The sequence below is a fragment of the Thermobia domestica genome, chromosome 5 (genome assembly GCF_964235325.1).
Source record: "Thermobia domestica chromosome 5, izTheDome1.hap1.1, whole genome shotgun sequence".
NCBI lineage: Eukaryota > Metazoa > Arthropoda > Insecta > Zygentoma > Lepismatidae > Thermobia > Thermobia domestica.
The window spans coordinates 273,152,641-273,224,729 of NC_137458.1; the positions used below are offsets into that span (position 1 = coordinate 273,152,641).

General features: G+C 34.8%; 1 protein-coding gene across 1 annotated transcript; it reads right to left on the minus strand.

Moving 5' to 3' along the window:
* Positions 1 to 11,603: 11,603 nt before the first annotated feature.
* LOC145685536 (glutamate receptor U1-like) lies at positions 11,604 to 13,517 on the minus strand. Its single transcript, XM_081757935.1, has one exon. It carries the CDS (start codon positions 13,515 to 13,517, stop codon positions 11,604 to 11,606), a length of 1,914 nt encoding a protein of 637 aa, XP_081614061.1.
* Positions 13,518 to 72,089: the final 58,572 nt, after the last annotated feature.

Consider the following 72,089-nt stretch of genomic DNA (forward strand, 5'->3'; position numbering starts at 1 on the left):
AGAATTACGTAGAAGCTACACAGAGAGCAAGAATTAAAACAGATGTTAAGTGAGGTTCACTTCATTTAAAAAAAAAATCTTATGCTGATACGAATTTTCTTTCAGGAAAGCAACGCATTTCTTTTAATCTTTCTTTTAACTATTAGGTGATAAACATTCATTCATTTTTCTTCCTTTTTGCTTTTAGTTTTTGATCGGAACACATGGATACGAAAAGAGAACTATGCATTGTTTTTAAACTTCTTTTGCTTCTAGCTTTTAACTGTTCAGCAAAGAGCAGATAACACGTTTTTCTTTCTTTTTTTGATAACATAGCCCCTTCATTTTCGATCACCTGTTTATGTCGACGAATAAACAGACGACACACAGCTGATTGATTCTTTGTGTGTGTGTGTGCGTCTTTGCTCAACGTAGTACTTCATACTTCAACCAGCTGTGTATTAGCGTTGCAAACCTTATCAATGACTTACTATTAGTTTAATGTTATTATTTTTTCTTGTTTTCATTTTAGATATTTGATTTTAAGATTTTAGTAAATAATTAACGTATCATAATACGTAGGGAGATTGCATTATCTAAAAGCAATTTGAAATCTTGGCGAGATTTCCGTCTTCCTAGCTAGTGGGAAGACGTTTTGGCGTTATAATATATATTTTATTGTGTTTTAAATTTTAAATTCCTTTTTTGGATCCCTTCCCACTTCCGAAATTTTTAAGCATGTTATCATACGTATGACTCACAATTAATGTTTGATTTTCTTTTCAGACTTTTTTAAAAAATGAAAGTATCGAGATGCCCAGGATAAGAAAATTTTTAGTTGTCAATTATATATATATATTTGTATATTTGTCATTGAAACTTAGCACGTAATCTCATGCGTAGAATATGGAATTTTACAATTATTAATGTTATTTTTTTCAGTGTTAATTTTAGATTTTCGTTTTCATTTTGAAATGTTTACTGTAATTTGATTGGACCTCATTTACGTCATTTACCCGATTTTGACTTTATTTGAATTTCCAGGATGTGACATGATATATTTTGTTCGAAGAGAAAAGTTTAGAACGGAAAGTAGGCTAAGCCTTAAACGAGTGAAACGCATTTCCTTGTTAGCTAATAGTGTGTTTAGGAATGTCATGTGAATAGTAGGTTCTCCGAACGAAACCAGTAATCTTTTTATTCAAGAAGGAATTATATGAACAGATAATGTGATGGTAAACGGTCGTTTTCTCTCCCATATTGATATGTATGTGGAAATATGTTTAACTTCTATATTTTCTTGTAATTTCTAATTAACATTCTTTTGTCTTCTCTAGACCACTGAACGACCGTAGGGAAACTTCTTCGGTTAGGATATTTTATGGGGATAAATATTTTGTTTAGGGAGGCAATATTTCCTGGAATTGCAGATCTCTTGCAAAAATGGATGTGGCTAATCCATTGGATATTCCAGAGCTAACTGTATTTTCACCATCAATCGCAAAATATAGTTTTTCATTTCTCTTCTTCCTTTATAGTAACCCGTAACTAAGCATGCGTATTCTTAGGTTAGATTATTTTAGTGTATGTTATTGTCTAGTAACATTTTAGCGAATATTTTAACGTTTATGAATCGTAACTATATTGTGTACTTGTATGATAATGTGTTGTAATGTTTATTTTTCATATTAATTTTGAGAAAATTGTATTTTAGTTCCAGTATGTCCTAGAAACTCTTCGAATTCGATATAGATTCCGAAAATAAACTTGTTTTTTTTCTTTCCAACAGCATGAAGCCATAACGATTTTTGAAAATTACTTTGTCAATTATTTCGCATGCTCGATGACTGAATTTTAATGTCAATAAGACGATTTTGAATATCTTGTAGCGGAGACGCCTAAGAAAGTTTAATTGTCGTGGGGTGACATAAATGTCTTGTAGGGAATTTAATTGGATGTCTCAGACCAACCAGAAAGTTGTAATGTCGTTGACTATATTTTTGTTTGTATCTCATGTTTTTCTTTTAATAGGTCTCATGTATTTTGTCTTATAGAGACATATTTTACGATGCTACGAGAGCATGTGTATCTTGTGTGTTTGCACATCCTTTTCCAGGTGGATGATGTACGTTATGTTCCAGGGAACGTACGTGTATTTTGCTGAATATTAATGTTTATATTTCAGTTATGTATAGAAACATTTTGTAAGTGCCTATGGTTGCAGGCCTACTCACGTTTCTAGTTTTGCGTCGCAGGTGTCGATGGCATAATTCGTGTGTAAGTACGTGTAGTATTACACATTTTTCCCCACCTATGGTTTTGGTCAATTCATGGCGTAATGACCATTTATTTTCAGGAATGTTTGGACTAGTGAGTCAACTTCCTTGATTCAGACCTTTGAAAAACTTGGATCAATATTGAATAGTTTTCAATGCTTTATTAATATCATTTTTGCGGATAATACCCACCTATTCTGGTAACTCTACAATGTTTACGTTTTGGAAGTGAACAAACAACTACTTTTCTAGGCATAAGCTAATAATAACTTTGTTTCAGAATGAAACCATTAGTTGTATTGAGCATTATTGAATTAAAGTCTCGACGAGCAGATTCATTTTGACCTTATGGTGTGCCGAATTTTCTTCATACATGTCAACGAAACCATGATCTTTTCTTTGGTAGGCAGAATCATGTTTGTTTCTTGGAATCACTATGAACGTCATCTTTGACACTTAAGTTTATTTTTTTTTTATTTTGGAAAAACGATTTTTCGTTCTTTTCTGCCAAACAACACGAGGCACAGTAAAAAAATAATAATAATGATAAAAAGGGACATACAGGTGAAAACCTTATTTCGTTTGTATATTGTCAGTTTATCATGTGTTTACATTTCCATTCATTTTACTTTTTCAATGATTTTCATATTTTTCAAATATATTATAGTGATATCGAAACTTTAACAATAATTTTAATATTTCAGTACCTTTAACATATTTGCTATTTGCATATTCATTCATATTCTGATATAGATATCAATATATTTAAAAGAAGACATTTACTAATTTTTATTGAAATGTTTGATAATTCTTTAAGTCGATCTTTTCATGAATAGTTATTGAGTGTATATATTTATTTCATATTACACAAAATAAAGTGATCGAAACGGAACACTTAAACATTTTGCGAAAAGAATTTATTAGTGTTTAAAAAAAGCATTTAAATAGCCCTATAACGTATTTACTCCATATTACACAAAATATAGTGATCGAAACGGAACACTTAAAACATTTTATGAAAAGAATTTACAAAGTGTTTACAAAAAAATACTGTTTTTTTTAATAAGAATTTTAATAGCCCTACAAACGCTTTTTGCGCATTTTTAGTGAAGTTATCACACAGGTGTTTAAACCATACCACGTTTCTCACACCAGTGCTTAAAAAAAACTCCCCGTCTCCCCTCATCAACAAAAAATAAAGTGGAAAATCATGGAGGATACTCACACAGGAAGACAGCATGGTTTCAACATGTGAAGAAACGGAAGATAAGGAAACCCAATTGCACCAATTGTTCAAGAGAACCTTGTTACCTTATGGAACACTTGGATTGGACACTGCTCACGCAGGAACCTCATCATGTTGTAGTGAGTGAATAAGTTCTTTAACTATTTTAAATAGCCCTTTTTTAGGTGAAAAATCATTGATCGTTTATGCACGTAAGTCTCACACCATATCACAGTGTTGCCAAAAAACTAATTTTAAATTTTTTATGAATAACCTAATTTTATTCATATTTCGTCATACGGCCAAGGGTTCTCAACCTGTCTACGTGTGCACTTGACAGGTCGTTCCACTTTCAGACGCCATATATAACCGCTACCAAGTTATAGAAATATTTTTGTGGACACTCTGTATATTTCGTAAAGTCAGCGATCATTATTTTCGATTTATACCTTATTCTGCAACGCATATAAGTTCTTTCTTTGGTGGGAATTGCTTCTTTCCCACACAATTGAACAAAAAAGTCTTTCATCGTTTTTTCATATATATATTTGAAACGTTGCTTTTGGTGAGAACATTTCAATTAGTGACTAACCATTTCAGTGTTTCTCCCTGACTTATAATACGCACAGTATATATTCTATAGTTATTGGGAACTGAATTAAGTGCTTTCTTTAATCGCTTATGGAAACATTACAATAGATTAGAGAAAGACCGGCTGACCAGATGTCCCAGTGGCCAAAGTGGCACCAGCGTCACAGTTTTTGCAGTCCGTTACCTGTACTTTCTCACGGCAGTGTTATCGCCGTGTCTAGAGCATTATAGGCAGTTGACTAAAATTAACATAAATTATTTTTCGTATTCTGTTTGTATGTGCGTACAGGTGAGTTAACTGAGAGATTTTTGAAATGAACTGCCAACACTTTTAGTTGATCATTGCAACCCGTAGCTTCAGCTTGGATGCTCAGAGAGTTTGACTCCAGGTCTGGAAGCCGTAACCACGCATATCGCGTCGAGTTTCAAATGTAACTTTTTGTTAAGGGGCACAAGCTATTAGCCGGTGAAGGACCTTTTATTACGGATAGCCCCAACTAGTGAAGTCCTAGGTCCGCAGACCTTGTGCGTTTAAAAAGTAATACACGCGCCCTCCAATATCAGTATTCCATTGTGGAGACCTTCTTTTTTTAATTTGCTGGAGACGCATCTTTACGCCGCGATATCGTCGGCACTGCAATTGGATTCATCGTGGGACGATCCAGACAACTTTTCCCCAGTGCTAATCCCCCAAATGTGTCAATGGTGTGAAAGAAGCATTTGTAGTGATATCTGAATTATAATCATATATATATAAAGGGCTATATTGCTTGAAAAGGGCAAAGAGTGATTTCAGTGACGAAAATTATTATATATCTTTAGTGTTCAGTGTTGTGTCCATTCCTCTTCTCTATTTTTTTTATACAATGGTGTTCTAATAAATAAGTATAGTGTTATTTAATCCAGTGTGTTTTCGTTGTTTGTATGAGTAATGTTTGTGTGCGTTATGGTCTGGATGACCGTCTGATCGTCCGTGAGGTTTTCGAGACGAGACACCCGAACCTCTCGGCGATTAATGCTCATATTATTGAGACCGACGAGCGATTTGGAAACAGTTTGTAACCTTTTCTTGGAGAGGTCCTTCATCGTCCTGTCCAGGTAAGTCAAAGTATCAGGAATATACTTATTGGTACTACCACAAGCCCGAACAGCGACTCGAACATCGGACGGCTTCACGATCTTCATAGAACAAACAATGAAAGTCAGTGAGGTTTCTTTTGTTCTTTTTTTTTATGATTACACGTGTTCAGAAAATATATATTTTTTTTTTTTTACCGTATCTCTCTGCTATAACTGAAAGTGGTAAAAATTTATTACTTCCAGTTTCAATATTGATCTACATTGACCAAAAACGGTAAAACATAGAAACAAGTGGTTTTTGCAATCACTTAATTGTATCAGGGATAGCTCCCATCTTCTTCGGTAATCCTCTATTGAAACCGGAAGTAGTAAAAATTAAAATCTGGTTTCAATGTTATCTTCATAGAACAGAAACGGTAAAAATAGCGAGAAGCTGTTTCCTAGAATCGATTTGACATCTTAAGGAGGCATATAATCGTTTCAAATATCTCTCTACTTTAAAAGGAAGTGGTAGAAATTTACTACTTCTGGTTTCAATATTGATCTTCAAAAATCAAAAACTGTAATAGATAGAAAGCTGTTTTTCTCCAATCGTTTAAACGACTCAAGAATAGTTCCGTCTCCTTTGGTAATCCTCTATTTAAACAGGACATTGCAGAAAAAAGCCACTTCTGTTTTTAACGTTGTTCGCCATAGAATGAGAACGATAATAGTTTACATCCAGAGACAATGACAGCGTGTCTACGTTCGATTTTGTGTGAGGCAACAACTTATGTGTAGTTTTACTAGTTCCTATTATTATTAGCAATAGAAAAACTAACAGCGTATAGTATTACTGATACTTGTTTTAGTGTTGTTCCTTATATTGTAACATATATCTTCTCAATATTTTGCTTCCCATAAATTTGAAGATTTATTAGCTACCTACAAGTTTATACTAAAAACCTAAGTATGTATTAGTTTAAAAGAAAAAAAAATCTTGTAGCAGATGAGACAAATGCTCATTAAAGTGTTCTTATTTTACATTTAATGATAATATGGTTCTACATTTCTTTAATTTTGTTTCTACTCTTACTTTATTTGCCCTACATGTTTCCAAATTTTTATGTAATGTTTACATGTAATGTTTCTATATTTTGTTTATTAAGAATAATTTACAGTATTGTTAAAATACAATTCTGTTAGCTTTATTTGATTTAAAAACAAGGAACTCAAGTTGAATTCAATTCCGATTACAGTTACCTAAATCTTCGAAATGATGAGTACAAAGACCAAGTTGATGGTTCAGTGTAATATTGAATTATTCTTCTCAAAATCCAGGGGTGTTCAAAATTATTTTAAAGATGTAAAAATTCTACGGAATATGTGCAATAATATCCAATACCTATACGTCCGATATAGCGATTAGGCATTCCAAGTTGATGGTTTGATATGCTTGATAGCGTAAGTTTAAGAGCAATTGTCTCGAAATATAAGGTTGCACAAAATGTTTAAAGGATGTACATGACTACAAAATTCGTTGATTATTTTTTCTACTTAAGTATTCAGTATGAAGATTCCACACCCCAAGCTGATCGTTGATTTTGAAATTTTGGAGCTAATTTTCTCGAAACACAGAGGTGTACAAAATTCCACGGAAGGTGTACAAAATTCCACGGAAAATCTACAATAATATCCGCTAATTGAATGTCTGATATTACGAATCGTCACTACAACATAATCGTTTCCTTATGATAAAATCGGTAAGTTTAAAGCCAAATTTGTTTTCCAAATACAGGGGTTAACCAAATGTTTTGAAAGGTGTACAAAGTGTACAAAATTCGTAGATTACTTTTGTCTACTTAAATCTTCAATATGATGATTCCGCATACCAAGCTGATGGTTGAGTTCGAAATTTTGGAGATATTTCTTTCCAAACAAATGTGTGTACAAAATTATTGGAGTGATGTGCAAAATTCTACGGGAGGTGTACAAAATTCTACTTGACATGTACAATCATATCCACTAATTGTATGTTTGATATTACTAAATGTCACTCCAATTTGGGTTTGCTTATGGCAGAATTCATTTCTGATTTCAACTTTTTCAAAATACACGGATATACAAAATTTTTGAAAGGTGTACAAAATCCGAAGAATATTTGTGTCTACTTAAATCTTCGGTATGAAGATTCCGCACTCCAAGTTGACGGTTGAGTTCGAAATTTTGGAGCTAATTTTCTGGAAACACAGGGGTGAACAAAATTATTTGAATGGTGTACAAAATCCTACGGAAGGTGTACAAAATTTTACGATATATATTCAATCATATTCGCTAATTATGTGTCATATATTGCTAATATGAACTGCAACTTATTGGTTTGATTATGGTAGAATCCGTAAGTGGGACATTTTTTCGAAATACATGGTTTTCCAAAATTAGTTAAAAGGTGTATAAAAATGTACAAAATTCGTGAATTATTTTTGGCTACTTAGGTCTTCGATATGAAGATTCCGCACTTCAAGTTGATGGTTGAATTTGAAATTTTAAAGCTAATTTTCTGGAAATACAGGGGTGAACAAAATTATTTGAATGGTGTACACCATTCTACAGAAGGTGTACAAAATTTTACGGCATATATTCAATCATATTCGCTAATTATATGTCATATATTGCTAATCGGCACTGCAACTTATTTGTTTGCTTTTGGTGGCATACGTAAGTAGAAGTCCATTTCTTTCGAAATTCAGAGGTGTACAAAACTTTTTAAAAGGTGTACAAAAGTGTACAAAATTCGTAGATAATTTTTGGCTACTTAATTTTTCGATATGAAGATTCCGCACTCCAAGTTGATGGTTGAGTTCGAAATTTTGGAGCTAATTTTATGGAATCGGAGAGGTGTACAAAATTATTTCGATAGTGTACAAAATTCTACGGAAGGTGTACAAAATTTCACGGCATATATTGAATAAAATGCGATAATTATATGTCATATATTGGCAATCGGCATTCCAACTTAATGGTTTGCTTACGGTGGCATCCGTAAGTAGGCCATTTTTTTTCGAAATACAGGGGTGTAGAAAATTTCTTAAAAGGTGTACAAAAATGTACAAAATTCGTAGATACTTTTTGGATAGTTCATTTTTCGATTTGAGAATTCCGCACTCCAAGTTGATGGTCGAGTTCGAAACTTTGAGGGTAATTTTCTCGGAACACATGGGTGTACAAAATTATTTTAAAGGTGTACAAAATTGTACAGAATTTGCAGATTATTTTTAGCTACTTAAATATTGTATCTGGTGATTCCGCACTCAAACGTCAACTTGGAGTCCGGAATTTTGATCGAAAATTACTGGAAACACAAAGGTGTACAAAATTTTTTCAAAGATGTACAAAATTGTACAAAATGTGTACAAAATTATGAACATTTTTAATAAGTGATTTGCCGATTCCGCACTCCAAGTTAATGGACCTGTCAAGAATCATCTCTCGACATTTGTTATATTAATTAAGTTACACCTTATATATATATAGATGGGCTCCATTTTATGTATTAAAACCACCAAATTTGTTTAATAAGGTAATACTGTAGATAAACTGGGAAAAATTTCTTACTAGGGAAAAACTTTTTATTTTTTATTTTATTTTGTTTTATTTATTTATTTTGCCAATCAATATAACTATAAAAACCGGCACTGCTCTAAAACACACAGGAACAATCAAATTTCTAAATAAAGAGCTTTAAGAAACTTGAATTATTTAAACTGCGCAATATCGATTGCACTTAGCTTCTGAAAATGTTTTTTGGCAATAAATGAAATACTTCTATATTATCTTACCAAGTAGACCTACATGTTAATTGCTTTACTGGCTTCATACATATCTTTTGAAACATGATTTCACTCTTTAGCTGTTCTCTGGCAATAGCGACTGTATAAATGTATGATACGAAACTGGTGTTCAGAAGAATTTAAAGAATATTTATAATGTGCTATTTTACAGGGTGCCGTTTATAAGGGCGAAATTACTATACAGAACTGATATACAGAAGAACAACTAGAAACACTTAAGCATAATGTGATGCTTCGCAGAGCGCTCTATGCATAGGGCGCACTGTACCCTTCACAGGTTCTTTATCAAGAATAACAATATGTATTTGTTGTACAGAATTGTTGCTATACAGAAGAATAAATAAAACTTTTTTATCTTTGATGTGGTTTTGCAAGGGCGCCTTACGTGAAGGGCGCACTGTACTCTTCACGGGTTCTTTACCAACATTAACAGTATGTGTTCATTGTACAGAACTGTGCCGTACAGAAGAATAAATAAAACAGTTTATCTTTGATGTGGTTTCGGAAGGGCGCCATATGTAAAGAGCACACTGGACTTATCACGGGTTCTTTACCAATAACAACCTAAAGAATTTACTACAACAGAATTTGAAACTTTATTTAGGTCTACAATGTGATCTTTCGGAGGGCGCACCGGGACATGTCCCGGTGGGCCAGCACGGGCCTGATATATACCCGGAAAGAACAATTCCATCGAAATCCTACGAGTTGCTCTTACACTGTTAGAAACACACCTGGATTGTACAATTTTGGTAGATTTTCAACCCACATGTCCCACAATTCATGAATCGCCCCGAATTTATCTCTTTCACGTCTTTGACGTCGTGTTTGGGAATCATGAAATCGAATTACCCCTGATATCATTCTGAACATTTTCAGTGACATGCTGGCGCGAAAAATTGGACAACGTGTCGTGTCGTTCCACAAACTTTCTGTTGACTCGTGAGATTTATAAACACCCGATAAAAACAACAAACCCATATAGGCTTCTAAATCCATGCTATTTAAATCTTTCCACGCTCTCCCATACACAAGGTTACCTTCCTTGTTTGTATTTAGATTCAAAATATTACTTACGTATGGCGGAAAAAAGAACAAAAAAGATAAATGTTCATCATAAATACAGGAAACTGTATATTTTGCAGCACTTGGGGTTCGATGGACAATGTTTTGAGCTCCATTTCTTCCTACAGATGGCAGTGGTGTTGCACATTATTCAATGGATTCAGTGCCGGATTTACGTATGAGCTAAACACGCTATAGCTTAGGGCCCACGTTCTTGGGGGCCTCAAGAATTAAAAAAAAAAGTTGAATGAACATTTCCAAAATATAAGAAAATAATAAATGAAGTAAAAATTATATACAGCTATAGTGCTTTGATTGTGTAAGCCCTATGATGCAAGTAATGGGGCCCCGTAGGCTAGCCTGCTTCCTAAAATATCACTAGTTTTGTTATTTATGTATATACGGTGCAACGTTCATCTCGACACATAAAGGGACCCATTATCTTCATTATCTTAGGGCCTCACCAAAACTAAATCTAGCTCTGAATGGATTTATCATTGGAAAGTTCAAAGTTCAATGTTCGTTTGTACATGTCCAGTGACAATATTTACGGATTCTTCATCAGACAAGAAAGACGAACAAGTCTGCACTGATAATTGATCCTCCGTTTCAGATTTCATTTCTTCAACGTCAGATAGCAAGAAAATTTTGAATTTCTTCTAGTGTCAAAGCATTCATTTTAGACACCATAATACACTGTAACTACTGCACAACGAATCAAAAACCAATGCTACGAATAAAAACTGATCCAGAATGAACGTAAACAATGTTGCCAGTACAAAATATCTAAAAAAACAAACTAAACGATTTTGCCAGTACAGAATACTGGAAGAAACTAAATTTTTTTCTACAGAGCAATAACTAATAATAATAATAATAATAATAATAATAATAATAATAATAATAATAATAATAATAATAATAATAATACTGAAAATTTTTGCATTCTTTAGTCCAAGTATTATCATCAGAAATTCTTTCAATAATAATTTTTCAGTCACTTGCATATTCATTGAATTAATGGGTCTAAACTTATGTATTATTGTTTCTACTGTGACATAACAGGATGAACTTTTGAATCGAAGTTTTTTCAAACACACATTTGGTAAAATAACTAAAAGTCACGAAGAATGATGATCATAGCTCACTTAGTGTCCGAGATATTCAAGTTGAAAAATCGTTCTGGATCAAACTGGACGCGAGAAACGTAAGAAAATGAGGTTCATTAACAAGACAAAACTGCACTAAACCTTGCGTACGCTCCAATAGAAAACAAAGTCCGTATATGACAATTGCCTAAGTAACATACCTTAATCATTTTAGTACATATGAGTGCTAAAAAATATAGATATCCTAAATTTAACTTTTCATGGTTACAACATTCTTTATAAAATTAAGAATTGCTGGAAAAAGATAACAAACATAGAAAGAAGAGGAATGAAACTGAAATTATAGCAGATCAACGCGATCGCATAAAACATCTCAAGGAAACAAGCGTAAATTAGTTTACACGCATAACTACATCGTACTTACTATCTTTGACATAATTTGTGTTTATTAGAAGAAAATTCTTCCCCACTTTCTTCGCACTAACTCACAACTAAATGACATAAGAGCAAATCCAAAACCAGTTCCCAAAATATAATATGTGGATTGTAAATGTTTAAGAGTAAGAATAGTCGGGGCATCCTCCTGGAGATTCGAGACTGATTTTGAAGTGAATGTTTCGTCATGAAACCATTTAACAAGAAGACCAGCTTCAGAGGCGTGACTAATAATAGAGTTCCACCTTCTTATGTATGGAGAATCTTTTGGTATAACAAAACAGTTTAATATTAGAAGGAAAGTTTCCTTTGAGATATGAGTCAATGAATTACCACTTTCATCCTTGTGTTCTTTGTTGCTGTAAAATGCCTCTATATAGCTTCTTTCAGTCAAAGCTGCTACATTACGATCATATAAAACCCGTACCAATGCTGAATCATCATCTTCTATTTGAGTTTTTGTTGCCAAGACTTGCAAAACAGGATTTCCAGATTCTTGAAGTAGGACGACATATAATGGACAAGTTAATATTTCGAGGTTAGAGTCTGCAATCTGTTTGAAAGTATCAATCTCAGGTTGATAACTGGGACGTGTCATGAAACTTATTAAAAATCCTCTATACAAAAAATCAATTACAAGAATGAAGTAAGACCACAAAATAATGATAATTCTTTCTCTACTTGATTTGGGTAGTTTCGGAAGAGACATTGAAAGAAACATTGAAAATATCATCATAATATTAAGTTTGTCAACTTCTAACTTCTTACTCTTTATAGAGAAAAACTTTGCCATTACTGAGTAAATGTAAACACATGTAAATGATGCAAGTATCAAACCCCAGAATACTTCAGAAAAAGGTCGTATTATATTCTGCCATAATGGTGCTAATTCTGCCTTAGGAACAACAAATGCAATAGTATCTATCATCAAAGGAATAGAGAAATCTACAAACAAGTTCCGTTCGTAAGTTTGACCGAAACAAGCTGGAGCAACGTCTATGTGTTTATATAGTACATCTCCAATGCCACCATTCCACGTCTTGTTTTCTGCACTGTAAATGCCCCAAATACTAGCCGTCCTATATATTTCAGACATTAGAGTGAAGTTCATAATTGCGGCTTGTGTTTCCAGAGTTTCACCAAAATTCCCTCCAAACATTTTTGAGTTGGAATCACTCTTCTTAAAGTATGGTTCAACATCACCCCACGATACCTTCACCGGATACTTACACATATCTTTTGTCTTGTCTTCAAACAGCTGCAGTGCTTCCAAGGAATGCATTTCAAATATAGGATGCACGTTAAAATAAGATCCTGAGGAATCCTGACAAAATGGATTATGATCAATTATTATGTTACAATTACGACTGTTGTTTTGACATGTTCCATTGATTGCTAATACGTATATGCTTAACATTTTCCATTTGAACCAAATAATCTGAAATAACTCTTTAATATCTGTCTCATTATACACAGAATCTTCTAGAACCACTAAAAATTTTGCCTTTGAATTCCATATAGAATAGCTTATAAGATGATCTACAGTACCGAGGAAAGACATTACATTCTTCACAATGAAAATAAATGCTCTTGCCTTTCCAACAGTAACCAATGTTCCATATTCCCTCATTGGAATTAAAGGCCCTTCCTCGGTGATTGTTCGTAGCAGGATAACTGGAACTTGAAATTTCGTTTGAATATTAATTATAAGATTTTCTTTAGTAATACTTGACAAGTTGCTCATTACAACCAAAATAAATCTGTACTTTCGAAAATACTTTGAGCAAATTCTATCTACTTGCTGAATGAGAAATTCATTGGTATTATGTCCTGATTCGATTGAGTCAAATCCTTTGTTGAATGTACCTTCCCCTCGAAATATAATTTCTGCCACACACAGGATTAGAATTATTCTGAAGCTACACATGTCTGTAAAATAACGAAACATTATGCAAAGTTATACAAAAGAAAAAACATTAATAAGTAGTAAAGAATTATTTTCTCATTACTCATTTTATTCAGTGATTCCCAAGAATAATGCTGAACAAAGAAAACGCAGATAACTGGCACCAAGCCAAGAAAAATGTCTATATGACATACTGTCCGGAAGTGGACAGGGACGGTGCTAGACAGCTTGGAATGTGGAGGGAATGGAACTTCCCGATTTATAAAACCACATTGAAGATTCGTGTCAACAGTTACGAAATACCGGGAATGATGGAATGGATGCGAAACCCACGATTAGCACTTTTGCATAGATGTGCGAAGACAGTAATTTGAACATATCAAGGTACGTTTATTGTAAACACGTATGACCTAGTAGTTTGTAGTGTTATTCTGTGTAAGATATTACGTTACAAAACATCACACGACTACTTACACTTGCTCTTATTTCTAATCTCTCTCTCTCTCTCTGCAAGTTTTTATCTGGTATACCATTTTCTATTGCCCCTGAGATTATGCAACTGACCTAAGTGATATTTGCTTTGACTCCCATTGCACATGTGCGTGCAATCGTGCAATGGATAACTACTTTTTCTGTGTGGTTTCCTTCGTTACTGTACCATTTCATTACAGCTACCGTACACATATTCGGAGAATCCCTAAATGACGTAAGGAGAGTCTCTGGCAGATTTAAATAACATACGTTTCATATCTCAGGTCAAGGTGATCTTTACGTCTTTCTGAACCCGTTCCTAGCTCTTATCACTATTCCACTGGCAGGTGTGAATTTCCTTCCTCCCACTTTCGAAGCTGTATACCTGCGTCAGTAGGTCGGCGACACTTGACCACACTACCCTAAAATTCGCCCTTTTTTTAGGGCGTCCTGAGACCAAGGTGTCAATTTCCCAGTGTAGCACGATACGTGATGCCCCTCGTACCGCAAATCTATGGAAAATCGAAAACAAAAAACTCGTTCTCTTTTATGAACACTTTTTAGCAGTGTACTCCTTTCCTTTTATCACCCCATTTTAGGGGTGAACTTGTTCCCTTTTTCAACCGTTATTTTAACATAGCAGAGCTAATAAAAGAGTGTGGCTCATTTTTCAACCCTTTTGTAACATAAGACTACGAATACGTAGCAGAGCTGATAAAAGAGTATTGCATATTTTTCCGCTCCTATTTAATATAGCACATATTACGTAAGACTATAAACACATAACAGATTACGAATATTAAAGAGCTAATAAAACAGTATGGCTTATTTTCTAACCGCCTATTTAGCGTGGGAGAAATTACTTAAGACTACGAACATGTACCAGACAATTAAAACTTTTTCCAACCCTTTTCTAAACTTAGCCGAATTACATAAGACTACGAGCACGTAGCAGAACCAATAAAAGAGTTTCGCTTATTTTTCCACCCCAATTTTAACGTACCAAGAGTTACATAAGATTATGAGTTCAGAGATTTCGAATGCATATTTTAACAGAACTCCTATGTAACCTAGCAAAGACTACTAACATAACAGAGAATAATGGAGGGTGTATTTGTTCTCTTTTATGACCACTTTTTTTACCCCTATTTTATCATAGCAGAAATTACAGAGAGACTACAAAAACCTATTTTCGGAATCCACTAAATATAAAAGTATGGCCTATATTTAAACCCCTATTTAATACAGAAGACAATATGAACGTATAGCAGGAGTGTGCTAGTTCCCTTTAATCAACTCCTACGTAACATAGAAGAAATTACACAAGCATTTGTCAAGTACCACATGTCCCAAAAGTACTGACCATCGTGGTCAGATGTCAAATGTTTAAACCAGAATAACTCATAAACGGAACTATATAATGAGGTACTGTTTCCACATTTAGTAATAGGTCACCAACTACTACATTTCCCAAAAGTTGTGACCATCGGTGTCAAAGGTCAAATATTTAAACCACAATAACGCGTAAACAGGGCAACATATTGAGGTGCTGCTTCCATATTTAGTTATAGATCACCAACTACTATATGTCCCAAAAGTAGTAACCATCGAGATCAAAGGTCAAATATTTGAACCAGAATAACTCGTAAACTGAGAAACATATTTAGGTGGTGTTTCCACATTTAGTAATACGTCACCAACTACCACATGCCCCAAAACTACTGAGCATCGCGGTAAAAGGTCAAATATTCAAACCCGAATAACTCGTAAACGGAGTCACATATTGAGGTGCTGTTTCCACATTTCGTAATAGGTCATCAACTACTACATGTCCCAAAAGTAATTGATGATCGAGGTCAAGGGTCAAATGTTTAAACCCGAATAACTCTTAAACGAAGCCACATATTGAGGTGCTCTTTCCACATCTAGTAAAGGTTCATAAAATACTGACCATCGAGATTAAAGGTCAATTATTTAATCCTTAATAAGTTGTAAACAGAGTGACAAATAAATTTGTGACCTATTCAGTTTCGTGCCAAGCAGAAAAAAAGCGAAGGATGAATAAATTGGGGTGTTCTCTTTACTTCGGTACCAAACTGGAAGAAGCAAAGAAATGCCATTTTAATTAGTTGAGTACTTATACTATTTTGTATTATTTAAATAAACACAGGGATAAATTTGTATCTAAAAGAAAAGATATGCCATTTTCACTAACTCAGAATTTTATGTAATCTTGTTCTATTTAAACAAAGGAAAGGATAAACTTGAGTGACTTATTTAAATTTGTACCAACAAGAAATGCCATTTTAACTAGTTCAGAATTTTTAAAATATATTTATACTAACCAGGAAAGGCGGAAAGAACCACTTTAACTAGCTCAGAATTAATGTATCTTTTGTACTTCTCAAATAAACAAAAGAACCAATTTCGGTGTTCTGCGTTTTGTACAACCAGAAAAAACGAAGAAGGACCATTTTAGTTAGCTGAGTATTTATACCATTTTGGTCATTAAAGTGTTTTCACAAAAATATGTAGAAAAACACGGGGAATGGTAATCATGTTTCATTTTAGGTGAAGGTATTATGAGTCTGCTGTTTCACTTTTGAATGGAATTACAATTCCCCGTTTCTTTTCTACATATTTTTGTGAAAACACGTTAATGAGCAATAATATGCAACTGTTTCTCGACTCGGATCGGTTTGAGTTAACAGCTTGAAAATATAATCTTTACGTTTAATGTCCCACGATTACGCCTGTTAAGTTGAGGAATACTATGATTAACGCAAGTGAATTATGATGGATGAATTGGTGAAATGGAAAAGTGGGAGTGTCACGAGAAAACCCACGAGCACAATGTCGTCCGTCTCAAACTTACTTATCTTGGGAACGAACTAGGGCCTCGCCCATCAGATAGTTCAGTAGGGGGAGGTCTCAGTTACGATTCCCAATTGTAGAGAATTTGAAATATTCAATGTCCTTGATGCATCTGTGTTCGTGTCCCTCTCGTACAAGGTTACTGGAAATAAATGTAAAGCGTGAATAACCGAATATAATAGAGAGAAGTTACGGAGATAGTTTTGGTGTTTTTTAAAATTTAAACTTAAATTCTCTGGACTATAATATATTATCATGACCGAAATCAGTATTTCATCGTTAATAATATATTACATTCGTAAACGTTTGCAATTTGTTATATACACAAGTGTTTCTTGACTTTTACTTAAAAGAGCAGTCTTAGGATAGTGCCTTGAGCAGTCGTTTCGTGAGTCAGGGGTTCGCGGTTCGAGTCCTTCCGACGAAATTCCGAAATATTTTATAATTTACAAAGTTGATATTTCTGATTTATAATAACATAAAACATAGTCAATTTCTCTCGTTCTTACAAGTTAGAGTTGAAACGACTTCCTTCACAGGGGGAAAATCAACATGACGTCACAGTCTACACTCTCGATTCCTACTGTCTGAAAACTTGGCGTGTTTCGCAAACAATTCATGAATACAAAACGGTCATCCTTAAAGTCTAGTATAAGTCATAAATTTGTCTGAAACGACTTTGTGGAATTGTTTCTACGTTCTTCCACTCTTACTAAAAGTAATAATAATATTTCCGTTTGTCATTTTCAACACGTTCCAGGTGAAGGTATTATGAGTCTGCTGTTTCACTTTTGAATGGAATTACAATTCCCCGTTTCTTTTCTACATATTTTTGTGAAAACACGTTAATGAGCAATAATATGCAACTGTTTCTCGATTCGGATCGGTTTGGGTTAACAGCTTGAAAATATAATCTTTACGTTTAATGTCCCACGATTACGCCTGTTAAGTTGAGGAATACTATGATTAACGCAAGTGAATTATGATGGATGAATTGGTGAAATGGAAAAATGGGAGTGTCACGAGAAAACCCACGAGCACAATGTCGTCCGTCTCAAACTTACTTATCTTGGGAACGAACTAGGGCCTCGCCCATCAGATAGTTCAGTAGGGGGAGGTCTCAGTTACGATTCCCAATTGTAGAGAATTTGAAATATTCAATGTCCTTGATGCATCTGTGTTCGTGTCCCTCTCGTACAAGGTTACTATAAATAAATGTAAAGCGTGAATAACCGAATATAATAGAGAGAAGTTACGGAGATAGTTTTGGTGTTTTTTAAAATTTAAACTTAAATTCTCTGGACTATAATATATTATCATGACCGAAATCAGTATTTCATCGTTAATAATATATTACATTCGTAAACGTTTGCAATTTGTTATATAAACGAGTGTTTCTTGACTTTTACTTAAAAGAGCAGTCTTAGGATAGTGCCTTGAGCAGTCGTTTCGTGAGTCAGGGGTTCGCGGTTCGAGTCCTTGCGACGAAATTCCGAATTATTTTATAATTTACAAAGTTGATATTTCTGATTTATAATAACATAAAACATAGTCAATTTCTCTCGTTCTTACAAGTTAGAGTTGAAACGACTTCCTTCACAGGGGGAAAATCAACATGACGTCACAGTCTACACTCTCGATTCCTACTGTCTGAAAACTTGGCGTGTTTCGCAAACAATTCATAAATACAAAACGGTCATCCTTAAAGTCTAGTATAAGTCATAAATTTGTCTGAAACGACTTTGTAGAATTGTTTCTACCTTCTTCCACTCTTACTAAAAGTAATAATAATATTTCCGTTTGTCATTTTCAACACGTTCCATATATTCGTTCAACCAAAATTGGTAAATACGAACTATTTTTTTTGTATATATATTTTGTTAAAATATCAACATAACGCAAACATAATCCAATGTCTTTTATCGAAAGAAAGGGCGTTACTATGCATCGTGATGAAGACAAATCCTACTTAGTTGCTGTTAAGGCAAACGAAAGTTCGATTTTAACATTGTCCAGTAGCTGACACCATCTTTTTCCCACTCGTTTAATTCCAAAGTATCTCTTATAAGGCAATTCATCCTTATAGAGGGTCCAAAAAACTTTTCATTTTTCTTAACTTCATATGCTTATTTGCATTTGAATAGGACGTAATACTTAGGTCTCAAATATTCAATAATAATAATAATAATAATAATAATAATAATAATAATAATAATAATAATAATAATAATAATAATAATAATAGTAATAATAATAATAATAATAATAATAATAGTAATAGTAGTAGTAGTAATAATAATAATAATAATAATAATAATAATAATAATAATAATAATAATAATAATAATAATAATAATAATAATAATAATAATAATAATAATAATGGTATTAAAAGTTTTAAAGCAAGTCTAAAATATGGAAACACTTACTTAAACGTAGGGATTGCGGGAAGTGTTTCCGTACCTTCAAGATACACCTCTGCAACTACCCACATTTTAAACAAAAGCTTTCCACTAATGTTTCATGTAGAAAGTGTTCTACTGTATGTTTTAAGAAAAATAACTGTAATAGAAATAATTGAATATCACTCAACAGTAAGGCATAACATATACTAATTTTTAGGATATGCAGAGGTAAGTATAAAAGCTTTGCTAACAAAAAAACCCACACAGAACATAATTAAATGAGCTGTAAAATACAAAGTAGCAAAAAGCTTATAATATTCCGTCTACAGAGCAATTGTTACTTAAACAATGGACATGCACTATTTCGAAAATCGTGAAATTGATACGTCTAGATTTTAGAAATGTTTACGATAATTTTCGTCTCGTCTCGATTCTCATCTCTTAATCGACATGATAATTTGAGTTACCCTTATCCCGTCTCCAATGTAAAATGTTAATTCTCATGTTATTTTGTTTGTTTTAGAAAGAAGATGAGAAATTTCTCTTCCCGTGGGCAACATTAAACAAAACAGAAATATTCTTGCCAAATGTCACGTTTCTGCTTTGTAATGGTATGATCGAAGCGATAATTAGCTCCTAGCTTTTAATCTTCTACGAGATAATAATAAGTATTATTATTACTATTATTATCCCTAAAGATTTGATAGTTCAGGTATTGAAACATACGAGTATTCAAGTATCTCAATATAATAAAACGTGTGTCATCGTCGATCAATCGTCATCAAAAAATCTAAAGTAAAAGAGTTCCCGATGCGGATTCCAACCTATAGATTACTGATCCAGTGCCTTGACCACACAACTACGATCACTACGCAGTAAATAAATCATCTTTAGTCTTCTTACGTTAGGTTTCTTTGCCTCCGTTAGCGTAGTTGTGTGTTAATTTCTTCGTTTCAGAACGTCTTTAGTATTCCTTTTATGACGATATAAGTGGATAATCTCCGGCAAAGTTCATATTAATAACTTGAGTTATTAATATTGTTCTTAAACCTTTGGTTCATAAGTTTATTTCTTCTACACACGAAACTACAGATATGACAAATTTAATTCTCATACTTTGGACTTGCTTTCAAAGCAGTCACCATTAACTGGTAAAACATTTTTTCCTCACGGTTAATGAATTTCGTAACAAAACATGTCAAGAAATGAGTTAAATAATGGATGGAAGAGTTTATATCAAAGTTGAGTACTATAAGCTAATGAAAAGCATGTAATAACGTCTCGTATTTGAAAATAATGTCAGCTACTTTTAATTCACTAACTGGTATTAGATTTGGTTCAAGCTTGAAGATCTGGAATGCACAAACTCAGTGTAGCTAAAAGAAAAGCACAACAAGAATGGACGAGATTCGAACGTAGGACCAACAGCAGAAAACCCGTTCACTAACGCCTCACCTATCAAGTCAACACATTTTATAAGTTATAAATTGGCATGCAAATGATACAATTATACGTTTTTGCAATCAATGTTTTGCTCTTTTTCTCTTCAAAAAAGTAACATGTATACGACGATTCGTTTCGTTTTCCATTAGAGCTTTGAAAGACATGATTTGTGTTTGAGTATGGGATCTTACTTAAAAAGAAGCAATACATTGATATCGAAAAATTAGTTAACGAATTACTCTACGAAAAAGATCACCTGCACTTATTTTTCAAATGGTAATTTTGTAATTATACTTACGTTGGTTGAAATTTCTCCATAGTTATGGGGACTAGACACTGAAACCACCCCTATCAAGAGGATAAGATGACATGTAAAAGACGTCAAATACGAACGATATTAGTGTCGAATTCATGTTCATAGATAAATAGTGACACTGTGGATGCTGCGTAAGTCCAAATCAAGTCTTGGTTGGCATGAAGTTGACAATAGGAGAGTGACAGGCAAAAAGAATCGAAAATATCCTATATTTATGTCGAATGGATAGTTTTCGGAATCACTGAAATAAAACGTGATATTTCAGATATGGATATGTCCAAGGTTGAACCTATTGGCATAAAATCATAGGGGAAACCAGTTAAGAATTCAGAACAGTTTCTTTTTAGTACGTTTCGATACACTGCAGGTGAAAAGTGATAATGCACAAATACTGATATCACACTCGGAAAAATCAGAATATAACTTCTGGAGAAACATTACTAACTGTTCACTTTCTACAATTTTCACTGCTTTGCAGGGGCGTAGACAAGGCTTTTTGAGGACATGTTTTACTAAAATGTCTATCATCATCTCTAAAATTAGACATAATTTACAACAAAGTAGTGATTTTGTGGGGCAGGAGCTCTGTATTTCCAAGGCCTGCATTCTGTGTATGTCACTGCTGCTCTGAATTGTCATAAGCTCCTCTTCAAATGTAATTAAGAAACGTATAACATAGAATAAAACATACATAAAAAATATTTAACTATAAATAAGAAATACAATAGAAAATAATTATAAAACACAATGTTGAAGGACAAGCTTTTTTTAAAAAAAACAATCATACTTGAATGTAAAATATACTTTTAAAACAATTTTCCATTTATGCAAGACTACAAACAAGTGAGGAGTACTATCTGGTAGCCACTATTCATCTCTTCGAATCAGAAAACTATGAATTTGACACCAATATTTTTCGTATTCTATTACTTTTTTTTACTTATAACCCCTTTCCCTCCCTGGAATGGTTTCAGTGTCTTAGCCCCTACAGTATATTGTTGAGATGGTAATTTATACGTATAGTAAATTACTTTGAAATTCCAATGTTGCACTGTACGTTTTTTCTGAGTCAAACTCTAAATATATATATACATACATTCCAGTAAGAACTGAATTTTGTATTAACGCCTGCCTGTCGTAGTTGTGCAAACATTCATGATGATATGCCGTAGGGAAATGAGTTACATTAAGGTTGTAAGATTTAATATCAAGTTTCAAACATTGCAAGTTAAAGAAAGTTATCCCGGGTTCGATCCCAGCCCCTGCCAAGTGAACTTTGTGTAATCAATGTTTTGCTCTTTTTCTCTTCAAAAAAGTAACATGTATACGACGATTCGTTTCGTTTTCCATTAGAGCTTTGAAAGACATGATTTGTGTTTGAGTATGGGATCTTACTTAAAAAGAGGCAATACATTGATATCGAAAAATAATTATAAAACACAATTATATGCTTTGTGCGTAGGTTTTCTCGGGATCCTCTCGTTTCCTCCCACTTTCTTCATTCCACCATTTCATTCATTACTCATCATCACCGTCTCCTTTAGCCTAACCGGCATAACCGTGGGACGTAAAGCTCAAAGATTTCATTTCATTTTCATTTAAACTAGCTCTGACTACATTACTTCAAAATTAAATTTTTGGAATGCACAGTACGAGAGTAGCTCAAAGAAAATAATCAATAAGAACGGTCTTCATTCGAAGCTCGGAGGAGTAACTTACATTAACTATTCACGTAACAGACAATGACGCACAGGGTTTGGCACTACTTTATCAGATGGCTCTATCAAATGTAATCTAATTAACACAATAGTAAGAATTTTACTGCCCTAAAAAGTGTTCTGAACAAGAAGTTCATTATGCCCATTGTAACTAAGTTACAAGAGGTTTATATCCTATCAGAACGGCGCATCCATCAAGTCAACTTTTGGAATATTCCACTAAGTTAGCTTTCAACGTAGCTAAAGGAAACATATGTGCATGAGTACAGAGTTCTCCGTAGCAGAATAGATAAAGTCATGGTTCGGTAACTACAAGGTTCGCAGTTCGAAACCCGTCTCGGAAGCCTCAGATTTTTTAAATTCTTAATTCCTCATTTCTCAAGATCTTTCTCAACATTTATAATCATCTGATGCTCTCAAAAGTGTTCTCCACCTTAATTCGACAACTGCCCAATGTGATCCTCGCATTTCGAAACCTTCCCTTCTTCTGTTTCACAAAATCAAAATTTTCGTCATAATACGAATACTGTCCGATCATTTTCCCCCAGTTCTATATCTGTGTATATAAATCATTCCCTCTCCATATTTCAACCTCCTTCTCTGTCTGTCTCTCTCAATGTCACCCAGGAACTCATATGGCTTGAGATCAAACCTTCGACTCTTGAAACCTAATGTAAGCTCTCTAGCAATGTACTATCGTAACTCTATAGGTTTGTTGCTAAAAGCAGCGTCATTTTAGATTTCATTTCGTGGAGTGGAGAGTCTCCACCGAAAAGAACTTTTCACTTTTTATTAGTATATTATTATATATTTGCTCAAACAATATGTATTTATGAAGCTCAAAGGGGGGGGGGGAAATTACACCCTCCTGTCCTGCCCAAATGACACTCTTGGAACATTTGCTTGCAATTACTGAAAAGAAATGAAATGAACCATTGATTAACATTCATTTCTGTCAGTAGATATTCTCGAGCTCTGTGCGTGCACTACAGACTTTAGGAAGCACAAAACGTACTGCCGTTATTGTTAATTTTTATAGATTTCTTACTAGCTTGCAGTCTTTATAGAAGGAAAAGAATGAAACTAAAGGTATTAATGAAGCCATACATCCACATTTATACTCCATCCACATTTGTTTGTTGGTTTATTTGAGTAGTACAAAATGATATTACATTCTGAGTTTATTAAAATGGTCCTTCTTTGCTTTTTTCTTCTTGCTACAAAATTGAATAGCTCACTCAAACGTTAACCCGTCGTTGTTTAAATACAGTAGTACGAAATGGTATAAAACTTCTGAAACAGTTAAAATGGTCCTTTTTTGCTTTTTCTGGTTAGTACAAATTTACCCCTTTGTTTATTTTAATAATGCAAAATGGTATAAAATATTCACCTAGCTAAAATTGACCTTCACTTTTCGTGGGTACAAAACGTAGAACTCCTGATTTTAATATTTCTATTATTGGAGTAGTACAAAATGGTACAAAAGTCTCAGATAGTTAAAATGGTCCTTCTTCGCTTTATTTGGTTAGTACATATTTATTCATTTGTTTATTTGAATAGTACAAAATGATATAAATGTTTGATACACAAGTAAATAGGACACCCAAATTTATTCGTCGCTCCATTTACAAGTTATTTATGTTTAAATATTTGACCTTTCTTCTCAATGGTCAGTACTTTTGGGAGAAGTAGGAATTGACGACCTAGTGCTAAATGTGGAAACAGTCCCTCGATACGTTGCTCAATTTGCGAGTTATCCGGTTTTAAATATTTGACCTTTGACCTGAGTTTCAGTACTATTGGGACATGTAGTAATTGATGACCAATTACCAAATGTGGAAACACGTCAATATGTTGCTCCGTTTACAAGCTATTCAGGTTTAAATATTTGAACTTTGACCTCGATCGTCAGTACTTTTGGGACATGTAGTAGCTGATGACCTGTTACTAAATGTGGAAAGAGCACCTCAATATGTCACTCATTAACGATAATTCTGGTTCTAAAATGTTAATATTGAGCCACTAAACACACAAAATCACTATTTTGTGCATTTTGTTTAATTATAATAAAGGAGAAGCGTACAATTTACTTCCACACAAATTTCTAAGATGTCTGCTTAACTAACTGAATAATTCTATTTATTTCTGTTGTCATGACGACGACATCAATCTTAGATTACATAAAACCATTTGAACAGTTTTCTTCATATATTGACATTATAAACATGTTATTTCTTTTTCTTTCTCTTCTTCTATTAACAGAATCTGCCTAGTATATATTTAACATACATTATGGCCCAAAAATACAAGTAAATTACAATTGTTCCAAGCAAAATATACAACATACTGTTGTAACTCCGTTTACGTGTTATTCCGGGTTAAATGTTTGACCTTTTCCTCGATGGTCAGTACTTTTAGGACATGTAGTAATTAGTGACCTATTACTAAATGTGGAAAGAGCTCCTGATTATGTGCTCCATTTATGAGTGATTCGGGTTTTAAATATTTGACCTTTGACCTCGATGGTCACTACTTTTGGGACATGTAGTACTTGATGACCTATTACTAAATGTGGAAACAGCACCTTAATATGTGGCTTCGTTTACGAGTTAATTAGATTTAAATATTTGACCTTTGACCTCGATGGTCAGTACTTTGAGACATGTAGTAGTTGATGACCTATTACGAAATGTGGAAAGGGCGCCTCAATATGTGACTCCGTTTAAGAGTTTTTCCGGTGACCTTTTACCTCGATGATCAGTACTTTTGGGACATGTAGTAGTTAGTGACCTATTACTAAATGTGGAAGGAGCTCCTGATTATGTGGTCTGTTTATGAGTGATTCGGGTTTTAAATATTTGACCTTTGACCTAGATGGTCAGTAGTTTTGGGGCATGTAGTAGTTGGTGACCTATTAACCTGTGTGTGTGTACCTATCGAAGTAACATTTAACATGTAACACCCTGTATCGAAATCTGCTATGTCGGTACTTATTTCTATAACGTGTGTGTGCGTGTAGACCTAAGCTTCTATACGTGTGCTTCTAAATCTAAGTTCCTAAATTCATGCGTGTAGTCCTGTGTGTGTGTATGCCTATTGAAACTTCTATTTAATGGTCAAAGCTTCGGACTCTTCTTGTAGGTTTGTTCTTCTAAACTTAAGTCCCTATCTGTGTATTCTGTAATATTGTTTAAATTTATATATTCGTATTTAGCTATTTCGATTTTTTCTCTGTATAATAAATGGAAGCTATAGCAAGGATATTAAATTCTTTACATACGTCTTGCAAACAGTTTTTGCCTCTTAGAGATCTTCCAACTAATAAGCAATTTTTAATTAAGCATGTAGATTTGCAGCTCACACGAATGGGTACAAAGATAGTTTTACATTTTTCTAGGTATTTGGTGTCTCTTCCTGATCGTTACCTAGCGTTTTTTGACCAAAGATTAGTAGATAAGATAAATACTAGAAAGGAACGTTTGTATTCTGTGTACGAAGGCAAGCACCCAATAGGATCAAATAAGAGTTTCCGTAAGATTACTTTTACTAAAGACCAAGTTTACGATTCGGATAATTCTGATAAAGTTGTTCGACTGTAGATGGAGACAATATAATAATTAGATGTTCTTTATGGGTTTTGTCTATAAAGGAAAAGCATGGCAATCCGCAAATAGAAAGTAATATTAGAATCTTTTCCTCTTATGTATATCTACTTCGTTGCAAACTAATATTCCACACAAACAAGAACTTGGATTCTGTTCTAGTACAAAAGACAAGGAAAGCAACAAATTAACAAAGTAAGCAATGTGTTATTATTATTGTTAACTAGCTAAAGCCAAGCAAACTCGAGTGTTATGGTGGTGCAATTAGAAGATAAGTCAAAGTATGTAGGATGGTGCAATCTTACCCTATAACACTTAATCTGACTCGAGTTCCTACTATGATGATGCAGCAACAGTTCCGGTCATGTGCAATGCCCCCTGCCACGCGTCTTCCAAGAAGAGACGCGGTCCGTGCAATCTCCCAGCAATATCTGTCAACGCAAGGTTCCAAGAAGAGGCGCAGTCCTTAGAGTTTCTCAGCAATATCTGTTAACGCAATGTTCCAGGAAAAGGCGCATCCTTGCAGTTTCTCAGCAATATCTGTTAACGCAAGTTTCCAAGAAGAGGCGCAGACCTTGCAGTTTCTCAGCAATATCTGTTAACGCAAGGTTCCAGGTAAAGGCGCGCAATCCATTGTGCATTTAAGCAGTGTGGCTAGCAAAGAGAAACCCACTCCCAATCACCAAGACAAAGCAGAAGAAACACCAGCACAGAAACAAGCAAGAAACCGTTGCAGAAGAGAAAGTTAGCTGCAATCAAGTTTAAGCATGTATAGTTGTAGAGAGTTCTGTAGCGAAACAAAGTTAATAAAGAAAGCTCCAAGCTACAACACAGAAACGCAAACGAACTCAAAAACGCAAGACTAACAAACAACCAAAACGCAAGAACTCAAACGCAAGCAAACGAAGGACAAACGTAACAACGCAATCGCAAGACATAAATATATTCATAAACATAAACATAAATATGTTTATTTACGTTCATTTGCGTTTTTTGTGTTTCTTTGTGTTTATGTCTGTATGTCTGTTGCTCGCGGTAGAGAGCTCTACCGATACAGAGAGCCACCGTGTGTGTGGCCAGTGAAGCAAGCACTGATAGATACGAGGAGCCGACGCAAGATGTATGTAACTTCACTGAGCAAGAGTCGGTTGTAGTGGAAGCACTGTTACGGAGATATATTTGGTGTTTCTATTCCGAAACGAACACAATGGAAGCAGCCGAAGAACGACAGAATCGGAAGGGACGCAAGAGAAAAGGAAATTGTGAACTCTGGCAAAGAATTGTTTGAAGGGGCCCTCAGTGAGAAAACTGTAAACACGTTTGTTTTCAGTTGTATTTCTTTTTGACAATATTGTCATCACTTTGAGGCCCAGAAAAATATATGTTGTACTTAAGGGTATAATAAGTTTTTCGACTAAAAATCAGCATCGACGACCTTCTACTAACGTTCTGGAAGACCATGAATTCCATCCCGGTAGAACTTAGTGGGCCTTGAACCGGAGAAGGTATCAAGTGTATATTTTCACCTCTACTAGTGATTTGAACTGGCGTCCTCGAAGTGATAGTTCAAGGAATGGAACAGGTGATAATCGAACGGCGCAATGTCCAGGGAGTATGGCGGATGCAATAGTGTTTCCTATCCAAAGAATAATGCCCCGGGTCATCCTAGCCACGTGGGGCTTAGCGTTGTAATGTAACAGGAGAATCCCTTTGCAACTCAGATATGCTGGCTCCAGAGTTTTGAGATATTTTTAAATACGGCTCAACTGCTGACAACACACATTTTCATTGATACTCTTGCCAGCTAGTAGCAGTTCTGATGCACGATGCCGCGAAAAGTCCACCAAACACACTGGAAAACCTTCTTGTGTTGCAGTGCTTGTTTCGGCTGTTTTGGAACCGGTTCATGGGATACTAACCAATGATGACAGCGCCGTGGAGTTTCGTACAGCTTCTACTTCTAATCACATGTCAACATCCTGTCCAGAAATGCTTCCTTCCTCAGACGAGACAGAAAGAAAATCTAGATGTCTGCTCCCCTTGCCGTCTGGCCGGAGTCAAATTATGTGGAACCCTTCGACCAAACTTCCCAATTTGATAGAGGTGCTGCCGAATGGTTTCTCCACTCACACTGAATTGTAGTGCCAGTTCCTCACATGTCTTGCGTCTGTTCGCCTCAATTTCTTTCTGGAGATCTTCATTTCATACGTGTGTTGGTCTTTCGACACATGGTGCGTCTTCAAGCGTTTTCCACAGTCCTTAAACTTTTTTTTAAACCACCACTACACTGTGCGTGTAGTCACGACACCCTCACCAAAGGACTGAAATATCTTCCGCCCTTGCGCTTCAGCGGCGTTTGACACTAGTTTAAACTCGAACAGCATACACGCCCTTATGACGCTCTGTGGAGGTCCCATGTTCACTCTGTCCTTAGCCAAGTTCAGGGTGTAACTCAACTGCCACAGCCAGGCAATATGTTGGATATACTCACATCAACAACTAACCTTCACCTTATTTCCATTCGCATTGAACTCATCGTGTGAGGGCCAATTGAACACATACATCCCGAAAAAGCGACAGAACTTTCTTTGTTTCCTTTATAGATGAAACGGGACCTAGCCTAAGATAAAATTCAACTAGGTAGCTGTAAACCAGAAATCCTGAAAGATGTTAAGAATCTAATTACTCGTGATTTTAAGATGTTTTGGGTAAAAGAACATTTAATTACCGGCAAGTCAAAACTATTCTAAATAATTTTAAATTACTATCACAAATTAGGAAGTGTTACAATTGGTCATTATTTGTTATTAGAAAATTTGCATATATAATATTTACACTATACGTATTTTCAATGGCTTTTTCAGTCCATAGTTAAGGAAGTATTTCATTTCGATGTTTTCCATTATTTAGTTATAATTTTAGGATTACAGTACTGCGTAGAATTACTGTCATTCTACATATATTACAGTCCTGAAAATTGGAATTAACATTTATAATGATACTTAAGGATCTGATAATAATATTGAAAAGAAATTTTTAAGTATCAATAAAGAAAGCAATTAAAGATAATAAACTAACATTGTCTTGTAGATCTTCTTCTTGTTTGTCACTCTGTTTGTCTCTGCTGAGTGTTACAATCGAACCAGAGGAGATGAGAGAAAACAAGGAGGTAACGATGCAGGTCAACAAGGAAAGTTTCAGGGTGGAAGAAGATCAGGATTTAATTTAGGAGGCCAGGGAAGACAGGGTTGACAAAGAGGTCAGGGTGGGCAAGGAGGTGAAGGAGGACAAGGAGGAGAAGGGCGAAAGGGAGGACAAGGAGTTGACGGAGGAGATCCAAGGCAGGGTTCTCAATCAGGATGGCAATGAAGAGGAGGAAACAGAGACCGAGGACAAGGAGGCAATTGATGTGAAAAGCTTAGGTAAAAGTTGGAAACAATGATGGTGATCATTTTCACGACAAAACGCATGCTGAAATACTGTGAAGGTACTTAGTTATTCTATGAATCCAATTACTCCAATACTGTATTCATTACTATTAAAAGGTATGTTTTTAATACAAATTATTATTTTGAACTGTGTATTTATAAAAATATGACTTCTGAGAATAAATGTAACTTGGAAAGAGCAGTACATCAAACATTAATTGAATTACATGTCCAAATAATTGAGATATCCTACCTTCTTTTGTTTCACATTTAATAAATACTAAATTTTCCTCAATAGTTTCCCTTCCAAAGGTATCACTACCACATATTGCAAACCGTTCGAAAAGCCATTCCATCACTTTTCAAATTCGCTACGTCTCACTTCTGCAGATTAAATAAGGGGCGAGCAATGCGCAATATAAATCTTAAATGGTTCACAGCCTGTAGCTCCCAAACCGTTGAGATTAGGATCGATGTTCATATGAACTTTTTTGCTTAGAATCACCCATCCTACCATTTCCCAAAATATTTTCCCTTCCTCCTAGAGCACCATGTATACCAAAGTTCAGGAGATATAATCTCAATCTCTACATCCCACAATATTAATCATAAGTGTTAATTAACCATCAGCAATAGCAGCATACAATTTCTATATATTTTAGAATCGCCGAGACGACACCTCTACTGTACTGACAATTAAATTATTTATGATTTTAGCATACCTGTACTGAATCTTTGATCTGCTCATATAAACTTCACTATTATCGTAAAGTAAATGTCAAAGTGTTATTACTACAAACCATATATCACTAAGTTTTATATCATGTTTCAAACTCCCCACTAAATTATCTAGTTTTCAAACATTTGTAACATACCTGATACATATGTTATAACACAACTGACATTTTATACTTTGCTCAATGAGAGGACAGAACTGTTGAGTTAATATATGAGATACATGTGAAGCACACATTACAAAACTAAAGTTAATATCGTTTCGTACATATATTGATCGTGTTATGTTATGTAGATGTGCATTATTGCAATGCTGTTTTATCTGTTTCTCTATTATTCCACATAATTACTCACGCACAGTTCTAAATTAGATATAGAGAGGTGTAATATTAGGTCTGATTGTTGAGATACAGAAAACACGAAGTTGTAATGACGGTCCTTAAATATAGGCAAACAACAAACTTCTACTCTTACATGCGTGCTTTAACATCTATTGTTCTACGTAAGTTACAGTAATAATAGGTATACGTATATTATGAGACCTATATATTTTTTATATTTAATATTTCAAAGATTGAAATGAATTACAGCTGACATAATTGTAGGACTTCGTTTTCATTGACGTTTGTAGGGATAGACGTTTCTTATCATTTCCATCAGAATATATACTTTTTCTCTAAAAATATTTCTGCCTTACTAGTTCGTCATATTTTATCTTTCTCCCTTTAATGACTACGCCTTCTTCTACTCATTTGGCATAGTTCTTATCAGCATAAGAAGCTAGGCGGTAAGACTTAAACTCAATTCAGGATTACACATTTTATAAAGGTAACCAGGAAAGTTGTGTCGCTTTTTCACCCACCAACTTCGAACATCGATATGCCACCTAAGACGTACCTGGAAGATCGAAAGTAGTCCCCATCAGCATTGACATACTTCTGCCAACCTTCTGGAAAGAAAAGTATTCCATCGCGGTAGAACTTGGTGGGCCGTTAAACGAAGAAGGTATTAAGTATATTTTGCTCATTTACTAATTATTTGAACTTTCGTTCTCTAAAGTGATTGTCCAAGGAATGGAACACATGATAATCGGACGTGCAATGTCAGGAGAGTGTGGCGGATTCAATTGTATTCCCCATCCAAGGCGTAGAATGGTGTCCCGGGTCATCTTAGCCATAGGGCTTAGCGTTGTCCTGAAACAGAAGGACCCATTTGTGATTCAGAAGTACTGCCTCCAGAGTTTTGAGTTTTTCTTGAACACGGTTCAACTGCTGACAGTCCACAGTTAAATTGATACTTTGACCAGCTTGTAATAGGTCCCGATGCACGATGGCGCCACCAAACACAAAGAAGGACGTTCTTCTGGTGTAACGCTGGTCTCGACTGATTTGGAACCGGTTCATGGGATGTTTACCAATGACGACGGTGCCGTAGAGCTTTGTACAGGACCCAGTTCTCATCACATGTAAACACCCTGTCCAGAAATTGCTCCTTCCTCAGACGAGAAAATAAAAAATATAGGTGTCTGCTCGTGTTGCCATCTGGCCCGGAGTCAATTCATGTGGGGCCCATCTACCCAACTTGTAGTGTTTCCCAAGTTGGTGGATGTGCTTCCGAATGATTTCTCCACTCACACTGAATTGTATTCTCAGTTCATTACTTGTGTGGTCACTGTTTGCCTCAATTGCTGTAAAATCTATCTTTATTTTGTACATGTGTTAGTCTTCTGGTACGTAGTGCGTCTTCGAGTGTTTCGTCACCGTCCTTAAATTTGCTAAACCAGCGCTGCACTGTCTGCGTAGTCAGGATACCCTCACCAAAGACCTAGCATGTCTTCCGCCCCACTGCAGCGGCGTTTGACTCCAGTTTGAACTTGTACAGCATACACACCCTTATCACTTTATGTGGTCCCATGTTCACTCTTCCTTACACAAGTTCACGGTGTAACTGAACTCCCATAACCAGGTACTATGTTGGATGTACCCACACCAACAACTGATCTTCGCCGTATCTCCATTCGCAATCAACTCACTGTGTGAGAGCCAATTGAACACAGATCTTCACAAAAACCGACAAAACTTTCTTGGTTACCTCTATAATAAGTTGTGGAAGTCCGTCAATATACTTTTGTCAATATAGTCATTTTTTAATACTCTCAAAGTTATAAGACACTAATATTCTGTATTAGGATTTCTAAATGACGACCAGGGGGCGCGGTAGCTCAGTGCTTGGGGTTCGCCTCCGGTGCTTAGGGTCCCTGGTTCGATCCCAGCTCGCGCCGTGCTCGTGGGTTTTCTTGGGGTTCTCCCGTTTCCTCCCACTTTCTTCATTCCACTATTTCATTCATTTCTCATAATCGCTGTCTCCTTTAGCCTAACTGGCATAATCCTGAGACGTAAAACTCAAAGATTTCATTTCATTTTTTCTAAATGACGACCGTTTATATTAGTCAAAGTTTTTTGCATATTAATAATATGAATTAAAGGTTCACTGATTTTTTAATTGCGATAAGAAATTAACAGTGATGCTTAGATAATTAGAAAAATCAAGTGCACTACAACCTGCTACAATCACTCTCAAAAAATATTCATAATTCAAGTGCATTTCACGCCATGATGTTTATTTTAAACGTGTGAGTATAAAAAATATTGTGTTCAGAAACTTGCTGTATTGTTTTAAGGTAACATATTTATCAATATACTTATTTAACTTATGTAGAATTTATTACTTTTATAGAAAACATAAATTTAGATTTCTAATATAGTACTTTAACTCATTTTTCGTTAATTAGGTAAATAACTCAACTATAGATTCTCAATGGTAAAGCGCCCATCTATCATGCATAGGATCCCTGGTTCGATCCCGGTATTCATTAAGTTGTTTTTGTGGTGGCAAAAAGTGTGTGCATCAATATGTCAAGGGGTTCTTTTGTTCTCGCTCGTCTTCATTCCACAATTTCGTTCATTATCATCATCACCATCTCCCTTAATCTAGATGCATAACGTGAGAGGTTAACTAAAGAAAGCATCGTGTTCGTGGGTTATCTTGGGTTCTCCCTTTCCTCCCTTATTCTCCCTCTACACCCCTACGAGTAAGTTACTAATCTCGAACAAACACACATTATGTTTTATAAAAAATAGAAGACTTATGAAATTGCCTTTTAAATATTTTATTTAGAATCAGGAGGGATTTACTCCCCCATTATGCGTAAAAATAGAACAGTGTAACGTATGTAATTGTAGAACACTTTTTACATTTGAATACCGGGGAAAGAAGATAATTTCAATGTGTAGTTCTCGATTTATTTTAAATTCAGGTATTACGAATGATTGTGAAGCCTCAAAAAACATGCACCATATTGAGTCAATTTTATCATTATTATTATTATTATTATTATTATTATTATTATTATTATTATTATTATTATTAAAGTGTTGCTTTTTCTGCAAAATTGTTTTAAACATTTACAACATGGGGTTGCTTTGATCCACCATTCACTCCTTTAGGGGGTATTCACCCTATACGAGTGGTAAAGCCTGACTGACTGATCGTAAGTACTAAAGACTGAAAAATCCTAAAACAATATAGTAACTAACGACCTTTTATCAAACTCGATTAACATTTACCTCATATGTTGGATTTTTTTAAAATCGTTGGATTGGATGTAATCAATCTCTTTATTCTTGACAGATTTCAGCTCCTCCCAGAGGGGCTCATAGGAAATATCAGCCATATTGCGTTAACATTTTTTAAAACGAAAATTCGTGGATCATATTTATTTAAATGTGATATAAATTCACCCTTCCATTCTTGGCAAATTTTAGTGGCGAACTGGGGTATCATGGGAATTAACACAACCACTTTTTACTGTGTAGGCCTACTTATCGAGAAAGTCTCCCAAAATAAATATTTATGGTGCTAAAAATGTTATTAGTGGCTAACAATAGCAGGCTTATTACACCCCTTAAAACGAAATTGATATAAAAACAGCATAAAGCCTTTCATTATGACACCAGCGAAAAGGCAGTACACTCTTTGGTTAAAAATAACAATAATTAAAATTATCATTAACTTTAATTTGAATAGAATAGATAAAAAGTCCAGGATTGTCGTTGTAATATTGCATCCCCTTGAACTGGGATCACATGAACGCTGATAACAACTATAGGAAGTATGTGAAAGACATGTGTGAATTGCCCACCCGTCACTTTGAAATTTTGGTTCGGAAACGAAGCCAAACATTCAGGTCCGTATTTACATAAGGGTTATTCTGTGCTCGAGCAGAAGGCGGAAAATTTTGTGGGCTGCAAAATTTTGGATTTTTTTAAGATTCACAATAAAGTAATATATAAAACTAGCAACCCGCAAATCCCGCGCAAGCGCTAGAAAATATCTTAATGTGTTTAATTCGCTCTAATTACAGTAGTTACTAATTAGCTAGTTTATCTGATCATTTATAAAGTCATCCTCTCCCACCCTCCACCTGCTTGAGGATGAACTTCAGAACAATGGAAACTGGTAGCGTTAAACTCAGCGTCCTCGAAATCCATGAATTCAATACTAATATCTGTCGCTTTCGATTACTTTTAAGATTTCGCCCCTTCCCTGGGGAGTGGAGTATGACCTTAAAGTTGAATTGGATTAAAACTGTCACTATTCATCTCATCGACCCCAAACACTATGATTTCAACTCTAATATTAGTCGTTTTCGATTATTTTAAAAATTCTCCATGATATTCTTATGAGAACTTTGCACCCCAATATCTCAGCTCAAGTGTGACCTAGGAACCTGGAACAGTCATTTGGATCATTTCTTTTAGAGCTTTAAAATATATTAAAATTTAATGTTTTAATCTATTATGGTTCTCGAGTTGAAAAACGCTACAGACAGATAATAATTATTGGTGTGTCAGTGATGGATGTCAGCCAATCCCAGCTTCAAAATCAAGCCCTCATTAGATCTCTAGTAGGCTACTCTCTCTCTAGAAATTAATAGAACGTATTTTCTCCGGACAGTAAATTAAAACCCACATGAATAAGTTATATGCCAGTATTGAGAGAATGTGTCCCCAATGAATGAGTGGTTAAGCTTATTGCCTTGTAATCAAAGAATCCAGGGTTCGATTCCCAGTGTGGACACTAGTGGTTCGTATCTTAAGTTAAGCTGTAGGTCCCGTCCTTGATAAGTCATCATCATGCCATGGAAGGCAATGGCACTATCCATGGGTTCACCTTGCCCAATGACCTTCGGGTCAAACACCTACCTTTGGACAGAATACCACATCGTAATCATAATTGAGAGAATGAGGCCATTAAAAATTACGTTGTAACTTTTTTAACTTGTAATACCTAAACTGCTACTTAATAGGAGCTAGTATGTTTGCAAAATCACGGATTGTTTCCTTGTTTGGGACATAAGTTTGTGTAGAAGGGGGCAGCAAATTATATAGAGCACAGGGGGCGGAAATTATGTAAATACAGGCCTGCAAACGTTCTCTTATTCTTAGTAACTGTTTGTTTTGAATAATAAATCGTTTGTTTCGAAAAACATAGAGATATATACAAAATTAAGTTAGAGGGTCAACTTTACACTGTCCCCCGCTATCAAATTTCGATTCAAAACCGAAATCAATCGCACGTTTTTTGTTTTAAATCGATTCTTTTGAAGAAAAAAACGTTTGTTTCCATAAAGTTGGAGGCAACTTCACACTATCCCCCCACTTTCAAATTTTGTTTTAAAACCGACATCAATCGTTTGTTTCTCGTTTGTTATTGATTGTCTTGAAGAAAAAATCGTTTGTTTCCATAAACGTACTGAGATATTTACAAATTGGGATGTAGTTAACTTTTAAATTGGGGTGTAGCTAACTTTACTCTCGACTCTCACATTTCAATTTTGATTCAAAATCCAAGCCAATCATTTGTTTTTCGTTTCTTATTGACTCTTTTGAAGCAAAAATAGTTTCCTTCAAGAATTATGAAGAGATATTTACTCTTTCACTGTTTTTCCACTACTTTTAAATTTTGATCCAAACCCGGAGCTGTTTGTTATTGATTATTTTAAAGAAAAAATCTTTATTTCGAAAATCATAAAGATATATTTACAAAACAAATTCGGAATATAGCCAAATTTACACTGGTCCCTCTACTTACAAATTTCGATTGAAAATTAAAATCAATCGTTTATTTGTTTTTAATTATTTTTTAAAGGAAAGAATAGTTTATTTCGAAAGCCATAAGTAGTTTTTACCCCCCACCACCAAAAATTGGGTAATGCAACTAGTATACACTGGCCTCAGAATCAAATTTTGATTAAAAAATTAAGCTAATCATTTGTTTCTTTTCTTTTGTTTGTTGTTTATTGTTCTGAAGAGAATATCGTTATTTCAAAAAACAGAAAGAGATTTACAAATTAAATTTCGGGTGTGGCAATTCACCTTGGTCTATTTAAATACAAATTTCGATTGGAAACTAGAATCAATCGTTTGATATGGATTTGTTGTTGATTATTTTGAAGGAAGGTAGTTTGTTTCGATAAACATAGGATATATTTACGAAATAAAGCTGATGAAGGTGTTTCTTTTTCGATGGTTGGTGATTGTTTTGAAGAAAAAATCTAAAAACAACAAGAGATATTTACAGAATACATTTGATGGGCCACTTCACACTGCTTATTCTACTTTTAAATTTTGATTCAAAACTCAAGTCGAGTTTGTTTTTCGTTTCTTGTTGATTAGTTTGAGAGAAAATAGTTTGTTTCGAAAAATAGTAAGAGCCATTTACAAAATAAAGTTACGTGCGTCAACTTCATACTAGTCTTTTAAATTTCAAATTTAAATTCTAAAAATCTCAATCTTTTTTTTTTTTTTTTTTTTTTTTGCATTTTATTGACTGTTTTGAAGAAAAATCGAAAAGCATTAAAATATTTTGTTAATAAAGTTGGGGCCATCTTCACGTTTGCCCTGCACTTCCAAATGGTATCAGGACATTTGCGGTACAATAAGAAAGCCAGGTTTTCTGGGACATTTGCGGTACTGTTCAAAACTTGCCCGTAGACAGTGGGACATTTTTGGTACAGACCGTGGAACGTGCGCCAAAACCATCCATTTCACCTCACGTTAGTCTAAATTAGAATGAATATAATAATAAAGGACGTAGATATGGAGAGTGAACAGCCTAATAATATGTCATTCATTCTAATTGGCTGATTTTGGTAGGTAACGGATATATGAGAGGAGATCACGCGTCTAACTGATGGAAATTATCACAATAATCGAAACATCTAAGAAGAAACGAAGGGCTTTTCATCAAAGTTTTCACTGCGGACAATATCGAAATTTCAAGAACGAAACTTGGGGGAAACAAATATTGTCTCTTTGATCTTCTGACTCTTACCAAGAAGAGTTAGTAAGACTATCAGGGATTTTTTAGTTTGGTGAAGGCTAATATTAATGACTGGAATCAGAAATTAATCGAATTGGATTTCGAAATAAGATTTCGAAGAACACTATTCCAGCAGGAAACGCATAGTAGTCTCTGTAATTTCCTGAAAATAAATTACTAATTCATTTACGTTAACTTTAATTGCGAACTTTAATTTTTACTTTGTCTCTTATTTCGAGATAGATCTGACCAAAAATTCATAAATATGATCATAACAATGGACAACTGTGCGCAAAATGAGTTGCTCTTTGGATAATTCCGTAATACTTTCCAGTAATTAGAAATGAAATAGTTATTGACAGAATATGTTCACTGGCAAATAGTTATTGGAAACCTGTTAATGAAACCTACAAAAGAAAACAAAAAATATATAAATATTTCTAGAAGTTCCCTTTAAATAGCATGGACAGGCGTTCGACCAATCACAGATAAGATTACATTTTTTTTCAGTTTTGGCCAATCACAAACAAATATTTGTTTACATCTTTCGAATGTGTCTACCATGTATTCTAGTAAATGTTTACATGTTCTTAGTGTCCTGAGAAAGATTTGTATGTATGTATGATGAGATAATAATAAAAGAAAATTTTTAGTTTGCTTTAGTATGCAAAAAAAAAAAGCCCCGAGCCCCCTGAAAAAGTCATATTATTCTCCCCTAGAAAAACTTACTGGCTACGCCAATATTATAAAATTTGGTCTTTGTATAGCAATTGATACTGTGTGCTTATTCTCTAACTGAACACCAGACAATATCCTCTCTTAACTTGGAGAATAAGACGTTATTTCGATTGTACCGCAAATGTCCCAGTTCCACAAATATCGATACTCGAAATATCGCGAATGTCGCAGTACCGCAACTGTCGATATTGCAAGTTTTGAGCTTTCCTTCCAAATTTCACTCCAAGCAGAAAACAGTAAAAATGAGAACAGGAACACAATCGATAGTGTACGAAGAAATTCATCAAGGGGAGTCCCTACACCCAAGTTCATACAATTTCAAGTGTTTATATATATACTGTGTTAATGAACTATACTGACAAACTTTAAGAGGTGATTCCTCTCGTCAAAATAAGAGTAAAAATGTCCATATGGACCAATGACGAAAAGAGCATAGTTTCATAGGTAGGGCTATCCAAAGTAGCGCGAAAAAGCCAAATTTTAAGAGGCGCTATTTCGAATTCGAGAGACTGTGAATGCTGGTGCTTATCAGCGTAAAGAAAGTCACGCATTCCCAATCCAAAAATGCATATTTCATTAATGTTCAATAGGTGTACAGATTATTCAATGCAGGGTGAAATTCCCAGACATGCCATCAACCGAATTTTGAGATATACTCTGACGATTGGTACAAAGCAGGCAAACGATAAGCTTTGATAGCAGTGAACACCGAATCCTTTGGCGGGATGTCGGAAGTGCGTCAGCAGCACGGTCTCTCGTACTCGGGAAAATGTATGGTGCGATGTTTTCTTTCCCGCTTATAAGTGAAGGAAACGTGAAATATATGTGACGAAATACATATCATCACATGTTATTCCGAACACACACACACACACACACAAAAAAATAAATAAATAAAAAATAAAAAAAACATGGAGCTGGCTGTTCCTAACACTTCCGCCTTCTCTCCGAAGCATTGGGTGTCCATTGTTGTCAAGGTTTATCTCCTGCCTACTATGGATCCTTGTTGAAATCAGGGTAAATCTGAAAACTCTATTGAAAACATATCTGAGAATTACACCCTGCAATTAATACCCTCTACACCTATTGAGAATTGATAAAATATGCACTTTTGGATTCTGTATGCATGACTTGCTTTACGCTGATAAGAACCATCTTCCACGGTTTCTGAAACTCGAAATATGACCTATTGAAATTTAGTTTTTTCGCGATTTTAGACAGACCTAGTTCTGAAACTTTCCGCCATAGGTCCATATGAACTTAACGTACTCTACTGAACTAAATAATATTAATTGAAAATAGCACATGTTTTATGCTAGTGCAATATATTTTACTGCTATAAAAGCTTAGAAAAAGGAAAGACCAATAATTGTAATAATAATACCTGACATGACAAAGATTCTATAAAAAAACAATACGGTATTTCTTACTTTCTTTTAAACTTTGAAACTAAGAAGTGAAACACTACAACGAATACAGATTAGATAATAACGCTTTAAAATTGCTTTATATATTACAAATTGAGAAGAAAGAGAGTAATACTATTTGATGGAACAAAGATTGAATAAAAATAGTGCTTCATTCTTCCTTTATATATTTAACAAGTAACAGTGTCACGTGTACACCATTTGATAGTGTTTGGTTTTAATGACGTGATATTTTTTCAATTATTATTCAAATCATAAGTGGTTAAAATTTATATAACTTCTGGTTTTACTAGAGATATTATAGTAGAGATGCAATATATTCTCGGGATGCTTAACACGTTCGGTGCAGCAGTGTGAAACCGAATTTGGATCTCAGTGCTATATGAGTCACCTTGTGTCACGTTGAAGGTTTGTCCGTCAATGCTAGGAATGTTAAAAATCTGTACAAACGAAAATATCACAAACGCACAGATATAATACAATGCAAACAATGGCACCGCAATGAAACGAAATATCGCACGAGCCACCGGTGACTCGTAACGCAGCAAACGTGATTACAGATGAACGCTTCTTACTGTATAATACCGTTTTCATTTTATGACAATGAACGTTGGAACCGGACTCTTATAGTTTTTGTTATATGAAGAGCAATATCGAAACTTTGAAGTCGCAGCGGAATTCTACTACTTTCGGTTTAAGCGGATACTACAGGATGGAAATGGTTGTGTTCTCCAGACGTTTAACCGAAGCGATAAGCGTTGAATCCGGAAGTAGTTAGATTACAGTGGAGAGGGATATATTTTTGGAACGCTTAATTGATTACAGAAAATCGCTTTTCGATATCTACTATTACAGTTTTTGTCTATGGCAAACAACGCTAAAACTGGAAGTGAATGATTTTTGTCACTTCCGGTTTGAACAGAGAGTTGAGAAAGAAAATGGCAATTATGTTTAGAACACTTAATCAATTCTAAAAAGAACTACTATCACTATCTGTTATCGTTCCTGCTCCATGTATATTTATTTTGAAACCTAAAGTTGTTTTGGAATTTAAACACATTACGCCTTCATCCTTAGCTCTGCTACTACCCAAAATGTTTAAATTCTACAACGATTCTTCCTTCTCATTTCATAATGTATAAAGCTATTATAAAGCATTGCGTTATTATTCCATCTGTATTCGTTTTAGTGTTTCAATTCTCATTTTAAAAGTTTAGGATACAATAATGAAATACTGGTTCATTATCAAATCTGTATACTTCCCAGATATTATTATTACTTTTATTAATCTTTTCTCAATTTTTAGAGCAATAAAACGTATTGCATTATCATAAAATATGCGCTCCTTTCAAAGAATATTATTCTGTTCACTAGCGTACGCAAGGGGAGGGATTTCAGGGTTTGAAATCCAATTTGAGCAAGATCTTATGTAATATATATATATATATATATAAACACTTGCAATTATATAAACTTGGGAGTCTGAATCCCTTGACGAATTTCTGAGTGTGCTACTGATTCTGTTCCCTTTCTCATTTTTTTTTACTGCTTTCTGCTTTGAATGAAATGTGGAAGTACAGGGCAAGTGTGAAGATGATCACCAGCTTTATTATTAAATTAAGTTTAATGCTTCTCCATTTTTCTTCAAAACTGTCAATAACGAAAGCAAATAAATAACTAAGTTTGGTTTTGTATCGAAATTTTAAATTTTAAAGACTAGTGTAAAGTTAGCTCATTCAAACCAATCAATAAGAAACGAAAAACAAATGATTGGCATGAGTTTTGAATTCAAATTTAAAAGTAGAATAAGTAGTATGAATTTGACCATCAAATGTATCCTGTAAATCTCTGTTTTCGTTTATCGATTTTGTCCCTCAAACAATCAAGAACAAACAAAAAATAAACCATATTCATTAACTTTATTTCGTAAATATATTCTTATGTTTATCGAAACAAGTTACTTTTCTTCAAAATAATCAACAACGAACCGATATAAAGAAGCTGATTTTGGATTTGAATCAAATTTTCTAAATGAAGGAACCAAGCAATTTGGCCAAATTCCAGCTTTATTTAACTATATCCTTATGATTTTGGAAACAAACATTTCTTTCCTTTAAAATCGATCAATCACAAATGATTGACTTTAGGTTTGGTTCTAAATTGAAACGTATGGGTGAGAGCAGTGGAAGTGTAAATATGTCTTAATAGCTTTCGAAAGAAACTATTTCTTTCAATAGAATCAGTAACAACTGAAAAACAAACCATCGGCTTCGATTTCGAATCAAAATTTGAAAGTGGGGGTTGGTGTGAAGTTAGTCTCAGCTTTATTATTAAATATCTCTTAAAGTTTTTCAAAGGAAACTATTTTTTGTTCAAAACAATCAGTAAAAAATTTAAAAAAACGATTGATTTTCGTTGCGTGTCGAATTTTGAAACTGAGGGACAATGTAAACATTTCCCAAACTTTATTTTGCAAATATCTCTTGAAGTTTTCCGAAACAAAACATTTTTTCTTCAAAATAATGAAAAACAAAAGATTGATTTTGATTTTGAATCGAAATTTGAAAGTGAGAGGGTCATTGTGAATTCTCCCCCCCCAAATTTGTTTTGAATATATCTCTTCATGTTTATCGAAACAAACGATTTTTCTTCAAAACAGTCAACAACAAACAAAAACCAAACGATCTATTATAGTTTCAAGTTGTAATTTGGAAGAGCGGTGGCGGGGGGCAACTTCACACACGTATATGAAAGTGGTCTCTTAAGACAAATATTAAGTATGATTAACTTGTAAGAGAAGAAAACTCTGTCTACGTAATTCTTCACGTGTTCTCCCTAATTCTGGTATTTTTAATTGCTTTTTTCAATATAATTATATTTGAACGACGAAGACTGGGAACATTTTTCAGAGTAACCGTTTATTAATTCTTTCCAAATTCGAATAGGAAAAAAAATGAAATGAAATCTTTGAGTTTTACGTCCCACGGTTATGCCGGTTAGGCTAAAGGAGACGGTGAAGATGAGAAATAAATGAAATGGTGGAATGAAGAAAGTGGGAGGAAACGGGAGAACCCCGAGCAAACCCACGCACACGGTGTTTGTCCACCACAAAGTTCACTTGGCGGGGGCTGGGATCGAACCCGAAACCCCAAGCACCAGATCGAACAGGAAACAATATCATAAAAATTTTAAATGTAAAATGCTATAGCTTAAAACAGAGTATTAAGTATCTTCACTATTTTATTGTTCTCTGTACAGCGAAACATCAGGATTCGGTTCTCAGTAGGAACTCCTGTGGTTCGAATCCCATGTTGAGTTGTGGGTCCGGTTAGTTGTGCATTTGGTTCGGTATGCGTCTTGTGAGATTGAAAGGGCATCGTGCATCACGAGCTGCTGCCACCGAAAAGAACGATACATTCGAATATGTACAGGGGGTGTACATTGAAAATTAGTGCAAGTGCACCTATCAATTCAATATATACGACCGGAAATGATCAACAGAATTGATGGTGTATACCATGCTAACAGCGGAGATGGCTTATATCTTTAAAAACACTTAGAAATTAAGGGAATTTTGCTACAAGATTTTAATGCATTCAACGTACTGCTATGACGTATGACAGCCAGACAGTAATTTGTTTCGGTGTCTGGAGAACTCTCTGAATCGTGTTGAGTTAGTTTCAAAAGAAGCCTGTAAATGCCTGTTCACATTTTTTTTTTTTTTAAAATTAGAAACCTAGAAGTTCTATAGCGACAGGATTAATGTGTTACCAGAACAATGGCGGAAGGTCACTGATCAAAATAGTGCATATGTGACTTTATACTGTTATTTTCAAATCACAAGAGGCATATTCTAAGTTTTGAAATCCAAAGGGTCAATATTTTTGTAACAACCTGACATTCAGCCAGTACATTACTTACACACATTCAAGGAACCATCGCCTCAGGACAGAAGAAGGTAGGAAGAAAATTAGTAATTGGCCCTCCAGTATAGTTCTTGTTCGGTTCTTTGTATCACTAGTACACACGATCAAAACAGTGAAAGACATCAATGCTGGACATTTAGTGATAGAACCTTCTTTTCCATGTAATGGTTAAATATTTGTGAGGTATAAATGTAAAGCTAAAGAAATTACAAATTAAACATGTCTGGCAACCATGTGCCGTGTGTCAGAGTACGAAGCCGTACGCGCTCTCTAATAGAAGTCGTGCACATTCCAGAATACGTGTGGCTGGGTATTATCTTGTTGAAATATAACGTTTGGATTTTTTTTTTTAACGAGAAGCATAGAATTCAACAATATCGTTCTATAAAATGTCTCAAATGTTATTTCCGATATTGATTATACAGACTAATATTGAAAGTGGAAATGGCATTGAATTTCTATCATTGTCAGAATCAGTACCGGGATAAGAGTAGAATATTATACCTACTTTTGGAACTTTAAAATTATGTCAATACACAATTTATCCTTACCTCTTAACTTTTGTGTGTGTGTGTGTGTGTAGGAAATTAATATGTATATGGCCAAAGTGTGGAGATAGAATCTATATTTGAGACACTCAAATCCATACGGACAATTAATTTTTTTGTTTTCTCTTGCATCCTATCAAGAAATGTAAGAAGGTTAAATAAATCTACTACTTTCGGATTACGCTAAAATAATAAAGACATTTCTACAAATATTTCTCGTGATTTCTTTCTTGAAGTTGCTATATAGAATTAGAGTAGAAGTATTTAAATACATTGTGCACAGTTTCGAACAGGTAATAAGAATAATTTAGAATCTATTCTTGGGACTTTGAATATTGCAATGTGAAAGAATTGTCGAACATATTTCTAACGACAGTGATCTAATATTATAGATGAAAATTATGGATTAAATTGTAACGAACGTATAATGTCTAGAATGATACCTATTCCTGGGATGCTAAATCTGCTATGTGTCAAAAATAAGTTCTAGTTATTTCTTACCATTTTCCTTCTACGAGGATTCATTAGTTGACGCCAAAGTAGCACATTCCTTTCTTTCAATAGAAGAATAAGAACGTAAACAGAAACTATACTGGGAACACTGAACTCACACCTAGAACTGTTCTTCATATTCCCTATCATATATTATTTATGTGAATACAATATTGAAACTGCAAGTAGTAACGGATAGAACTGAAATATACAGAATACTCTTGAGACGCTGAATCTAGTTTAAAACTCCTTTTCCTGCTACGTTTTTTCCATTTCTGATATTTAGGTATACCAGCAATGAACGTGGGAGTTTCGAATCATTCTTGTATTACGATGGGCTTGAATCCTTTTTTGAATCTTCGAATACGTATAGGAAAAGAATCAATTCCTCTACAGCTTTCGGATTATAAGAGCCAAATATTGATTCAGAAAAACTGAAGGTTGGAGTTTCAAACCGTTTTAACAATTACTTACAATCGTTATTGTGTGACAATCTGATGCAGTAATCGCAAATATTTAATACTAGCAGAATACACCCATTCTTCGCATGAGTCAGATAAAGCATATATGTCAATAATTTGAACAACGAAAAAAAATATCGGTCATTTTCTACTACTTTTACATAACCGATAAACGATCCATGAGACCCCTGGTTCGCATTTTTTTAAAAAATAAACACACGTCTGAGGCCCCTAGCCGCTGAGGTCTGTATTTGGAAGCCAACGTCTATGAGAACATCACAATTCACCTCAGTGACCGCGAAAACTATGAATTTGACACTAATATCGGTCGTTTTGGATTATTTTTACACGTCTCCGTATCATCTCCCCGCAGGCGACCTCCGTCCCTCAGCCGAATGGGGTGAGTTTTTAAGTTAATGCGATTTATCTCACTGACTGCGAAAACTATGAATTCGACACTAATATAGGTCATTTTCTACTGCTTTTACATGTCCCGGTAAACGCCCTCTAAGACACCCTCGCTCTGAGCCGACGGAGGTTGTATTTTGAAGTCAACGCCTGTGGGAGTATCACCATTCATCTCATTGACCGCAAAAACTATGAATTTGACATTAATATCTTTCATCTTGCATTATTTTTTTTTTATATCTTGGTAACCTCCCCTCCGCAGGTGAACCCCGGTCTGCATATAATGGTACCTGAATTCAAAAGTCATCGCTAATGGAAGTGCCACCGTTGATTTTAGTGACCTCAAAACTATGAATTCGACACTAATATCGGTCATTTTGGACTACTTTTACATTTGTCGGTATCCTGCCTCCGCAGATGACCCCCGGCCCGCAGTCAAATGGGGTGAGTTTGGAAGTTAATGCAATTGATCTGAGCGACAGCGAAAACTATGAATTCGACACTAATATCGGTCATTTTCTACTCCTTTTACATGCCTCGGTACCTCCCTCCTTCCAACGCAGGTGGCCCTCGGCACGCATACAATGGTAGCTGAATTTGAAAGTTATCGCTAATGGAAGTGTCACCATTAATCTCAGCGACCGCGAAAACTATGGATTTGAAACTAATATCGGTCATTTTGGGTTATTTTTACATGTCTCGTTATTCTCCCGGTGATCCCCGGCCTGCATCTGAACGGGATGAATTTGGAAGGTACCCCTGACCAAAATTTGGTAACTCTTGGTCCACTCGTCTAGTCCCGATGCCGCACACAGACAGACCGAGAGAGAAACACCCAAACAAAATTTTATTTATATTAGAAGATACTGTAAATCTTTTGATTTCAGTAAATTGATACGAGTCGATGTGGATCTATTTTTGGGGCATTGTATCCAATTCTCACTATTACTAAATGCTTTTGTCCTATGCGGATCTAGAGGGCACAGTGGCTCAGTGGATGTTGTCCCTGGTTCGATCACCGGCCAGGTAAGATCGTGGTAGGTAGCATACTGCTCGTGGGTTTCCTCAGGGTACTCCCATTGCTTCCCACTTTCGCATTTCACCAATTCTTCCGTCATCATTCACTTTCTTTAATTATCGTCTCTCTTAAACAAACACTCATAATCTTGGGATGCTAAATTCAAATATTTTATTTCATTTCATTTTCTATGAGGATCTAATATTATGGAATACATTCTGTAAAATTCAATGAAAGTTTACTTTTGAATATACGAGGGTAATTGTAAAAGTCATGGCAACTGTTTTTCCTCTCGAAAATGGTAATGAATTAAAAAATTCTGAAATATGCAAATGGAAAGTTAGTTCGTATGTAAATATTACATGTAGGGAGATGGATAATGAGCACACACACCACCATATAGATATAGAATGAGGAAGAAAAAGACGAAAAAACTGTGTTGTTTCAATTCTGGTACAGTGTCACCAAATTCACATTGTAAAAATTTAGTATATACATTTTTCTGATTATTTTCTTTTACACCTAAATATTTTATTTTCTATTAGTTTCTTCCTTCAAATCTGCTAACACCTAAATATGTCACTTCATATTATAATCAGACACACACACACAGATATATATATATACTATTTTAATTATAGAATCTACAAGCAGCAGCCTACAATACTGACTGAAGATACATGTTTGATAGGAAATTTTCAGTTCGTTATTTTGTTACTGTGATTGTAATTGTATGTAGGAATCTGCAGTAGCATTGGAACAATGGCAAATTATTACCTTCCCGAAAGTTCAATTGAGAAAGAAATTAAAAAAGAAAAAACTTTTAAACGAATGTGACATAGAAGACAGTGAGATCAAAGATAACGAAGTGAAAATAAACCTGTCAGATTTTGTTGCAGAAAACAGTGATTTGAACATTTTATTTGATAGTGCAAATGGAACAAATGGAAACAATGGTACGTTTGTTCCACTAAATACCTTGTAATATTCTTCATACTGTAGTGGTATTAGACTGAAATATTGACAGACAAGTAGTGGCTTGTTTGCTTGTATTCTACATGCCCAGATTCTTATGTTCCACAGGTTCAAGAACCTGACATTATGATAATAGAAAAATTGTAACTTTATGTTGGGTTGGCAACACTGTTTCTCTGATAACATCCCCTACAGTGTCCAATGAAGGTTTCTCCCTGTATCTATCTTTTCACGGAAAAACAATTTAAAATAATTTCGCCTTTCCATGGATAACGTGGGTGGATTTATACAATATTAATCCTGAATTCATTGGAATACTGAAGTATACCCCACTTAAACTATAACACACATATATTTGGCAACACTGTACTTAGAAACCTAGTAATAAAGGAGAATAAAAATATATGTCTTAGACATCCCAAGTTCATATTAGACAAGATAGATTTTTCCGTGAGAAATAATGGCGTTTATGCTGTGGACCTCAGAGGTGCCCCCCCCCCTTGGTGTTCCATGTAACCCAAAAACACCTTGGTACTCCTAGGGTTAACATTGTGTCTGTTAACACAGCCAGACAAGTGAAAGGTTGCCTCATCAGAGAAAACGTCCAATAGGAAATTGTGGTCATCATCAAATCAATCCTGTCCAGAATTTTACTAGCAAATGCTCTTCTCTGTGGCATATCGTTGGACTTAATTTCTTGCAAAAATTGCACCTTATATGCGCGAAAACGTAATCATTTGTGTACCACATCGTGCACTGTTGAGTTTGGAATTGCCAATCACCTGCTCCCTGCGCGAATTGACTTCCTCGGGCTACGTGAGAAACACTCTCTTATTGCTTCCACATTTTCTTCTGACACACGCGATTTACCAGTTCTGTGTTGTTTCACTGCACTCTCCGTTGATAAAAATTGATCCTTCCACGCCTGGATACCGTTGCGTGATGGAGAATCCTTGTGGTAAACACGTCGAAAGTTTCGTTCTACCGGAACAACACTTTTCGTCTCTGCAAACCACCACACGCAATGCGCCTTTTCGACTTCCGACCCACTTCTGTTTATCGGCGATACTAGCACCGTCACCGGTAGTTGTTCAAGTATGAAAATTTGATGACCAAAACTTTTTGAGTTTTCCTTCAATATGAATGTTTTTTTTTTCTTCTGTGTCTCTGACCATATTAAAACTATACACTATTAAAAACCGTTATTATTAGTTAGTTATTAGTTAGTTATTACAAATGTTATAGTTATGACATACAATGCCAAATAGTCGTAATCCACCCAAGATATAATTATTATCACAAAATGTTACAGAGTATCAACTTAACATTATTTTTCTGTAATTCACAGGCCACTTCTGACAATACGAAAATTAATTAATATGTCAAAACAACATAAAACGTTTCCTTCCCAAATTCTCCTCACACGCCGATGTATTTAACCGAGAGGAAATATAACTTCTTTAAAACTGGATCATGGATTATTTTATTTATTCATTTTCCACCTAGAAGGGTATAATATCCAACTTCTACCTCATGAAAGCATTGAAACTATCATCAAAGATTCCCATAAAAATTCTTATTAGTAAAAGTACATAAGAATTTATCAGTGGATAAAAGTTTCCTAATGAGTATTGCATGGAATCAATCACTTGATTAGCTACTACTATGCTGTGGAATCTGCAGAGCCGTTATCGCCGTGAGTGCTTCGAAGTCAATCCGAGCACTTTTTCTTTTTTGAAGAAGTACCATATGTTCAGGTGTCCGAAGCAACATGGATAATATCAAGTTTCCTGTCGTAATGTGTATTACTTCTGCAGCGTTATTAATTTCACATGATTTTCCCCTTTCCCATTGACCAATGGTGACGACAATTTTGGGTCTATTCCATCAATTTTGTAAATAATTATTGGCGTCATTGACGAAGGCATAGTGGATCACAGGCACCCTACCCTGATTTAAGACCAACATCGGCTTTGGAGAGACTTTAGGAGTTAGTGAATCAATCATTTATAAAAATAGCTGGTTACTACATAGGTTCTATTTTTCTTCTCAAGACTCAATGTGGTCAAGAAATTGATTTTAAGAGTAACATAAAATAAATATCAAAATGTTTGTCTAGCTTCAGTCATTTTGTTTAACGGCCATATCTTTTTTTTTTTTTTTTTTAATTTCTCAAAATCTTATGCTACAATCAATGATCAACATTATACTCCTTCACAACTTCTAGTGTTCTCGTCGCTGATCTGCTTTAGTGATCGCCTTTAACTAATCACCGTTAACAGAAAAAAAAATCATTGACCTTTTTAGCTCTTAAGCTTGTCTTCACAACATAATTTTTGGAACTAAGATTTCGTTATATATTTGTCCAAAATGATTTTATAAAAGCTTCTTTACTGTTTCAAGTTGTTCGTCTCTGCAAAGTTGAAAAAGCAGAAGTAGACATCTTAACTTTCACTACTAAACATGTACGAAATTACTTACAAGGGACGTATGCGAACTATGACAGCTAGATATTTATGAAAATTCGTACCCCGACTAATTGTGGATCACTAATTATGTGGTGATAGTCACTCGATGCGGAAGTGCCTTGCTTGCCCTCTACGATTAATACATAATACCAAGCAGTGACAGGGTGAGGCTGTGCCGAGTTACCACAAAAGCGCCAGAAAAAGACACAAAATGAAAAATGTGTGCAGGTAATCTGATACCTACAGAAGGGGTAAACGTGACCAAGATTGTGGCAGTACTGTCACAAAAGCAGTGTTGCCATCCCAACACAAACTTATAATTTTTCAAATAGAACATTTACCATTTTATGGCATTAAAACAATTGGCATAAAACGTGAAATATAAAAAGCAAAAGATGGGTTATCAGTGTTGCAAAATGAGAGATATATGAGGCTGTAAAGTTGAGAAATGATGGGGTCCGTACATAGAAACGAAATAGTGTATAACAACAAGAAGACTGCAGAAAGAACAAATGTGCACTAGGGAGTAGAGTACAGCATGCGCAAAATACAGTGACTAACGGGTTTGATACAGGATTCAGCCAAAAAGAGCACATGTTAGAATAGTGGTAGAAAGAAGAAGTCCCATGTGACATAAAGCGGGCATGTGAACAATAAGTCTTCCTTTATCGCAGCAATTCCAATGAGGTTTATGAGTAATAGACATTTCGAATAGTTCCCGAGATCTATAAAACAAGCTCTCTTGGGGTTGCAACACTGCCTAAAGTCCTGCACGCCTTCCAAACTACCAAGTACGCTTTAAATATGAGCAAGTATATTTTTCTAAGTTGTCACTTCGTTTAAAAAGTAATTTTACCCTGCATTCTACGTCTTCTATTAATTTATTCTAAAGTAATTGACAAATAACATAGACATTATCTCAGCCCCCGCCAAGTGAACTTTGTGGTAAACAAACACCGTGTGCGTGGGTTTTCTCGGGGTTCTCCCGTTTCCTCCCATTTTCTTCATTCCACCATTTCATTAATTTCTCATAATCACCGTCTGCTTTAGCCTAACCAGCCTTACCGTGGGACGTAAAACTCAAAGATTTCATTTCAGTTTTTTCATAGACATTATCTATTTCAATTTGGATGTTTTCGGCTAGTATGTGTTACTACAGTCGCACACAACATTCTACTTATATTCTGCACTAAAATTGACAATAGGTATGTAACGTACATTTTTGTATGGTTTTGTATAAATACTTATAATTAAAAGCTTAAAGACTAAGCTATTGTTTACTAACTAACATCTTGAATGACTTGCAACCTTATAAATGGGCAGAGAATATATATTTCAGCTAAGTAGACAATAGTACTTTTTATGTTCAATTCAGTAGAAAAAATAATTATAAGAATCCTTGATCGTTGAATTTCTATCATTGATATATAACCCATTACTTCCCACCACATAAGAATAGCACGGCCATACATAGTAATTAGTTTTCTCGAAGTTGATTTCTACATTGAACTATGTTTCTCAATACATACATACATATATATATATATATATTTTTTTTGAATATCTTTCGAATCAACATCTAGAGACACAAATTGCACTATGTGGCAACGTCGCAAATAAAGAACCATAGATTAGAAGTACCAGTCTATCAAATAATTATGTCGATTCTTTCCAGATCGCAACTAAAGTCGATATTACTTGATACTAGCATCATTTATTAGTGTAGCAATCAATTCAACTGCTTTGTTGTATTAGTACACTAATGCTAATGGATCCAAGTTAATCTGCGACGTTGCCACATTGTGAAATTTTGATTCCCCATAGCGGCTGAAGGAGGCTTTAGAGGGCATTCCATCATATAACATTTTCGCTTTATTTTCACCTTAGAATAGTGCTCTGTGGTCCGTGGGCGCTATTTTTAGAACACCCGATATATATATATATATATATATATATATATATATATATATATATATATATATATATATATATATATATATATATATATATATATATATACTCGAAGATTATTTTCAAAAGACGTCTGTAAATGCAAAAATAAAATGAAAACAACAGCAATTATATTTTCAAGAAATTTAATGAATACGAGGGTCACTACGAAAGTTTTGAGATGTGAAATAATTTACAAACTTAAAATCAATTTAACACTTATATTTTCTCAAAGTATTCACCATTACACTGTACACACTGTTGCAACCTCGAAAACCACTTTTGAAAGCAGTGTTGCCAGTCTTTTTCTTCAAGTGTTGAAAGTTCATTCTCGTAAGCCATTACAGTTTCTTCAGGACTGCAAAATCTCTTGCCACGCATGCGTTCTTTGATCCTGGGGAACAGAAAAAAATCACACGGGGCGAGATCAGGGCTATATAGCGGATGAGTCATAAGTTTGACCTCCGTAGATTCTAAAAAGTGAATTGTGATGCTGGCCGTGAGTGCGGACGCGTTGCCATGAAGCAGGATTCCACGCAATCCAGGTCTTGGACGCCGTTCCCGAAGCTTCTGGAACACTTTTGTTAGGTAAACAGTGGTGTACCACTGAGCAGTAACAGTCCTTTGTTCTCCAAGTGAAACAGTTGCAACATGGCCAGATTTGGAAAAGAAAGTTGTGACCATCTTCTCCCGCACACTTCGCGGTCGCTTCGCTTTCGTGGGTGGATTTTCGTCTGAAAAGATCCAAACGGTAGACTGGCGTTAATTTTCAGGGTCAAATTGATAGATCTAAGTCTCATCACCAGTAACAATGTCAGAGACGCGTGGAGAATTGATTCCGTCAAATCTTGCAAGATTTCTTCACACCATTCGACACGCATGCGCTTTTGCTATTCAGTCAAAGTGTGAGGCACCCAACCAGGGCCGTGCTTGGATACTAATAAGGGCGGTGGACAAGTCTACTAAAAGGGCGCCCATACAAACGGGAATATATATATATATATATATATATATATATATATATATATATAGAGAGAGAGAGAGAGAGAGAGAGAGAGAGAGAGAGAGAGAGAAAGTTAGAGAGAGACTTTGAAAGAAAGTATGGGTGCCATTTTATATCAAAATCACCACCAAATTTGTTGTAGTATTAACGTAAATACCTAAGCTCGAATCGAAATCCTCTTTACTAGAGAAAAACTTTTTAGTTCCTGTAATAAGATTTGTCAAATAAAAATAAGCTAAATGTATCAACAACTTAATATAGCTCTATGGCCTATGGACGCAGGAGGTTCAGTGCCGCATTTACAAAAGCTCTCCATTGATTTCCGTCCTTACCCTATTGGAGCCAGTTTGTACTTTATATTTCAATCTCTGCGAGGACTATTTTAATATTGTTCTCTCATTTGCGCATCGGTCTTTCTAATGGTCGTTTTCCTATTTGGATTTCCAGTTATAACTTTGAAAGTGTTTCTGGTACCTCCTTTCTGGCTACATAACCTGCCCATTTGAGCCTCCTAGATTTGATGACCCTAACAATGTTTGGTAAACGGTATAAAATTATCCAGTTCCTCCTTATGAAGTTTCCGCCTTTCCCCATTCCCGTTCCTCTTCGAGTCGGAATATTGGTTTAGGAATCTTGTTTTCAAATACTTTAAGTCTGCAATTTTCCCTCAGAGTCATTGACCATGTTTCGCAACCATACAGCACAACAGGCATGATTATCGTTTTATATTTTAAGCTACAAATTCCTCTACAGAATTCGCGACAAGAAAATATTTTTAACTGAATAATAACACGACATCTCTGCTTTCAGTTGACATTAAATTTCTTGGTGATTATAGTTTCGGACTGTTAATAATGATCCTAGATATATAAAGGTATCCACTTTGTCGAAAGTAAACATTATAAATAAAACGAAATCTTTGAGTTTTACGTCCCACTGTTATGCCGGTTAGGCTAAAGGAGACAATGATTATGAGAAATGAATGACATGGTGAAATGAAGAAAGTAAGATTAAACGGGAGAACTCCGAGAAAACCCACGAGAACGGTGTTTGTCCACCACAGAGTCCACACGGCGCGAGCTGGGATCGAACCAGGGACCCCAAACACCGGAGGTGAACGCTCTACCATTGAGCCACCGCGCCCCCCGAAAGTAAATATTATCTATTTGGTATTTTAAAGCATCCGTAAAATACAGTATTACGATTCCGACAAACTTCCATGTATTTAGTTTTCTCTGCATTTACTTCTAACCCCATATCCCTGCAAGCGTTAATTAAGATTTCTGCATTCCTTTCTATTGTTCTATCATTCCTTATTAAATTTAAATCAGCGTACGCCATAACCTGGTAAATACAATTCAGCTCTAGGACCTGATTGTTGTTTTTGATTTTCCTTATAGTGTTCTCCAGAACAGAGTTAAATAATAATGGCGACAACGCATCTCCTTGTTTCAGGCCATTCTCGACGAGAAAGCTCGTAGACAAAAATTTTCCTATTCGGACTTTATTTTGGGATTCATTTAAACATATTTTAATTAATCTACCTTTATCGGTATTTCAAATTCTGTAAGGGTGTACAATGTTTCCCTCCTAACATAGTCTAAATCAATAATTGATATGCCAGGATATGGTATTCCCGTTTCTCTTCAAATATTAGTCGAATGTTAAATATCTAGTCGATAGTTGATCGATTTTACCTAAATCCGCTCTGATAATCTCCAATGATTATATCTGTTTATGGAGCCAATCTTGCTAATAGAATGTTTAAGAGGATTTATTGGATGTGTGACAGAAGAGAAATGTCTCAATAATTATTATAATCAGTTTTGTTGCTTTTCTTCTGAACTGGAACATGATTGATTCTTTTCACTCTTATGGTAATTTCTCCTTGTTCCAGATAAGGAGAATGAGTTTGTGTATCTTGCCCTATAATTTTCCCCTCTAGCTAAAATTAACTCAGCCAGAATTTCGCGTCAACTCGGAGACGTATGTTTTTTTTAATTTTTAAATAGCGATTTCTGTTTCTGTCTGGTTAGGTTCTGGAATATAGGGTTCTGCTGTATGCATTTCACTTTCTCCACGAACATTAGTTTTTAGCTATGTGTTAAGTAAATCGTCAAAGAAATCTTTCCATTTATTTAAGATGCTATCCTGATCAGTGAGAACTGTTCCGTTGGCTTTCTTTAATGTATAAGCACGATGCTGATAGCCTTTCTTAAGTTCGTTGATGCATTTATACTTGTCCGGAATGTTTCTGCTTTTACTATTATCTTCAAATTAATTAATTTTAGCTTTATTTTATGTGGTTATTTCGTACGGATTTTGTAGCCAACGCTGTTTTTTCTGTTTTCTCTTCTCTGCTACTTTAGTGCATTCCTAGTTGAACCATGGTTTTTTCCTACGTATTTCTGCGTGCTTCAACATCTCTTTTGCAGAAATTTTAATAATATATGTAATTTCAACCAAGTATCCTGAACACTAGTGCACTCCGGACATTCTAAAACCGAGAATCTATCTATTCGACACTTCAATCTGGCTCCCCCTTCACCTGACTCTAATTTAATTTATTTAAATTAAACCACTCCGTTTCTAGATATTGAATATTTCCTTTATTCAACTAGTCTGCTACCAGGTAATAATCATTACCACAATCAGCTCCTTTAAACGACCGAACATCAGTTGTGCTAGATTGTTTTCTTCTGTCTACTAAAACGTAATCAGTTTGATTATGTGTTTTTCCATCTGATGAAGTCCAAGTATATTTATGAATGTCGAGATGTGGAAATTTTGTAATCTTCACGATAAGGTTTCTGGATGCTGCAAAATTCACGAGTCTAACATCGTTGTCACAACCTTCCTTATGCAGATATTTATTCCCTAAAATCGATTTGAAAATACCCTCTCGTTCTACCTTTGCATTAAAACCGCCTAACAGAATTTTCATATTGTGTTGCGGGAGATGATCAAATACCCGTTCTATTTCGTAAAACCTGTCTTTTATATCGTCATCCTTATTTTCTGTAGGGGCGTGTTCATTTAAAACAATAATATTACACCGCCGACCCTTAAGAGAGGTAAAAGAAAATCTATCATTAACAAATTCAACCCATGTAATTGCTGATATTATTCGTTTGTGAACAAAAAGTCCTGCTCCTAATTGATAATTTTTAAATCGTTCCCCGTAAAAGAACGTAAAATTTTTCAATTTGATTTCTCCATTTCCTTCTCATCAAATTTCCTGATATCCCACTAGGTCCATCCTCTATTTCTAAACTCATTCGTTACAATTTTAACGCGCCTTTCCTACAGAGACTTCTAATATTCCATGTACCAAGTCTCATGTCGATTTTACTTTGCTGAGTTCGTGCCAAGTTATCAGTTCTGATCCGAGGATTCTGCGAATATACCTGAACAATCCTTTTTTTTTTCAGCATAAGGTTGTTAGCCCCACACCAAATCTCCAAGCTAGAGGATCACCTCTTGTCGTCTGTCCACGACTGCTTATAAAAGTATGTTCGCAGCTAACCTGTGTATCTAGAATCCTCTTCGATCCACAACCTGAGGATGCTCCATGCCGTGGTGGCGGGAAGACCACATTCACGGAAATTAATATATCTATATTTTAGAAATACAATAGGTACTGATTATGCGAAAACTTCTTTAAAACACATAGGAACAATCAATATGCTCGGATATGTGGATGCATATTAAGACTGTGAAATCTTTGATGCCGTGAAAATCATAAATTAGAAACTAGTGTCAATGTAGTATTTCATGAATGCATCGTACGTTTGACTATCCGAACTATCTTGATGTATCACATTGTTTCGTTTCATAGGTACATAACTTAATAATATTTTGAAAGTGATTATACTCTTTACCTGTTCTCTGCCAATAGCAACTATATATGAATTTATAATATAAAACTGAAATACAGAAGAATAAAATTTTAATACAGTATATATGTGATATTTCGCAGGGCATCTTATGTAAAGGGCGATCCTTAACAGGTTCTTTATTAACAGCCACTATTTGAAAATGAAATGAAATCTTTGAGTTTTACGTCCCACGAGTATGCCGGTCAGGCTAAAGGAGACGGTGATGATGAGTAATGAATAAAATGGTGGTATGAAGAAAGTGGGAGAATTAGGAGAAAACCCACGCACACGGTGTTTTCCACCACAAAGTTCACTTGTCGGGGGCTGGGATCGAACCCGGGACCCCAAGCACAAGAGGTGAACGCTCTACCACTGAGCCATCGCGGCCCCCAGCCACTATTTGAATTTATTATACAAACCTGGTATATGGAACAACTAAAACCACTTATCTATAATGTGATGTTTCGTAGGGCGTCTTATGTAAAGGGCGCACTATATCTTTCACAGGTCCCTTACCAACAGTAACTGTATGTATTTATTGTACAGAACTGTAGTATACAGAAGAGTGAATAAAATTGTCCATTTTTGATGTGGTCTCGCAAGGGCGTCTAATGTAAAGGGCGCACTGCACCTTTCACGGGTTCTTTACCAATAAACCTGTAAGAATTTATTACTAAAAACTTGTACCTTTATTTATACTGTGATGTTCCGGAGGGCGCACCGGGACACCTCTCGGTGTCCCGGTGGGCCAGCACGGGCCTGCACCCAACGAGATGAAACCTTCCTGAGCCGAAGATGATCATGAAGAATTTTTGTTACTGCTGGCAATCCAATGTTCACTGTAGATTCAATGTCCTTGAAAGTTGTTCGAGGATTTTCTCGAATCATTTGTTCCACAGCGCCAATATTTTCATCTGACACAGCTGTTGCCGGACGTCCAGCTCTCTTTTCATCTTTAAGCGATGTCCGGCCTCTTCTGAATTCACCAAACCACCGAAAAATTGTAGCACGGGAAGGATCAAGGTCCCAAAATGCCCCCTGCAAACGGTCAAGGCTTTGTGTCTCGTTCAAACCACTTTCGAAATCGTAAAGAATCATTGCCTTTCGAGCTCCATTCTAGACAGCCGAATACTGCTCACATCAACAAACAATTGAAGGCGATACGGCCATGCCGATAAGTGAGGCGAGTTGAAATTTGGATACCACTACCGAGCGCAATTGTTGGAATTCAAATACTGTGCCACAAGAATGCGTATCTCACAACTTTCATAGTGACCTTCGTATTTAAAACTGTTATAGTATTTCAAATTCTAAAGAATATTTTTTACAGTAAATTTTAATAACCAAGAATGATCTGGAAATTCCTACAGTTCAAAACATATGCTACTAAATTACTAGATTGCTATTGATCCATAATCATTTCTATTTCTTTTTACATCAATATTGTTACTTTGATCACTTAAGAAAAGGAAAAAATAATGATAATAAAAAGTGTATATATATATATATATATATATATATATATATATATATATATATATAAAGACTGTCAGTTTGGAAGTTCTGCATTTCTACATCAAGAACAACACAAATAATTTTAAATATTTGGTTATGAAGCATTTCTTGCCAAATTCTAGTTTTGAATCAATTTTTTTATTTGAAAACATGTATATTTTGTGAATCCAAATATTCACATACACCAATATTTAATCTAAAATCACAATTCCTTCAAATTCACTGACTACTTTTTCCGTATTCTGTTTGTAAGGAACTAAACACGTACCAACATACGTAATAAAGGTTATATTTAACAGAAGTATATTCCCTAGTTTATTTAGTATCTTTATGCATGTTCATTTTTTCTTGTTTGAATTTAAATGTGTACTCAATATTTTTTTATGGAAATTAAGAATTCTTAATTCAATGTTTATAATTTTTAATATATTTTTCTATTGAATTTTATTCAAAATGAAGTGTTTTTATATTAATTCAATGTAAAATGATAACGGACCGAAGTATGAATGCTAATAAACTTTTGAAAAGAGAACTTTAATATTCAGCATTATTTTATTATTACTAAAAGTTAAAATATGTTTTAAGTCTGTGGTTCTCAATATTTTTGAATGGCTGCTCTGTTGAGCGCCCATAAACTTGCCACACTTTTTATTTAACAATAATCGTGTAAATAATAAGAATATAAGACTATACGCTTGTATAAACTGGTAACAATTTTAAAATGGAGGCGTACACTGGTACAGTATATCTCAAAATTGATTTGAACGTACTTTTAAATGTTTTATAGCTTTCAATTTATATAATTTTGCTTCACACTTGTTGGATTTAAGCGCTTGCAAACGAAATTTATGATGTTTTTGAAACAATAAAATAAACGTTCACTTTTTCTCAAAGCATTTTTGGAAAGAATGAACCAGGCAGTCCAGAACGTTTGCCTTCAATGAATAAGATAAAAGAGAATTTCCGGCCATACAGAATATTAAGGAGCGAAGTCAGCACTTTATTTACCATGAGAGAATTCATCGAACATCATGATAATTGTCACTTCTGGTAGAATTAAGTTGTTAGGTAGACTGGATTAGTATTAAACCACAAGGGAAACTTGTTTGGTATGTGTCTTTGTATCGAATTGCATCAGAATGATGAACTTTGTTTTCATACTTACTCAAAAGTTTGAAAATGTGGCATACCATTATGTTTTCACGAGTTGCCAATATTATATAAATAACAACATTGTTATCCGGAATAGGCTTTTTGCAAATATCGGTATCCTTTCATTATTAATAATGAAACCATTGGTGTTCTCGGCCAGCTTAATAATCAGTAAATAATAATAATAATAATAATAATAATAATAATAATAATAATAATAATAATAATAATAATAATAATAATAATAGATGCCAATTATTCTTCTCTCAAGGAATTCTAAATAAGAGGAATTTTAAAAAATAGGAAAATGGCACAGCTAAAGACAATATAGGAATATTACGAAAGAGTATTTTGAAGATAATTTAAAGTTAAGTATGATTTCTTTTGTCACTAGAACTCTTTATAATGATTGATACTAACAGAAAAACAGACTAATAAAGCAATATGTTAATACTGAAAAACTAGTAATTTCTCCAGATAGCCTATGATAAGATATTCAGAAAAGTGATCAATTTTGAATTATCCCTTTTATTAATCATTCATAATGGGAGCCATTTCAACACAGCTATACACAGTCACAAATATGAAGACAAGGAGATTTAATGTTCATAATTATGGTTGGAGGGGGTAATTCGAGATATATGATAAAATATTGGAAAATATGGTAAATTTTACATGTTAATTAATTAATTACGAGTATTCATAACGTGAGAGCTGTTTCATCACGGCTATAGTATGAAGGTGTGTACCGGAAGATAAATTGATACCGACATCAATTTGATTAAAGAGGGGTTACATGAGACACATTCTGTATGGGCCTATATCCACCTTTGAATTCCCAGGCAACCTTGTTATTTTTCTGTTCTGTAGGTAACAGCTATCTGAATCACCGCAGTGCTCGGCCGGATTTAGGGTTTTCAACGGCTCGAGTGGCTCACCTCACAGCTCATCTACTATCGAGCCGAACCGACAAGTGAGCCGAGCCAACATCTTACCCAACCGAGACGGAAAAAGCCGATGACTCACCTGAGCTGAATCGAACCGAGTCGGTGGCTCATCCCTACCGAGCCGGCTCAGACCATCTGCTCAACTGAACCGAGCAGATGGCTCATCCCAACAGAGATGGCTCTAGCTGTTTGCTCAGCTGAACCGAGTCGAGCCGATTGACATCACTACCTGGGTTGGGTTTCTGTTTAGGTTAAGAAATTCGTCAGTGCAGGCCTCAGCCTTGATGCCAAGAACTACAGTACAAACTTATATTGGTGCTCACGACATTTGAGGCTGTCTCTTTATACAAATCTATTGTGCTCTCGTTATCGAGACGAGATGAGATGCAAGCAGTGTCCCCTCTCGCGAGCAACACTAAAAGTATTCTATATTACGGCTTACATTTCACATGGTTTTCGCTTTCCAGTTTAATCAGGCCATGATTTCAAAACGAGCTAAAACGAGCTAAATGAGCAAGCCATGTATCAAACTCGACTCGACTCGAAGCTCGATCTCAAAAAGAGTAACTCGGCTCGGAACTCGACTCGAGAAAACTACCTTTGACTCGGCTCGAAACTCGACTCGTGCCCATCCCTAGTTCGGAATCTTAATGGAAATCTAGATGGAATATTATAACTCGAAGTAAGAAATTTTAATTGCTTTTAAATGTAAAATATTTCTTCATTTCATGTGGGAATGGTGAAAATTTAAGGGAAAAGGAAAATTAAAACAGTTTATGTGTTAAATAAGAGTTGAGTTGATTTTGAGTTTAAAGTCCTTTTCAACAGCGAGGCTATATAAGACGGGACATACTGGTTAACGTTGACTACGAACCACATAAGCTCCCGCCAGGAATCAAACCCCGGTTTCCGAAGCCAAGGGTGCGTACGCTAACCGCTTAGTCACTAAGGAGCTCACTGTGTTAAATAATGAACTCTTTGTTCTACAAAGATCACAAGTGTGTTTAAGACTTATTGATGACCAGATATCAAAGTTGGAATTTCTTTGCCATGAAACGTAACAAACGAAACTTTGTTATGAGATTGTTATGAAGATGTTTTATTCAATTCAGGGTACAGGTCTGAGATAGTCCACACGTGTTAACTGAATAGTTATTACTCAAAACGAGATTACAATGATTATCTACAATATTAGAAGCTTATTGGTCACTTACAATGTAGAGATACGTTATTTTATTTAATATGGGTACTTGAGGGAAACTGTTGACCATCTTGAAACATTCTCATTGTTTGAAACAAACCGAAATTCAGGCTTTGAGAAACTAATATATTTATTTCTTAGTGTGAGTGCCTTACGTCCATATTACACTCACCGTCGATTTTTTGCTTTTGTGTTATAACAGGTCTTTAACTTGTTTGCGATTTGAGTACACAAGAATATATTATTGTTTTATAGTTTATCACAAGAAAGTTTGTATTAGATTTTTCCTCCAGTAAAGTGAGTATTGAGGAGATAATATGTTACTTAAGCCATATATTTGCGATTTCTCAATCTTGACATTTTCGTTAATGGTTTCTCCTGGATTTTGTTACCTGCATCATGAAGATTTTTTCGTTAATGAACATTATTTCTTTATTACTCTCTAATTCCTCAGTATAACGCGCAGTGAATCAATATGTACAAGTGTGCTATCATTAATTACCTGTGAAAAAAATAACCATTAAAAATGGCAGAACAGTGACATGCAAAATCATTCAATCTGAGGAATAACAATAAGTACTTCACTAGACGTATACGTTTGTTATTCGTTTATTTAAAAATGTTCCCATTCAAGATATCGTCTGTCTTGCATGAATGTTACCATACCTAATCTCCATTCTGAGAGATCAAGTATGGGTAGCCTCTGGATATTAAAGTTGTAAATTCGTTCTTTATCTATTCCTTAAGTATTAATTTCCATGTCCAATAAGGAACCCGAAGGACTCATTCTTGTTTCAGATTGTTAGGTCCTTAATATAGGATCGATCCCTGGGCCACGGATTGTAAATAGCTTACCCGTTAATTGCACTGACAATAAGGCTGCTGTTGAGGACAGCTGGGAAAGGTTACAACGCCTCCAAAAATAAGTACGGAGGTCTAAAATCGTTCTTGGAAGCAGCTTTCTGATTGTATTTCGCCTTCTCAATGCATCCCATGCTTGTTCGATGGGGTTCAAGTCCTGAGTCCAAACCACCTTCTTCACGCATTGTACATCTTCCCCTTAATGTAATCCTTTATAACGACCACTAAATGTGTATTACTATGAAAATTACCAGTTTGTAATTAACTCAATGCTTGTTTTGCATATTTTATATCTCGTTATAGCCCTCAGTTACATAATCTAGGTTACTGTTTTATCAAAATCCATCTAAACACTTCATTTAGATATTACACTTTTTTATTGTAGTACGTAATAAATTGAACAATTACTCACTTTTAAATATTGTACATGTATATATCACAAGATGGATTCTCTATATATATTATATGTTTTTCGTTGCTATGACGACTTACAAAACATGTCATACCACTATCACAACACAACATCAATCATAATAATAGAAAAGAAGTTACATCTATTTCTTTTTATATTTTCTTCTTCCTTTCTGAACAGCTTGTGCATATTTTAATAGCACTTTTTGCCTGTAAATACAGGTTATTATATAAAAATTATACAATACCGTTACACCTTCACCACGTTTGCTCGATGAAATGTCTTTTCATCTTTGAAAACGGGCGACAAATCAACTGCGCTCAAAACAACCAGACTTGAGGGTTCATGTGATCGCCGTACATCTAGCAGTGACAGTATCACCCTTGAAGATATGTAGGCCTGCACCTGCATCTATTGAAGATGAATATTGCAAAAACTAGTACAACATCTTGAAGATAATCCCCTAATAATGTAATCCATAATGTAGTGCGAACTGAAGCGGATCCTCTATTTTCTCGAGATCAACATGCGTTTGTGTAAATTGAATTGTGACTCATCGGAAAAGAGTACTGATGCCATTAAACCGTGAATGAGGGACTATGTTTCTTGCTTCAATATATGCATGCCAGAAACTGCATATGGAAAAGTAAGACACATATTACACCTCATCTGGCGTACAGACCAGCTATATGATTCGGCGCAACACAGTATGTTTATTTCGATGTTGGTAGACGTCACGTCGTTACATTGGTAGCCTTTGGTGCTTTTCTCTAACTTGCTATGTCTTTACTGCTCGGGTTTCCTAGTATAGTCTTCAGTAACGGTGTATTTTGACGACCGTAACTATCAACAACTTAACGTAAAAAACTTGAGTACCAGAATGTGAAACACACCTATGAAATGTGTATACTAATACGAAAAGACTATTATGAACACACTAATGTCATCAGACACAAATTGTATTAGATTATTTGATGATAGGTCAGAACTCAAGCAGTACCTCAAACGACTATTTTTAGTTTTTTAAATTCATGAGTATCTTGGGGAAATAAACACCAAGGGGATAGTCGTGAGGTGGAAATGGTGTAATTCAATTTTAACTGTATTGATGGAAAGTGTTAGATTCTAACACAATATACCGATCATTTACGCAATGTATCTTGTCCTCGCTTCTTCATAACAACTTTACCTCTTTCTTTCTTAACGCTGCGGCTATAATTGTTACGTCAGATAATTATGCTTATTACCACGAGTGTGCGTGAGATCTGCCATTTCAGAATGTATATGTGATTGAATTTGAACATTGTCACTAGTTTATATTAGCCTATGAAGTGGAGGAAAGTATATGAAAATATAACCCTGGGTTATGACAAAGAAAACAGATGATCCACTTAAAACAAACTTCTATTAATATCTTACGTTCTTGACTTTAGCGGAAATCATTTAAATTGAACCCTAATATAATTCGGCATTGTTATCTGTAACTTCGAGATAACGTTCGTTCTTATGTGTCAAACGATTTATATTAATAATTTAGTGATCACTTCTCCTGTTTTGGAAGAATTCTATTTTTCTTTCCTGTTTGTATTGTACTCTGGAAAGAAACAAAACTCAGTGAAATTAAAACAAACTAATATATCAATAATGGACTTGATAATGGACGAAGTGTGAATTCGATACACTTCACAGCTAGATAGAACATTTGAAACATATCATTTCTAATATTTAGTATTTCTAGTTTAATTTCACTTCACAATTTAGAATACCATTTTAACAGCAAGAGTAAGACATCTATCAAAATCCATTCATTCGGCAAGGTACAGAACAATTTAACATAATATACATTTGCTTAATTCGTACTGTGCATAGAAAAATTTAACAGTATCTCCATATGCAATGAATATAATCTCAGGAGATAAATGTACTTTTACAATTCTAGCAAAATTTGTGAAACTATTAGTAATATTAAGCTCATAAAAATTAATGACGAAGTATGCAAAAACCTAAATTATCTTAAAATCAATAGCACTAATTTATTAACCAGGAACATTATAATACATTTAAGTTTGTTTGATCTCGATTAGTAAATACAATTTCAACAGATCACTTGCCAATGTTATTTTATATTATTTGTAACTTTCTCCAAAGTTAGACCTTTAATCTAGCGATTTTCCTCATTTCTAAGGGGATGAAGAGAACAAGTCAATCGCAATACGTGTTAAAAGAAACGAGGCACCTGAGATGACAATGACCATTGTTTGGCAAACGTTACGTCTGAAGACTCCGGTCCTAGAGACAACAAAAATTGTTGCTGGCGGATGGAAGTAACATACGTAAATCATTTTAATACATGGGACTGCTAAAAAATAGATATCTTAAATTTAACTTTCCGCGGTTGCAAGTCTCTTTATAAAATTAAGAAATGCTGGAAGAAGATAACAAACTTAGAAAGAAGAGGAATGAAACATAAATTATAGCAACTCAACCCGATCTCAACAACATTGCAAGGCAACAAGCGTAAATTAGTTCATACATATAACTACATCCTACTTTCTATCTTTGATATAATATGTGTTTATTAGAAGAAAATTCTTCCCCAGTTTTTCTGCACTAACTCACAACTAAATGACATAAGAGCAAGTCCAAAACCAGTTCCCAAAATATAGTATGCGGATTGTAAATGTTTAAGAGTAAGAGTTACTGGCGTATCTTCCTCGAGATTGCAAACTGATGTTGAAGCGAAAGTTTCGTCATGAAACCACTTACCAAGGAGACCAGCTTCAGTAGTGTGCCTAATAATAGAGTTCCATTTTGTAACGTATGGAGAATCTTTAGGAACTACAAAACAGTTTAATATTAGGAGAAAAGTTTCCTTTGAGATATGAGTCAATGAATTACCACTTTCATCCTTGTGTTCTTCGTTGCTGTAAAATGCCTCTATATAGCTTCTTTCAGTCAAAGCAGCTACATTACGATCATGTAAAACCCGTAACAAAGCTGCATCATCATCTTCTATTTGAGTTTTACTTGCCAAGAATTGCAAAATCGGATTTCCGGATTCTTGAAGTAGGACAACACATAATGGAAAAGTTAGTATTTCGAGGTTAGAGTCTGCAATCTGTTCGAAAGTATCAATCTCAGGTTCATAACTGGGACGTGTCATGAAACTTATTAAAGATCCCCTATACAAGGAATCAATTACAAGAATGAAGTAAGACCACAAAATAATGATCACTCTTTCTCTACTTGATTTGGGTAGTTTCGAAAGAGACATTGAAAGAAACATTGAAAATATCATCATAATATTAAGTTTGTCAACTTCTAACTTCTTACTCTTTACAGAGAAACACTTTGCCATTACTGAGTAAATACAAACACAAGTAAATGATGCAACTATCAAACCCCATAGTATTTCAGAAAAAGGTCGTATTATATTCTGCCATAATGGAGCTAATTCCGCCTTAGGAACAACAAATGCAATATTATCTATCATCAAAGGCGTAGAGAAATCTACAAACAAGTTTCGTTCGTAAGTTTGACCGAAACAAGCTGGAGCAACGTCTACATGCTTATATAGTACATCTCCAATGCCACCATTCCATGTCTTGTTTTCTGCACTGTAAATTCCCCAAATACTGGTCGTCCTATATATTTCAGACACTAGAGTGAAGTTCATAATTGCGGCTTGTGTTTCCAAAGTTTTACCAAAATTCCCTCCAAACATTTTTGAGTTTGAATCGCTCTTCTTAAAGTAGGGTTCAACATCACCCCACGATACCTTCACTGGATACTTACACAAATCTTTTGTCTTGTCTTCAAACAGCTGCAACGCTTCCAAGGAATGCATTTCAAATATAGGATGCACGTTAAAATAAGATCCTGAAAAATCCTCACAAAATGGATTATGATCAATTATTATGGTACAAATAGGACTCGTATTTTGACATGTTCCATTGATTGCTAATATGTATACGTTTAGCATTTTCCATTTGAACCAAATAATCCGAAATAACTCTTTAATATCTGTCTCATTATAGACAGAATCTTCTAGAACCACTAAAAATTTTGCCTTTGAATTCCATATAGAATAGCTTATAAGATGATCTACAGTACCGAGGAAAGACAATACACTCTTCACAATGAAAATAAATGCTCTAACATTTCCAACAGCAAATCTTGTGTCTAATTTCCTCATTAGACTTACAGGTGTTTTCTTTATGCTGTTACGTAGTAGGATAACTGGGATCTGAAGTTTTGTTTGAATATTAAACGTAATATCATCTTCAGTAATTCTTAATAGGTTGCTCATTACAATCACAATAAATCTATATTTTCGGAAATAATTTGAACAAATTCTATACACTTGCTGAATGAGAAGTTCATTGGTATTATGTCCTGATTCGATTGAGTCAAATTCCTTGTTGAATGTACCTCCCGCTCTAAATATAATTTCTGCCACACACAGGATTAGAATTATCCTCAAGCTACACATGTCTGTAAAATAACGAAACATAATGCAAAATTATACAAAAGGAAAAAAACATTAATAAATAGAAAACAATTGTTTTCTACTTATTCATTTTATGCAGGGAGTCTCAAAAGTAATGGTGAATAATGAAACCACAGATTCCTGGCACTATTACATGAGAAAATTCTATATGACATATAGTCCATAAGTAGACAGGGGCGGGGTTAGACAGCTTCGAATGTGAGGGGAAAGGAACTTTACACTTAGGGAATGGAACTTGCCGATTTACAAAACCGCATTGAAGATTCGTGTGAACAGTTACGCAACTTGAATATTCGTGTGAACTGTTACGCAACACACCGGGAGTGGTGGAATGCATTCAAAATTCACGACTAGGACTTTTGTATAGATGAGGGAAGACAGCACTTTGAACATCTTCTATAGATGCGTATATTGTTAACACGTATGACCTAGTAGTTTGTAGTGCTATTTAGTGTAAGATACAACGTTACAAATACAGTATGTAGTTGTGGATTTTGACTGTTATTTCATAAGGCTCTACGTGGCACGACTACTTACACTTGTTCTTACTTCTGCCCTCTGTCTGCTAGTTTTTATTTGATATACAATTTTCTATTGCTCCCTGAGATTATGCAAAAAGGCTAAGTGATATTTGCTTTGTCTCCCATTGCACATGTGAGTGCAATAGTGCAATGGATAACAATCGTTTGTGTATGGTTTCCATCTTTACTGTACCATTTCATTACACTTGCCTTACAGACATTTGGTGAATCGTTAAATGAGGTATGGAGAATCTCTCGCGAATTTATGTAACATACGTTTAACATGTCAAGACGGCATAATTTTTATGTCTTTCTGAACCGCCTTTCTAGCTCCTATCATTATTCCGCTGGCAGGTGTGAAGTTTTTTCCCCCCTCACATTCGAAGCTGTCTAACTCTGCTTCTATCCATTTCCGAACTACACTCTGTAAAGAAAAAATAGCGACACTTGCTCGGTTATGGTTTTCGCAACATTCATTCATCAAAACTACTTTCTACATGAATTTCTGATAATATTACTTTAGATATTTGTAATGAACTGTCCATCCTCAATACATATGTCATAGTTTCAGCTTATTGAAATAACTATAAAGAATTTACATGCATATATTAGTAGTTATGTCTGTTTTAGACATTGTGGAGCAAGTAATACACAAAGTTAAAAAGACAACAAGAACAATACAAAACCAAACAAATTGAATGTCTGAAGGTTAAAAAGTTATGTCTGAACATAAAGAGGTACGACACGGTAAACTAGTATTTTGTGTGACCTCCATAGGTTTTCTTCAGTGCAGCCAAACGCCGAGGCATGCTGGTAACAAGTCTATTGCAGAGTGCAACGTCGATTTCATGGAACCACACCCGGATTACCTGTTCTATGAGTTCCTTCCTATTTGAGAACGTCTTGTTATTCAATCTTCTGCTCATAATGGCCCACAAGTTTTCAATTGGATTCATGTCAGGCGAGTTTGTAGGCCACCAGTGTCTTGGAAAATTCATATCCTTGGACCACGTACTAACGATTTTCGCTCGATGACACGAAGCATTAACGTCCTGGAAAACGAAGTAGTCCATATTTTTCCCTGAAAAGTAGTCTCTAGCTGTTGTGATAAATTTACGCTCCAGAATTTGGAGATATTTTCGTGCATTAACTGAAACTTCACATATTTCCATCCTTCCGACGCCCTTAGCGGTAAAGCAAGCTCATATCATGACTCCGTGACTGAATTCTTGAATTCTGAATTCTTCTCTGAAACACAATCCTTTTCAAGTTCCTCACACTTTCGAATCCACAACTTCACACCACCATCGTTTCCCACTATTTTAAATTTCTTTTCATCGGAGAAAACTACGTGCTTCCAGTCCTCTTCAGTCCAACTTTCATATCGGTTCACAAACTCACGTCTCGCTGACCTGTGTGCTTTTGTCAGCCTTGGCTTCTTACGCGGTTTTTTCTTGGTAATACCCTCTTCGCGCAGTCGAGATAACACAGTTGTATGACTAACTGCAATTCCAATGTCTTGTTGACTTACAGAGGCGAGTTGGCGGGAACTAATTCCTCGATTCTGCAGTGCTATTGATTTCATTTTGCGATCTGCTCTGGGTGATGTTTTCTTTTTTCTACCACAGTTGGCGAAGTGAAGACATGTTATTGTCGTTTTGCTTGTGAATTACTCTTCCTGCTGTTGAGTGGTGGATTTTGAGTATTTTACCGATCTCCTTAAGAGATTTACCTTCACTGTGCAAAGCAAGAATTATGCCCTGTTTACGTGGAGATAAGTCACATTTCTTACCCATTTTACTTGTTTACAGTCTCATACAGCAATACTACCACACAAAAACAACAATACGCAACAACAAAACTGTCACTTGACACTGTCTAAATAATAAGAAAATACAGAAGTCATGAAAGGATGTTTAAATCGGTCTACACATCACAACTGCAATACACAATTTTCAATACAGTAACTTGGGGCGCGCTCTCAGTACCATCTAATGGGAATATTACTTATACATAAACAATTCACAAGCGTTATTGTGCACACCACGTTTTACAAATAATGCAAAAGATATCTCCTACTCTTTCTTTCCTTTTATTTCTTTTCTAGTGGGTCGCAATCATGGTTTTCTGTGTAAGTTACTGTGAAAATTGAGGTGTCGCTATTTTTGATTTACAGAGTGTATATGTCATGTAAGCAGTTTTCTCTTGTTTTGGCGCCAGGAATCTGTGGTTTCATTTTTCACCATTACTTTTGGGATATCCTGTACAACTTTACGTAATTAGTTAAGTTTTTAAATTGACATTATTTACCGCACTATATGTTGCTTAAACTTATATTCGTTCATTGTAAATTTAAGAATACCATTAGAGTTAATAGCTAAAAATGTCAGTTCTATCATAAATTATTATTTTATGATTTTGCTCAGAAGTTGCAATGTTTGACATAACAATTTTCCACTTCACAAAGATATAGTTGAGTGAGGCCACCATAAACATTTTTTCAAAAATTAAAATTATGTCAGTAATTTCTACCTTATTAGTTTGTAAAATATCTGCACTGTGTTACGTGGAAGGTACTCACACTCTTCAGATAAAATGTATGATTGAAACTAGATATAATTGTTCAAAAATAAGTAGGTTTTCGTACTTTATCTCCTTACAGTTATTTTAAATAGGTCATATTTGGAGTGAACGATATGAAAATACCTCACTTTATAATGAGAATAAAACAGACGTGGGTGTAATTCATGTAAAAATCTGTCTTATGCGGTCATTACGAACTAGTGTTGCATTTATTGTGGTTCAGGCCAGGGTAAGCTGACGTCTGCGATTTGGCATGGGTGCGGCGCTATTAGCAAGCACGTTAGCAACGATGTCTATGTGCGCTAAAGAGAGTAGTGTGAAAAAGGTAACTTTTCACCTTCGTAATGACAAAAGAACCACACCTTCTTACTGTTTCTAGGTTCAGAGATGACTTTTATATCCTTTGCCTACATAAATAAGTTAAATGCAATAATAATAATAATAATAATAATAATAATAATAATACTTCACGTCTTGTGTTCTTAATTTACACGAAGACTTTGTATTTACCTTAAAACACTCCTTGTCACTATTTTAAACATCTGTAAATATAACATCACTAAAACGCTATGTGAGCTCGTATTCTCTTCCATTATCGCGAAGTTTGTAAACTACAACTCTTACTACCGAGAACGTTGCAATTCGTTTTAGATATTTTTAGAGTTTTCACGATATTTAACCTAACACAGGATCGAGGCCTCACCGTAGTAGAATATAATTGAGAAATGTCTAATTGAGATGTCACCATTGAGCCTATTGAGCCCTTCATAATAAACACAGTTGCCATAAATAAAACTTGAGAACCAATGTATCAAACTAAACAAAAATACTTCTGCGAAAGAGAAATAAAAATCTAAAAGAAGAGATAAGATAATAAATACATGAGAATAACAAATATATAACATTAAGAATAAACATATATCAATAATAATAAATAGTAATATCAATTGAGTTGAGTTGATTTCGATTTTAGCGTCTGTTTCAGCAGCGATGCTATATAAGACGAAACCTACTCATTAATGTGGAATCCAAACCACTTAAGCTCGTGCCGAGAATCGAACTCTTGTCTCCCCCGCCAAAGGCGCGTATGCTAACCGCTTAGACATGAAGAAGCTCAGTAATATTAGTAACAATAGACAAAATATACAACAACAGCAATATATACAGTAACAGTAACAATAAAGAAAAATACTCTTGTAACTAATAGCAATAGCAGAAAACAGT

Bases quoted from the DNA above. Each gene is read 5' to 3' on its own strand.
- LOC145685536 (XM_081757935.1), bottom strand. From the start codon at position 13,517: ATGTGTAGCTTCAGAATAATTCTAATCCTGTGTGTGGCAGAAATTATA.